Genomic DNA, 62,038 nt, shown 5'->3' with positions numbered 1-62,038 from the left:
CCACTTCTTTTCTCTCTTTAACTTTAAGTCAAAAGTTTCTCATTTCTTTACAAAACGTTGGGACTTATTATTATTGTTTATTTCTTTTTTTCTTTTCTTTTTTGTTTTTTGAGACAGGGTTTCTCTGTGTAGCCCTGGCTGACCTGGACTCACTCTGTAGACCAGGCTGGCCTCAAACTCACAGCAATCCACCTGCCTCTGCCTCCAGAGTGCTGGATTAAAGGCGTGCGCCACCACGCCTGTGATTTTCTTCATCGCTTTGTTTTTGTTTTTCTGTTCTGCCCATTTCATCTAACATTTCTTCCCAGACTGTAACTTTTGGGTTTGAAACTATACAAACACTATACTATTTGCTGTATAGAAGCTTTGTCAGTTTTCTGACAGTGTTGTTCTCTGTTAATTTTAGATACTGACTGGTACAGATCCAGAGGGCAACATACAAGGGCCCAATAAAAAACAAAAGAAAAAACAGAGTCCTACATGGTCTTGGTAAATGAGCTTCTCATCCTAGCACTGGGACTTTCTTGGGCAGATTTCTTACTCTCGTTGGGCTTGGTATTCTGCTATCTAAGAATAACAGAATTTGCTGGGTGTGGTGGTGCACGCTTTTAATCCCAGTACTTGGGAGGCAGAGGCAGGCAGATCACTGTGAGTTCAAGGACAGCCTGGTCTACAGGACAGCCAAGGTTATGGGGGGGGGGAGATTAAAAAAAAAAAAAGAACAACAGAATTTGCCCCATAAGACTTGGAGAGCCAATAGTTGACCTCAGCTGGTATCTGCCTATGATAAATTCATAAAACAAATCAGGGCAGATGATATCTTTCTTTTAAAATTGTAGTGGAGTTTTCTAACTCAAGGTTGACTGAGCAGAGGGTGGGGTACGGCATGGGAGGGGCGGGCAAGGGGGAGGGCGGGCAAGGGGGAGGGCGGTGGCGTGGGGGAGGGGACAATGACAACGACGGGGGGGGGGCGGGGGGGGAAGACTGGAACTGGAGAGATGGAAATTAAGAGCTTTGGATGTTCTTCCAAAGGACCCGGGTTTAATTCCCAGCACCCACATGGCAGGGGATGTGACACCCTCACACAGACATATGTGCCGGCAGAATACCAATTTACACTAAAAAAAAAAAAAAAGATTGAGTGTCGAAAGATTGCGGATTAACACAATCCAGTTTGTCCCGATTGTGTTAATCCTCGCCGTTGCATTATCCCAGTTTCAAGGGGGACATCAGAGGTCAAGAAACCCAGTTTTTATTTTATTTTATTTATTTATTTATTTTTGTTTTTTCGAGACAGGGTTTCTCTGTGTAGCTCTGGCCTTGCACTCACAGAGATCCGCTTGCCTCTGCCTTCCAGAGTGCTGGGGTTAAAGGCGTGCGCCACCACGCCCGGCAAGAAACCCAGTTTTGAGTTCTATAAATCTAAGACACCACGAGGCCGGCTCCACTGGAGCTCCTGCCGACTGGGTGCCTGCCTTCTCCCGTCTAGGCAGAACATACTCGCCTTAGACGCCAAAGAAAGGCGCGGAACTAAATGGTCTGATTTAGGATGTTTCTAGGGACTCCCAATGAAAAGCCGACATCTCTCGGCGGGTGCTCTTGCGGTGCCTTTCGGGAATTGTAGTCAGATCTTCCTCACAGTGCTCCAATGTAAGCAAAAACAGGACTACAATTCCCAACGTGCCACGCGACAGGCGAGTGCATTGCCTATTCTCATCCCCTTTACTCTTCACACTTTCTCTGCGCTCCCTTCTCTCTGGACTGCTCTTTGGTTGTGTCTTGACTCTGAAGTCCTTTGTGGTTCTCCCACCTTTCAGAATTCTCACCCTTTATTTCCAGAAGCCAATGCGAGACACTTGCTCTGACTAAGCGACGGCCGGTGATCCGGGGTGCGTGAGGGGTATCCGAGTGGTGACGGGTAAGGGAAAGAGTTGAGCAAGAGGTGTCGTGAAAGGAAAGCCGGGGAGACGTGTGGAGCTGGGACGGCGTGGGTCTCAGTGAGAGGGTAAGCTGACTTGGGGGGAAAGGGATGGAAAGGCATTTAGGCTGCTAAGCATGGAGGCAGATGGTAGCCGCGTCTCCGGAGGAGAGCTAAGGACTTGACAGATTGGGAGCTGGTGACCCGATCTGACCAGGAGGGTGGAAGAGAGAGGCTGGGCTCAAACAAACATCTTTGTCACTGTTTAGATGAGCTTGAGACGTCGTTGATATGCAAAACAGTGTTGCCTGTATGGAACAATAAGCAGCTCTGTCACTTGTCCCCTGCTGTCGAGGATCTGGATTTGATTCTCAGGACCGTACACAAAAATGAGAAAAATCCTACCACATGGAGGCTGAACTTTAGGGCAGATGTGGGATGTAAAGCCAGGTGTGCCACATTCTTGTAATCGCAGCACTTGGGAGGTGGAGGCAGAAGGGTCAGGAGTTCAAAACCACGCTTGGCTACAGAGCTAGTTGAAGGCCACCCTGGGCTGTGGCGTGATGAAGAAACGGGGACATGAAGGGTTTGGGAGAAATAAGTGGTGAGTGGCACCAGAGAGTAGAGTGCAGAAATGGTGGGCTATAGGGGGCCTGGTAGTTATGGAGTCAGTGTGACACTGGCCTGGATCACGGGGCGGGGGGGGGGGTGAGTACTATTGGCATTTGTCCCTCTCAGGTGATGGAGAGCACCCCTGCGAGGGGTGGACTGAACAGGGTGCACCTGCAATGCAAGAATCTACAGGAGTTCTTAGGGGGCCTGAGCCCTGGGGTGCTGGACCGGTTGTATGGCCACCCTGCCACTTGTCTGGCTGTCTTCAGGTGGGGAACCTTCAAAGCAAGGGGAGTGTTTGGGGGAGGGGCAATGTCTTGGGTCCTGGAGACTGAAACTAGTTACAGTGGGGAGAAGCTTAGCCCGGTGTGAGCACGGGGTGTTTGACATTCCTCCAAGTGGGGCGATCCAAAACAGAAGGAGGTTGTGGGACAGGCGGGACGTTTGCGAGTCAGACGAGAGCAGAGATGCAGGTGTGAGGTAGCTTCGGATAACATCTGGCCTCTGAACCTTACAGGGAGCTCCCTTCTTTGGCTAAGAACTGGGTGATGAGGATGCTCTTCCTGGGACAGCCTCTGCCACAGGCTGCGGTGGCCCTGTGGGTGAAGAAGGAGTTCAGCAAGTGAGTCCCACATGCAGCCCGTGCCAGCTTCCCAACAGCTGCATTTCTCAAGCTGCTGTTGCGTGGGCCACTTCCAGGGCACACACCCCCCAGAAGCTAAGGGGTCAACCTAGGGCCTTTCAACAGGCCCTGCCCTCCAGAATACATTTGCAGTGTTTTCCTTCTTTGTTTTTTCCGAGACAGGGTTTCTCTGCATTGCCTTGGCTGATGCTGGGCTCACTCTGTAGACCAGGCTAGCCTCGAGCTCACAGCGATCCACCTGCCTCTGCCTCCCCGAGTTCTGGGATTACAGGCGTGTACCACCGTGCCTGGCATGTTTTCCATTTTGGAGAGTTGTGTAATTTGTCACTAACTAGCTGTATGTTAATTAAAACAAAACAGAAAAGGAAAGGAAAGGAGAAAGCAATACACCCAGAGTTGGAAGGTGGAGACAGGAAGATCAGACATTCAAAGGCTACGTAGTATGTTTGAGGCTGTTCCAGGCTTCACCGGACCCTTTGTGGAACAAAGGAAATTAAAAACAGAGAAAGAAACAACAGTTAAAAAAAACCAACTAGGAGCCATGCGGTGGTGGTGCACGCCTTTAATCCCAGCCCTTGGGAGTCAGAGGCAGGCGGATCGCTGTGAGTTCGAGGCCAGCCTGGTCTACAAAGTGAGTCCAGGACAGCCAAGGCCACACAGAGAAACCCTGTTTCAAAAAACAAAACAACAACAACAACAAAAACCCAACTAGGTTCTCCTTAGCATCAGTACAGGTATCTGAGGTAAGAAAACACAACTTCACCTGGGACACGCCAGTTTAGAAAAGACAGAAGAGACGGCTCAGAGGTTAAGAGCGCTGCATGCTCTTCCAAAGGTCCTGAGTTCAATTCCTAGCAACCACATGGTGGCTCACAGCCATCTATAATGAGATCTGGTGCCCTCTTCCAGTGTGCAGGTGTACACGCAGGCAGAATATTGTGTACATAATTAAAAGAAAAAAAAGATAGAAATGTCACTCCCTGGAATCTCCTCTCTGCTCGTGACACCCCACTCTGCTCTCCAGGGCCCAGGAGGAAAGCACAGGACTGCTGAGTGGCCTCCGCATTTGGCACACCCAGCTGCTCCCTGGTGGACTCCAGGGCCTCATCCTCAACCCTGTCTTCCGGCAGAACCTGCAGATTGCTCTTCTGGGTGGGTATGTCATCCCCCTCCTGCCCCAAGCTAGGCCATGGGGACTGCTCACTGCGCGGAGGGGGAGAAGCGCCTTAGAGACCTCCAGAACCTGTGCCCCCACCCCAAGCTAGGCCATGGGAACTACTCACTGCATGGAGGGGGAGAAGTGCCTTAGAGACCCCCAGAACCTGTGCCCCCACCCCCAAGCTAGGCCATGGGAACTGCTCACTGCATGGAGGGGGAGAAGCGCCTTAGAGACCCCCAGAACCTGTGCCCCCACCCCAAGCTAGGCCATGGGAACTGCTCACTGCATGGAGGGGGAGAAGCGCCTTAGAGACCCCCAGAACCTGTGCCCTCACCCCCAAGCTCCTCAAGAGTACACTGGACCAGGTGTGGGTGTAGGACGTGTTCCCTTCTCACGGTCCACGGTGTGAGGGTGGGCAAGGCCCAGGGGATCAGGAAGCAGACAGGGCTCCTTACCCCCTCCCATCCTGGCCTTAGGGGCAAGGCCTGGTCTGATGACACAAGCCAGCTGGGACCCGACAAGCACGCCCGGGATGTCCCCTCACTTGACAAGTATGCCGAGGAGCGCTGGGAGGTGAGGATTGGGCCTCTGTGTGCCTCTACTGTGCTCCGGTGCCCCGTAGCCCTCGGGACCCCAGCCTGCTGACTTCTTTCATCCCTAGGTGGTCCTGCACTTCATGGTGGGCTCCCCCAGTGCGGCCGTCAGCCAGGACCTGGCCCAGCTCCTCAGCCAGGCTGGGCTTATGAAAAGGTGAGGAGGGCGGAGCACAGCAGCTCCCTGCTCACTCAAAGTGGGCGTGAGGGCTTAGGAGGATTGAAGAGTTGGCCGAGGAAAGAGGTCTGATAGAGCCTTCTTTGCACGTGGCCCCATCACCCCTCTCCACTTCCAGCACTGAGCCTGGAGAGCCGCCCTGCATCACCTCCGCTGGCTTCCAGTTCCTGCTCCTGGACACGTCCGCCCAGCTCTGGTACTTCATGCTGCAGTATCTGCAGACAGCCCAGGTGAGAGCCAGGGCCTAGGACGGGGTGCTCACGCTGCCCAGGTCCCCACCGACCTGCGGACAGCCACCCCACCTCGCCCCTCAACTCCCTTCCTCCTCAGAGTCGAGGCATGGATCTGGTGGAGATCCTCTCCTTCCTCTTCCAGCTGAGTTTCTCTACTCTTGGCAAGGTAGGTAGGGGCCGAGGAGGGGGTAGGGGCCGAGGAGGGGGTAGGGGCCGAGGAGGGGGGTAGGGGCCGAGGAGGGGGTAGGGGCCGAGGAGGGGGTAGGGGCCGAGGAGGGGGTAGGGGCCGAGGGGGGGGTAGGGGCCGAGGAGGGGGTAGGGGCCGAGGGGGGGGTAGGGGCCGAGGAGGGGGGTAGGGGCCGAGGGGGGGGTAGGGGCCGAGGAGGGGGGTAGGGGCCGAGGGGGGGGGTAGGGGCCGAGGAGGGGGGTAGGGGCCGAGGAGGGGGTAGGGGCCGAGGAGGGGGTAGGGGCCGAGGGGGGGGTAGGGGCCGAGGGGGGGGTAGGGGCCGAGGAGGGGGTAGGGGCCGAGGGGGGGGTAGGGGCCGAGGAGGGGGTAGGGGCCGAGGAGGGGGGTAGGGGCCGAGGGGGGGGTAGGGGCCGAGGAGGGGGTAGGGGCCGAGGGGGGGGTAGGGGCCGAGGAGGGGGTAGGGGCCGAGGAGGGGGTAGGGGCCGAGGGGGGGGTAGGGGCCGAGGAGGGGGTAGGGGCCGAGGAGGGGGGTAGGGGCCGAGGGGGGGGTAGGGGCCGAGGAGGGGGGTAGGGGCCGAGGGGGGGGGTAGGGGCCGAGGAGGGGGGTAGGGGCCGAGGAGGGGGTAGGGGCCGAGGAGGGGGGTAGGGGCTGAGGAGGGGGGTAGGGGCTGAGGAGGGGGTAGGGGCCGAGGAGGGGGGTAGGGGAGGCCGTGGAGAGCTGGGGTGGTAAGAATGGGTGGAGACAGAACCACCTGAGCAGGCACGGGAGGGAGGGAGGACACACAGGGCGGCGGTGACTGGTGGGGCTTGTCGTAGCCCCAGCCGCCCGTCTCTTCACCAGGACTACTCTGTAGAGGGCATGAGTGACTCTTTGTTGAACTTCCTGCAACACCTGCGTGAGTTCGGGCTCGTCTTCCAGAGGAAGGTATGTACACCCAGCAGCCTGGCATCTAGGAGAGCAGGGAGGTGTCGGATGCAGCAGGAAGCCTATGCCAGGACTGCGTGCTTGGGTCGTTTGAAAGAGAAGTTAAAATTCAGCAGTTGGGCTGGAGAGATGGCTTAGTGGTTAAGAGCACTGCCTGCTCTTCCAGAGGTCCTGAGTTCAATTCCCAGCAACCACATGGTGGCTCACAACCATCTGTAATGTGATCTGGTGCCCTCTTCTGACCTGCAGGTGTACATGCAGACAGAGCACTGTATATGTAATAAATAAATAAATCTCTTTACCAAAAAAAAAAAAAAGCCGGGCGTGGTGGCATACACCTTTAATCCCAGCACTCGGGAGGCAGAGACAGGCGTATTGCTGTGAGTTCAAGGACAGCCTGCCCTACAAAGTGAGTCCAGGACAGCCAAGGCTACATAGAGGAAACCCTGTCTTGAAAAACCAATAAATAAATAAATAAAGTTGGACAGTCTCTCTCACACGAGAGGATTTGGTGTTGAGCAGGAGGGTATTAGCGTGGTTACCTGAAAGAGTGCCCCCTCTCTCCCTGTGTCCTTCCAGAGGAAGTCCCGGCGTTACTACCCCACTCGCCTGGCCATCAATCTCTCCTCCGGTGTGTCTGGGGCCGGGGGCACTGTGCACCAGCCAGGCTTCATTGTCGTGGAAACTAATTACCGGCTGTATGCCTACACCGGTGAGGCTGGTTGGGGGTGGACAGGGGATGGACACGGGAGAGAACCCGGTTATGGCCACGTTTACCGGGGGGTCTGTGGAGCGCTGTGGTACTTCTTCCTACACTGGAGGGCAGGGCTAGAGGAAGGCAGGTGTGGGCACCCTCCTCACCCCGCCTCATCTCTGCGCCAGAGTCGGAGCTGCAGATCGCTCTCATCGCCCTTTTCTCTGAGATGCTCTACCGGTTCCCCAACATGGTGGTGGCACAGGTGACCCGGGAGAGTGTGCAGCAGGCCATTGCCAGTGGCATCACAGCGCAACAGGTATCCCTGCTGGGAGTGGGGGTCAGGGATGGGCTGTCACAGGGGTGGCGAATCACTTGAGCCCCAGACACATGGAGAGAGGCTTCGGGCAGAGCCCGCAGGGGCAGACATGAGGGGAGGCGGTCTGCCTCTGAATCTGTGTCTCATTCCACTGTTCACAGCTGCCTTATCTCTGGGTCTCACTGTGCTCCCAGGAGCCCGCTGGGAGCCTGTTGGAAGGCTAGCTGTTCAGTTGTTCAGCTCAAGGCTTGCTGAGCAGTAAGGGCTCAAAGTACAGTAGCTACTGCTCTTAAAGAAAAGCAAGGCAAGACTATGGAAAGAACAGATGCAGCATAGGAGCAGCAGGTGTGACCAGTGGGAGGCACACCTGGAGCAGCAGGTGTGACCAGCGGGAAGCATACCTGGAGCAGCAGGTGTGACCAGCGGGAAGCACACCTGGAGCAGCAGGTGTGACCAGCGGGAGGCACACCTGGAGCAGCAGGTGTGACCAGCGGGAAGCACACCTGGAGTGTTGTCACTGCAGTGTACCTCCCACCTGGAAGTAACTGCTGCAGAGGGAGAACACAGGAGATCGTTGACTTTAGGGACTCAGATGGCTTTCTGCATCTTTGTGTTTTCCTAGATAATCCATTTCCTAAGGACAAGAGCACATCCCGTGATGCTCAAACAGGTATGGGTGGGTACCAAGATGCTGGAGGCTGGCAGCCTGGGCACGGGGCATATGAACCACTGCCACAGCCTCACCCTTGTCCCTGCAGACGCCTGTGCTGCCCCCCACCATAACAGACCAGATCCGACTGTGGGAGCTGGAAAGGGACAGACTCCGTTTCACTGAAGGTGAGTGGCTTCTGTTGACCTGATCTTGGTCATTGGCTGGCAATTCAGCCATGATAAATGAAACTGGTTTTGTGTGTTTCATTTTTGTTTCCCCACAGAGAGGGAAAAGAAAAGCTGATCTTTTTATCTTGCTATATGGGTAGCAGGACATATGTCCCAAATCAGTGCTGTTTGGAGGTTAAGAGACAGGGCAATTCAGTCATCTGGGTGGGTTTGCCTGTTTGTTTGTTTGTTTGTTTGTTTTGTTTTTTCTTTCCTTGTATTCTGTTGTATTTTCGAATGTCTGGATGTCACGGGTGTTAAGGTAGAGATACTTAAAACTGTGGCCTGCAGCCCCTGGGGGTTGCTGCTCGCAGGGGCTGAGAGCACTGCCGGCCCCTCACCGCCTGCCTGTCCCACCCAACCCCAGGCGTCCTGTACAACCAGTTCCTGTCGCAAGTGGACTTTGAACTGCTGCTGGCCCACGCGCGGGAGCTGGGCGTGCTCCTGTTCGAGAACTCGGCCAAGCGGCTGATGGTGGTGACTCCGGCCGGGCACAGCGACGTCAAACGCTTCTGGAAGCGGCAGAAGCACAGCTCCTGAGCCGGGCGGGCGGGCGAGCGGGCAGCTTTCCTACTCAGGTGTACTTTGTTTACACACCAGGACATTTCTTGTTTAATAAAATTATTGTAAAAGCTATGCGGCCCCGGACGCACAAGTGATGGTACCACTTCTGCAAAGAAAGCCCGCCGAAGCCGGGCGGTCGTGGCGCACGCCTTTAATCGCAGCACTCGGGAGGCAGAGGCAGGTGGACGGCTGTGAGTTCGAGGCCAGCCTGATCTACAAAGCGAGTCCAGGACAGCCAAGGCTACACAGAGAGACCCTGTCTCGAAAAAAAAAACCAAAAAGAAAAGAAAGCCCGCCGAGCGGGCGCCTTCTACGCATGCGCCTGCGTGCCCCGCCCCGCCCCCCGCGTGCGCGCGCACCCCGGCGGCGCTCCTCTCCGCCCGCGGTCTGGTACAGCGGCGCAGCGCGGGGTCCTCGGTTTCCCAGCCCCCGGCTTCTCTCCCCTCCGCGCGCCGGCGTCGGCGCAGGGCGGCGGGCAGAGCCGCCTCCCCCGGACGCCCCGGTCCCGGTGGCTCCTGAGTGCCGCGACACCATGCGCTCCGCCCCTAGGCCGAAGGACGCCGCGCGAGGGTCCCGCTGACCTCCGCACCGACGCCCCGATGCCTCGGTTCCCTCCGGCCGCTCTCCGGGGGCTGAGGCCCGCGTGGGGTCTCTCCGGGCCGCAGCCGCTCTGCACACAGCCCGAGCTCCACGGCTCGCCCCTCTCCCGCAGGAACCGCGAAGCCAAACAGAGGCGCCTGCGGGAGAAGCAGGCGGCCCTGGAGGCCGGGCTGGCCGAGGAGAGCAAGGTCGGGACGCAGGGCTCGGGTTAGCTGAAGGGGTCTGGTGCCGGCGTCCACATGGCTGACACACACACCCGCGTTTCCTCCCCGCAGTCACCAGCAGTGCCCGCCAAGGCCTGGAGTCACAAGGAGGTGGTGTTGTATGAAATCCCCACCGAGCCCGGTGAAAAGAAAGGTAAAACTGTGGCGGCGTTTGGGGATGTGTCGTTGCCCCGTCTGCTGCCCCGTCTGCTACAAGGGCAGTTCAGCAGCGGATCTCTCCTCGGCTTCCACAGATGTTTCGGGGCCCCTGCCTCCCGCTTACAGCCCCCGATATGTTGAAGCGGCCTGGTACCAGTGGTGGGTGCGAGAGGGCTTCTTCAAACCAGAGTACCAGGTGAGTGCGTGGCAGAGGCCGTCTGTGAGGTCCCCAGGACAGCGTGAGTGGCCCTTGAACTAGCTTTATTTCTTTTTGGCCCTTGGCTTCTTCAGAAGTTTCTTGTTCCTTTTCCCACTCTGGATATTCCTGGCAAGTCCATTATTGTTATTATTATAAGATTATTATTATTAATTTATTTTGAGGCGGAGTTTCTCAGTTTCGCCCTGGCTGCCCTGGTTGGTACTCACTCTGTAGACCAGGCTGGCTTCAGACTCACAGAGATCCCCCTGCCTCTCCCTCCCAAGTGCTGGAATTATGTGTGTGCCACTACACCTGGCCTCCTTGAAGTTCTTTTTGCCCCCGAGGGCACCAGAGGGTGCTGTTTTCCCAGGCAGCATTTTGTCTTCCCTGGCCTCTGACTTCCCTGTTCCTTCCAGGCGCAGCTGCCCCAAGCCACAGGGGACACCTTTTCTATGTGTATCCCACCTCCCAATGTCACTGGCTCCCTGCACATCGGCCACGCGCTCACAGTGGCGATACAGGATGCACTTGTGCGCTGGTGAGAGGAGACGGGGCCACTGCAGTTCCTAAAGGGAAGGTCGAAAGTGCTGGAATACACGAGGATAAGAGAGCCCAAGGGTCCCTTACGGTGTTTCTGTCGCAGGCATCGGATGCGTGGGGATCGCGTGCTGTGGATCCCTGGCTCAGATCACGCAGGAATTGCTACGCAGGTGGGCCTTTTGCCCCATTTCCGGTTCTTGGTTGAGAGTGCCTTTTTCTGAAGCAGCTTGACTAGCTTTTCATCTGCGCTTGGCCCATGTCAGGCTGTGGTGGAGAAACACCTGTGGAAGGAGCGGAGGGTGAGGAGACACGAGCTGAGCCGGGACGACTTCCTTAGGGCCGTGTGGGAGTGGAAACACGAGTGAGTACGGCGGCAGCAGCCCCGTGGGCAGGCTGGCTGGCTCTGCTTGTCACCGATTCTGACCTGTGGCGTTCGGTTCTTCGTGCCCCGTCCCTAACTGCCTCAGCAGGGGCTCTGGCGGAGGGGGTGTCCGAGCCCTGTGTATGTGTATGTGTGTGTGCTCTTTGTTTATGTTAGGATGTGCACATTTGTGTGTGTGCTCTTTGTTAAGATGTACACATTTCTATGTGTGCGCAATGTTTATGTTAGGATGTGCACATGTGTGTGTGTGCACAATGTTAGGATGTGCACATTTGTGTGTGTGTGCTATGTTTATGTTAGGATGTGCATGTGTGTGTGTACTATGTTAGGATGTATACATTTGTGTGTGTGCACCATGTTTATGTTAGGATATGCACATGTGTGTATGTGTGCTATGTTAGGATGTATACATTTGTGTGTGCTATGTTTATGTTAGGATGTGCACATTTGTGTGTGTTACGTTTATGTTAGGATGTACACATTTGTGTGTGTGCGCACTATGTTTATGTTAGGATGTACACATTTGTGTGTGTGCACTATGTTTATGTTAGGATGTACACATTTATGTGTTTATGGATGTATATATAAATGTGGGGGCTATTTTATTTTTGTTTGTTTGTTTTTGGTTTTTCGAGACAGGTTTCTCTGTGCAGCCCTGGCTGACCTGAACTCACTTTGTAGACCAGGCTGGCCTCAAACTCACAGTGATCTGCCTGCTTCTGCCTCCAGAGTTCTGAGATTACCAGTGTGCACTACCACTGCATGGCTAATGCGCGGGTTTTTGTAAAAGATTTGCTTATTTTATGTATATTAGTGTTCTGTTTCTGTGCACACTAGAAGAGGAATCAGATTCCATTATAGATGGTTGTGAGCTACCATGTGGTTGCTGAGAATTGAACTCAGGACCTCTGGAAGAGCAGACAAGTGTTCTTAACCTCTGAGCCGTCTCTCCAGCCCCCTGTGTGGGTTTTTAAAAATCTACTTGTCAAGCTGGGTGTGGTGGCGCACGCCTGTAATCCCAGCACTCGGGAGGCAGAGGCAGGTGGATGGCTGTGAGTTTGAGGCCAGCCTGGTCTATAAAGCAGGTCCAGGACAGCCAAGGCTACACAGAGAGACCCTGGCTTGGAAAGAAAAAATCTACTTGTCTTGTTTTCCATGCGCCCACCCCTCCTCCTTCCGTGTCTGTTTGTCTTTCTCCCTTACATTTTCACAAAGTGGCTGCTTCCTGCCAGGCATGTGTGTACAACCCATGGCCACGGGCCTTGTGCGTCCTAGCATGGCTCTGAATTGAAAACTTCCTGAAAACATCTTGAGGATTTTTTTTTTGTGAGATGTTTTTTGCTTTATTGCCTAATTCTCAAATGCAAACTTCCTAGTTGACAATGTCATGTTGCAGTGTTATGCAAAATGAATGTGTGTGTGTGTGTGCACAACCCAGTGCATATGTTCTGATAACTTGGGCTGCAGTTTAGACGTGTGTGTGTATGTGTGTGTGTGTGTGTGTGTGTGTGTACAACCCAGTGCGTATGTTCTGATAACTCGGGATGCAGCTTAGCCGTGTGTGTGTGTGTGTGTGTGTGTGTGTGTTCGCACAATCCAGTGCGTATGTTCTGATAACTCGGGATGAAGCTTAGACTTGTGTGTGTGTGTGTGTGTGTTCGTTCACACAACCCAGTATGTATGTTCTGATAACTGCAGCTTAGACACACTGGTTGTAACCCAAGGCAAGTACTCATCCTGTGTGCTGCCCCTGCAGAGACGGTTGGTTTTGTGTCTTTTAAAGTCAGAGAGAGCTGCCCACTCCCTCCCCCCATGCATCTGGTTCTGTCTCCACCGGCTGCTCTAGACTCAGCTGGGTCAGCACCACGTGCGCTTTATTTTCTCTGGTACCTGGCACTGGTGAGCATCCTTGGTTGGTGTCGCGGGGTTCTCCGGTCGTGCTTACTGACAGGACTCTCTGGTGCAGGAAAGGGGGGCAGATCTATGAGCAGCTGTGTGATCTGGGTGCCTCTCTGGACTGGGATCGGGAGTGTTTCACCATGGACCCTGTGAGTTCATGTTGTCATCCCTGTGGGTTTTGGGGGGAGGGTGTTTGGGACCGGCGTGGAGTGTGCTGGGCGAGGGAGGAGGGAGTCCGCGGGTTCAGCTGAGGGAGGGTGCCGGGTGTGGACACTCATGTCATTCTAGGGCTCCTCAGCAGCGGTGACGGAGGCTTTTGTGCGACTCCACAACTCGGGGCTGTTGTACCGGAGCCATCAGATCGTCAACTGGTCGTGTACGTTGAAGTCGGCCATCTCGGACATTGAGGTGAGGAGGAAGACCGGCAAGCTGACTGAGTCAACGGAGTTGGGTCCTTGCCACTGGCAGCTCTGATCGTCTCCAGCTCTAGCCACTGTGCCGCCTCACCTGTCAATCAAGGATGGCGGCCTGTGCTGACGTGTAGAATGTTGTAAAGAGTCAGTTTGTGCAGTGCTCAGCACAGCGGCTGCCGTGGCTTCTGTGTGGACGGTGGCTCCCCAGTCCTCTGGGTGGCGGGGGTCAGGGTGGAGAGTGGGGGGGTGGCAGGGAGCAGGGTGTGGAGCTGTAGGGATCCTGCGTGTGAGCACCACAAAGAGACTGCTCTCTCCCTGCCTCCTCAACCTTCCAGGTGGAGAACCGGCCCCTGCCTGGCCGCACGGTGCTCCAGCCGCCCGGCTGCCCAACCCCTGTGTCCTTTGGGCTCCTTGTCTCTGTCGCTTTCCCTGTGGATGGAGAGCCTGGTGAGTATGTTCCTGCCTCGCTTTTCTTGAGCATGTGGTGGGTTTCTGGGACCCCTGGGTTGGTTCACACCATTGTGGGCACTTACTCTGGGAGTGCTGGGGGAAAAAAGCACACGTGGCCGTCTTCTTAGAACTCAGTGTGATTCTAAGAGTCTTTCACTAAGGAAAGAGGTGAAAGATGAGTTCTAAGCTGATTATGGTGCGCCTGTGATCACATCATTTTGGGGGATGGAGGTGGAGGATTCCAAGTTCAAGGCTCGCCTGGTCCACATAGCAAGTTCCAACCCAGCCAGGGCCACATGAGGCCCTGTCTCAGTAAAACAATGCAAAAGATTAGTTCTAAAGTGTAGTAGTGTGTAAGTGTCGCCCAGCGCGGGCAAGAGGCAGGGTGGGGCTAGCTGGACTGCATCTGCTCGAGGCTCTGCCTGCTTCACCTGTGTGGGCTGGGGGGCTGGGGTGACCTCAGTGCTGGAATGCTTGTCTCCAGGCACAGAGGTTGTGGTGGGAACCACCAGGCCAGAGACACTGCCCGGAGATATGGCCGTAGCCGTTCACCCGGACGACCCTAGGTACACGGTGAGTGGAGTGCGCTGCCCCAGGCCCTCGCACCCCTACCTGCACCCGGTCTCCACTGCTAGCCCCTCCTTCTGAGACCCCGCCTCTCAGCTCTGCAGTGGCTCTAATTTGCTCCCTTGTATTTTTTGCTATCTTGCTTTTCTGGTGATGGGGGTTAACTAACCATGGCCTCCAGATCAAACGCAGCTGCTGCCTGCCTGTGTCAGCTGCGCTCATTGGCGGCCTTCACAGCAGCAGAGGAGGAATTGTTCAGACTGCTTCTTGCCTCACTTGGAAGCCTGGCCCTTGAAGGAGTGTGCTGGGCGGTGGGCGGTGCTCTAACCCCTGACCTCCTGCTTTCTACCCTCTCACTCTGGGTTGTCTTGCACTTGGGCTATTCCTAACAGATCACCTTCGTCTTTAGCACTTACACGGGCGACAGCTTCGTCACCCTCTGACAGGACAGCTTCTCCCCATCATCACAGACACTTCTGTTCAGCCACATGTGGCCACAGGTGTGTGGAAGTCGGGCCTTCGAGGAGGGAGAGCCGTGAGAGCTGGAGGCAGGAGGGGCCCCAGGACCGAGATCCGGCCACTCTAACAGCAACTGTTTCCCCAGGGGCAGTGAAGGTGACTCCTGCTCACAGTCCAGCAGATGCCGAGATGGGGGCCCGGCATGGCTTGACGCCCCTGAGTGTCATTGCAGAGGATGGGACCATGACATCCCTCTGTGGAGACTGGCTGCAGGTGGGGCCAGCCTTGGTTACCCTGTCTTTTTTTGTTTTTTGTTTTTCGAGATAGGATTTCTCTGTGTAGCCTTGGCTGTCCTGGACTCACTATGTAGACCAGGCTGGCCTCGAACTCACAGCAATCCACCTGCCTCTGCCTCCTAAGCACTGGGATTAAAGGCGTGCGCCACCACTGCCCAGCGGTTACCCTGTCTTTTATAGGCACCCTGTGCCCTGCCTCCCCAACTTGTCTGAGGTCTCTAATCTTGTCACTTTTCCACAGGGTCTTCACCGATTTGCGGCCCGGGAAAAGATCATATGCGCCCTGAGGGAGCGGGGCCTGTTCCGGGGCCTGCAGGAGCACCCCATGGTTCTGCCCATCTGCAGGTAGCCCCGCCTCCGTCCTTCACGAGGGGCGGTGTGTGGGCTGTGCGCCGGGTGATGTGTTTGAGCTGGGATTATAATGGGGTGCCCCACGCTGGGCTTCTGGGGGGCCTAGAAGGTGGCCAGGGGCCTCACCCTGCTGCCTTTGCAGCCGTTCCGGGGACGTGGTGGAGTACCTGCTGAAGAGCCAGTGGTTTGTCCGCTGTCAGGAAATGGGGGCCCGAGCTGCCAAGGTAAGGCCCCCAGGGGGCTGGGAGGAGGGGAGCTTCTGGGGGAAGGGGGGGCCTCTAGTCATAAAGATTCGGGTGGTGACGGGAGGATGGCCTGCAAGGGTGGGCTTCTGCCCTTGTTCGAGCCAGAATCTTCCTGGACAACACGCGGTCCTTTTTTTTTTTTTAATGTTTTGGGGGGGAGTTTGTGGTCTCGGTTCGATCCCCCGAACCCACTGGAGGAGGAGAGAACAGGTTCCTAGTAGTTGTCCTATGACCTCCATACGTGTGTGCATGTACATCATACATGCACACAAGTAATATACGCACGAGTCTTAAGACTTTAACGTTATTTCCATGTGTGTGTGCTGTGGTGCCCATGTGGAGATGAGCATGTAAACCATAGAGTCAATTCTTTCCTTCTGTGTGGGGGATAGAACTCCGGTCCTCATGGTACATGCCAGGCCCTTTGCTTGCTAAGCCTTCTCACTGGCCACCTTTGAGGGTTTTTTTTTTAAAGATTTATATATATATATATATATATATATATATATATATATATATATATATATAGTAGTATATATATATATAGTAGTTTTGCCTGCATGTACACCTGCAGGCCAGAAGAGGGCACCAGATCTCATTACAGATGGCTGTGAGCCACCATGTCGTTGCTGGGAATTGAAATTAGTAACTTTGGAAGAGCATGCAGTGCTCTTAACCTCTGAGCCATCTCTCCAGCCAGGTTTTTATTTTTCAAGTCAGAGTCTCACTGTGCAGCCTTGGCTGGCCTGGAACTTAGAGATCCACCTGCCTCTGTCTGGGATTACAGGCATGCGCCACCATGCTTGACCACCTTTTTTTTTTTTTTAACAGGCAGTGGAGTCAGGGGCTCTGGAGCTCTGGCCCTCCTCCCACCAGAAGAGCTGGCAGCACTGGTTTGCCCACATTGGGTAAGTGGGGGGCTCTCGTGAAGGTGGGGAGGGGGACCCGCTGGCCACACGGAGGCATCACTGGCACCCTCTCTGACAGGGACTGGTGTGTGTCCCGGCAGCTCTGGTGGGGCCATCAGATTCCAGCCTACCGGGTCATCGGAGAGAGTGCAGAGGTTGGTGAGGAGCAGCTGGGTGTGGCGGGGAGCACCTCAGGAGGCAGGGTCCGGCTCCTGTGTGGCCACCTCCTCGAGTGCCTTCGTCATCGCTCTGGAGGAGCCGCTCAGTGCTCGGGGTGTGAGAAGGGCGTCTCGCTCACCCTCGCTTCTCTCCTCTCAATTGTTTCAGGATGACAGTAAGGAATGTTGGGTGGTCGGGCGGTCAGAGGCTGAGGCCAGGGTGCTGGCTGCAAAACAGACCGGGAGGGCAGGTGCAGAGCTGACCCTGGAGAGGGGTGAGTCCTGCTGGGACTGGGGCAGATGCTGAGCCCCCGTGGGTGGGGTGGGCTTCAGGGCCAGAGGCCCCAGGGACCGAGGCTCCAGCTGCTGTCTTGTCTCCCAGACCCTGACGTCCTGGACACTTGGTTCTCTTCAGCTCTTTTCCCCTTTTCCGCCCTGGGTTGGCCCCAAGAGGTGAGCGAGGTTGGAAGGAGAGCATGTGGACCCAGGCGGACGGGGAAGGCTGAGGCAGGCTTGGACCTCACTACTCGCTTTGTTCTCCTAGACACCAGACCTTGCCCGTTTCTACCCCCTCTCGCTCTTGGAGACGGGTAATGACCTGCTGCTGTTCTGGGTGGGCCGCATGGTCATGCTGGGGTCGCAGCTCACCGGGCAGCTTCCCTTCAGCAAGGTAAGGTGCGCTAGGGCCCCACCCCCACCCAGAAGCCACGGCCTGAGCCCCCTGCTGACCCTGTGCGTTTCCAGGTACTTCTTCATTCCATGGTCCGGGACAGGCAGGGCCGGAAGATGAGCAAGTCCCTGGGGAACGTGCTGGACCCTCGGGATATCATCAGTGGACAGGAGCTGCAGGTAAAACAGAGCAGGCGGCCCAAGAGATGCAGCGGTCTGAGGGCACAGGGAGTCTGACCCTGACCTCGGCCCGTGAATACCTCGCTCATCTCCAGGTGCTACAGGCCAAGCTGCAAGACGGCAACTTGGACAAGGGAGAGCTAGCCATTGCAGCCGCAGCACAGGTGAGACCCACAGCCCTTGTCCAGGCCTCTTTACTTGGGCAGCCTGGAAGGCACTGGCCACACCTTCCCTCCTCCTGTTGCAGAAAAAGGACTTTCCTTACGGGATCCCTGAGTGTGGGGCAGATGCCCTCAGATTTGCACTGTGCTCCCATGGAATCCTGGGTGAGCACGGAGGGTGGTTGGGCAGAGGGCATCTGTGTGCACGGCCGGCCGGCCGAGGGCGAGCAGACCAATTGTTCTTTCCCCTCAGGGGGCGACCTGCACCTGTCCGTCTCTGAGGTCCTGAACTACCGCCATTTCTGCAACAAGCTCTGGAACGCCCTGCGCTTCATCCTCCATGCCCTGGGGGAGAACTTCGTGCCCCAGCCAGCAGAGACGGTGAGAGGAGATGGGGTGGCCTGGAGAGGTGGCCAGCCAGGTCCTCATGCCCGCCTGCTTGCAGGTGTCTCCCTCCGCCATGGATGCCTGGATTCTGAGCCGCTTGGCCTTTGCAGCCCAGGAATGTGAGCGAGGTTTCCTCACCCAGGAGCTTTCTCTCGTCACCCACACCCTGTATCATTTCTGGCTCCACAGTCTTTGCGACGTCTACCTGGTGAGTGGTGGGGCGCAGCATGGCGGCCTCTCCTGGAAGTGGGTGGTAGTGGCCCAGAGCTCTGTGGGTGCGGCCAGCAGTCCCTGCATCAGGGAAAAGCATGCTGCTCCTTCACGGGCCTGGGCTCTGGTGGAGCCCAGAGTTGTCTCCGGAAGAGAGCAGTGGGGATGTCCTCAGCCCCTGTGGCTGCTACATGCTAGGAGGACACCATGGTGGCTTCAGACCAGGGTCTTTAGTGCCCCACGACGTCACCCAGATGCAGAGCCACACAGGGTCGTTCAGGACGGGTGGAGGGGGCTGTGGTGCTGACATCTCTGCTTCTCAGCCCTGTCCCAGGGCAAGGACACGGCTCATAGGTACACTTGCCTGGGCTGTGCTCAAGGCTCTGGGCTTTGTCCTCAGCACTGTAGGGGGAAAAATGTCCTCTGTCCCCTTCTAACATGAAAAAAACCCTCAACTTTCCTAAACTGAACCTTCCTCCCCCGTCTCTGAGAATTGTCCAGGGACAACATGGTGTCGGTGACGTTCAGTTCCTTGGCATGCACCTGAACCAGGACCTGGTCCCACCAGTGACCGTAGAGGCGGGGTGTGCTGTGGCTGTCCTAACCTGTCAGCTCCCTCCTTAGGAAGCGGTGAAGCCAGTGTTGTCGAATGTACCGTGTCCCCCAGGGCCCCGTCAGGTGCTGTTCTCCTGCGCAGATGTCGGTCTGCGCCTCCTCGCCCCACTGATGCCCTTCTTGGCAGAAGAGCTTTGGCAAAGGCTGCCCCCAAGGCAAGGTGGCCCCCTCGCCCCCAGCATCTGTGTGGCCCCCTACCCCAGTGCCCACAGCCTGGTGAGTCGTGGGCAAGGATCCGGGAAGCAGGGGCAGCCTTCTGATGCTTGCGGGTTGTAGGGTCACTGTTCGTCACGAGGCTTCTGACTCAGGTTACCATGCCTGCCTGGCAAGCATGTACCTGCCGATCCATTCCCAGCCCCGTTTTGTTTTGTTTTGTTTTGAGACAGGGTCTTTATAGCCTTGGCTGTTCTGGACTCATTATGTAGCCCCACCTACCTCGGCCTCCCAAGTGCTGGTATTAAGGGCATATGTCACCATGCCCAGACCCACTATTTTCTGATTCTGTGTCACTAAATTGCTATTTTCAGCCTCAAGAATTAAAAGTTTGAGTTGGGCATGGCGGCACACACCTCTGATCCCAGCTCGGGAGGACAGAGGCAGAGGATCTTTGTGAGTTTGAGACCTGCTTGGTCACTAAATTCCAGGACAGCTCAGGACTACAGAGACCCTGTCGCAAAAGCACGGGGTGTTGGGAAGAAGAATGAAAAGTCTGGGGCTGGAGAGGCGGCTCAGTGGTTAGGAGGGTTTGTTCTTGCAGAGAACCTGAGTTCAGTCCCCGTCACCCACATTGGTGGCTCACAACTGTCCATAACCCTGACCCCAGGGCATCCCGCAGCTACACAGGTTACATAGAAATGTGTGCTTGCAAAATATTCACACAAAGTAAAGCTGTTCTAGAGTTGACACTCAGGGGGCTTTGTGTTTTGATAGTGTTTAGATTGAGCTGTTGGGATTGGCTGGTATCTTGAGAGTGAGTAAGAGTACCGGCCACTGGTTCTGTAACCCCAGGTGACACCTCACCTGTCACCCTGCTCCTGGAGGTGGGGCATCCTGCATGCTGTTGAGGGTAGGTCTGTTGCCTGGAGACGAGGCAGGTTGATACAGGGTACAGCCAGGAGTTTCCCTTCTGACTCTGGGATTCTTCACCAGGAGTCCTGGCGCCAGCCTGAACTGGAACGCTGCTTCTCCAGAGTCCAAGAGGTCGTACAGGCCCTGCGGGCCCTGCGCGCCACCTACCAGCTCACAAAAGCCCGCCCCAAAGGTGAGGCTGTCAGCAAAGGGCCTGGGGGCGATGGGAAGCAACAGCAGGAGCTGGTGCTCCCTCGCCCTGACCCTGTTTCACTGCCCTCGCCTCCACTAGTGCTGCTGCAGAGCTCCGACCCAGGAGAGCAGGCCCTATTCCAGCCCTTCCTGGAGCCCCTGGGCACCCTGAGCCACTGCGGGGCTGTAGCCTTCCTGCCCCCAGGGGCAGCAGCCCCCGCAGGCTGGGCCCTGGCCTCACTGGGCGACACCATTAAGATCTACATGGAGCTGCAGGTGAGGAGAGAGGGTTGGAGGGAATCTGAGGAGGATGGAAGGGAGGGGCCTTCAGGTGGGGGCTGGACAGGATGCAGGTGTCTGAGCCTTCGCTCCTGCCCTGCAGGGGCTGGTGGACCCCCAGAGCCAGCTACCGCGGCTCGCTGCCCGAAGGCAGAAGCTACAGAAGCAGCTTGATGACCTGTTGATCCGCGCCACGTCCGAGGGGGCTGCAGAGAGGCAGCAGAGGGTAAGGCCGTGAGGGAGCCTGAGTCCTGGCGGTGCAGGGGCGGGAGGCCGGTGCCCCCTTTCTCATCTTTTCTCCCGGGCCAGGTTTCCTCCCTCCACCTGGAACTGTCAAGGCTGGACCAGGCAGCCGTCCACCTCCAGCAGCTGATTGATAAGGCTCCCCGTGCCGGGGAACCCTGAGCTCCACCACTCCCTGCCAGCGTTCCTTCTCAGACCTGCCTGCTGTTGGTACCGTGGGACTTCACAGTGACACAGTCCACCTTCCTCGTTCTGTAAAAGGAAGTAGACTGGAAAGTTCCTGTGATGCAGGAATGAGGAGGGGACGGAGATAAAAACGATAAAACCCACACACGCCTTCCCGAGATTCTGTCACCCTGGGCCTTGCCCGACTGCCCCGCCTCCCCATTGCGCTCGGAGGCGGAGGCTGCCCCAGAGCCGAGCCCGTGGGGTTTGCCTCATTTTGGTCACAAAGATGCCAGAGAATGGAAGTAACTGCCCAGCTGATCAGCGTAGCTCAGGCGCAGCAGCAACATTTCAAATGTGGTGGTGGCTTTGACTCGTGCTGCTGCTGCTGCTGCTGGCAGAGGCGCAGGGTTTGGCCACCGCGTGTGTCTCTGCCCCTTCCAGTCTCACTTTTCTGCCATCCTGACCCACTAACTGCATTCATGGTGTACCTCAGGTGCTGCCGTGTGTCTGCACTCTGACCAAAGGGAAGGAAGCGGGGGGGAGGTGTTCACTGGGTGAGACAGTGAGTTTAAAAGCCATCAGATTCAAGGGGAAAAGGACAGACCAGAACTGAAGTGTGTGGGATATTATTAAATAGGCCAAGGTAAATCTTAGAAAAACACAGTTAAGCAAAGACGCGGGGTGGGGGTAAGAATTAGCCAGGTGGGCGCCTAGGAAAGTGTCCCCCACAGAAGGACCAGAGGAGAGCTGAGACGGGGCAGTCTTCAAGGAGGCCCGTATGTAGGGTGGAGCATGCAAAGGGAAGTCCGAGGGTGTGGTGGGGAGCTGTGCCTGAACCAGTGACTCAACTGAAACAGTTCCTCTCAAACCACGGCTAGCACCTGCTGCACAGATCCACAGTTAACAACATTGTTGTTACCACAGAGGTTAACACTGGAAAAAACCATGGGGGCTTTTTGAAGGGCTAGACTTCCCTCTGAAGTGGAAGCTCCTTCCTCAAATCGAGTGTCATCACGTGGCCTCGCTGCTGGGGGAGGCGGACAGGTGTTCATCAGAAGCCAGGTTTCCAGCTAAAGTCTACATGGCTCCTGAGAAGACTGCCCATAGGGTCTTTGCCAGGCTGCCTGTCCCATTACCAGCCGGAGGGAGCAGGCATTCTTGGTCTTCCAGGGTTACCTGTGTGTGGTCCCCAGACGAACAGGCTGGAGACCTTTTGGGGAGACAACTTCCAGCTATTCAAGCTCGCACATGAGACTGGTGTCACTGAAACAGGCTGCACACAGATCCCGAGTCATCTTAGATTGTGCTGAGAGGTTTCAGGCACGTGCATCCTGTGCGGTGCATGTACCAGCCGCTCTGCCCAGTACATGGCTGTTGCCATGAGACCACAGGCTTAAGGCGGAATGCAGTCACAAGGGCAGGTCCTTAAGGGCTACGGCTGGTGGGGCAAGGAGGGAAAGGTGCTCAAAGTGCCTAGCACAGAAGGGCCCATTGGCACAAGCAGGGATACCATAAAGACATTCCTGGCCACCAGGATAGCAACATCCGCCAGGGCCTCTCTGACCACAGTGACCAGGCCGGAGCAGGTGGAAAGGCAGTGTTGAACAGGAAGGCAATGGCTGCACACGCTCAGAACTAGCAGTCTGGTTTCAGAGCCCCAGCACTAACCCCTTGTATTCCACACCCGGAAGGAGCCAGCGGTCTCTGCTATACAGAATGTGCCCCTGTGGCTTCTGGGAGCTTCCCTGAAAGTGTCTCCTTTCTTGGCAACACCTAGCAGAAACAAGTGTGTAGCAAGCCTGCAACAGCTTAATTAAACTTCACCAGCAAAGAACCCGCCCTCCAAGCTATCAACCCTCAACCCATGCCAGGATCATAGACTTTCTTTTTTCTTTCTTTCTTTCTTTCTTTTTGTCCCCTTTGAGACAAGGGGTCTCTCTGTGTAGCCTTGGCTGTCCTGGACTAACTTTGTAAACCGGGCTGGCCTCGAACTCACAGCGATTCGCCCGCCTCTGCCTCCCGAGTGCTGGGATTAAAGGCGTGCGCCACCACACCTGGCTCCCGAAAGCAGCTTTTCTGGATTAATGAATTGCTTTGCCTATATGAAACTCACCACTCACAACCGACCTGGAGCAGACGTTCCCCCTCACATTTATTAGCTATAAGCAAGCTAAGCAGGGGTTTAGAGCCACACGCGCCTGGGATCTAGAGAATATGGAATGTGCTCCTCCCCTCCTGCAGTTTATGCCACGGCAACTGGAAAGTTTTAAAAAGTAGTAGACGCCCAGGGTGCTATAGGGCAGAAATTAAGGCAAATATTAGAGGAAAATAAGCCCGGGGACGCTGAGCAGAAAGACTCAGCGGAACCCTCAACTCCAGCCCTCTTCCTCCCCTAGCGGGTTAAGCCTTGCAGTCACTGGCACCTGACCCTGGGCTGCTGCAGACTCACTGCTGGGGATGGAACCCAGGGCCTGGCGCAGGTCTAGGCAAGCCTTCCATTCCCCCCCCCCCCCCACACACACACCCGTCCCACAGCTGCCCTTCCTCTATTTTCCCCCTGACTCCTGTTTTCTTCCTCACACTGCCATAGGCCCTCAGAGCCCGGAAACTCGGTGTCTCAGCAAGGCCAGGAGAGAGCTCCAGACATACAAAAGGGTTGGGGTGTCCGGAGAGGGCATTTGCCCTGTTACCTCAGCAGTAGCCATGCGTACTGTGAACAAACAGCAAACGCCTGTTGAATGTTGAGGCGCCAGCATTCAACAGCCTTCCTACCCCTAGACAGAACCCCTGGTCCCCGCTCACCTGTAGCTGCCTGCACCTGACTTCCAGGCACTTACAACCTCCAACTCACAGCAAGACTACTTTGGGATTTTCCTAAGCTTCAACAGGCTAGGAACCAGTAAAGAGGGGCTGAAGAGATGGCTCAGCTCTTCAGAGAATCCAAGTGCCAGGTCAGATGGCTCGCGGTTGCCTGGAACTCCCGCTGATGCCTCTGCGGTGCGGAATGCAGGCACGCATGCGCAGATGCCATGCAGCCCACCTCCAGCTGCCGACACTTAGAGCTATTCACAGCTGACGAAGCTGAGGCCTTGCCTCCTGGCCCTTTCTCGGGTGTACTCAGTGGGGAGTCTGCCCCCGCCAACCTTTACTCCTCGGGACCTTGGCGTTTGTTCTGTCTCTTTACTTAGGAGTGGTAGCTTAATTCACCGTGGGTCTCAAGAGAGAAATCTCAGTAGAGCCACAAGAGCGCAAAGCAGCAGCTGTAACACACACACGCGCGCGCACACACACGCACGCGCGCACGCCTGCACGTGAGGGTCTATTCTCCTTGTTCCTGCTGGAGGTGGAATTGACTGGCGTTCCCATCACCTAGTCTTGGTCAGGGTGTCCCCCCCTTGCTCGGAAGTGGCCCTTGGAGTGCTAAGTTCATGCTACTTCTGAGTCCTTTTGGTGCTTTTCAGTCAAGTATACTACCCTGGATAGAAGCCTTCTCCAATCCTGGACGTGTTACCCCATACAATATAACGGGGTGCTGCTGCTGGTCACGTAGGGGCTGCTGAGCCTGCCCTCTGCAGGACTGAACCTCTGGGAAAGACAGAAGACCAGAGTCAGGAAAGTAGCAGCCCAGGGAGGACGTCTGCTGACAGGAAGCTGGCTTGGGTATTATATCACATAGGGTCCCTTTTCACCTCCTGGCCCTATTTAGAGACCCCACCCTGACGCCTTCCTGCCATGTCTCCTTGAAATGTCTTCTGGGAACAAGAAGCCCCTCTCTCAGGGAGCCTGCTTTCCCTTTCCTTCTACTTATGCCCCTCTAACTCTCCCTCACAGCTATGGGGAACCCCAAGACATTGCTCTAGGAAAATGATCTGGAAGCTGCACCCCAATGGCCCCTTGAAGCTGGGCTGGAGAACAGCCCTCCTCCCCCTGCACCTGACCCATGGGGGCCACCTCCCAGCTGGTGCAGGCCAGAGGACATAGAGCACAGTCTCCATACCTCTCCCTGATGCCACATGGTCCGGGACAGTTAAAAAGAAGGAAAGAGGCAAGGCAAACTCTCTGCTTCCGCTCCCTTCTCTTCTGGGCTTCCCAGCTTCAGAGACGTAGCTAGCATCTTGCACTGCCGCAGGAGTCAGCTCTCGGTTGGGGGTGATGGTGGCTGGGTTGGGGAGCAATGGATGATGGAGGACGGGGTGAGTGGGGGAACACATCTCAACACCCTCAAGGGCTCAGTCAGGACTGGGCGACAAGATGTGGTTAGTGAGAAGTCAAGATAATTTGTTCTGTTTGTTTTGCACACAGGGTCTCACTATGTAACCCTGGCTGTCCTGGAACTCACTGCGTAGAGCAGGCTGGACTCAAACTCAGATATCCTCCTGCCTCTCCGCCTCCCTAGCGCAAGAATTAACAGTATGTGCCACTCCGCCTGGCTCCAGGTGATCTTGAGGAAGAGGACCCAGAATCCCCAACAGGATGTGAACTGTTAAGCTTCCTTCTTTGGCATCAGTCTGTCCCAACAGTGCCCATCTACTTATGACAGGCCCTGTGGTGCATCCTTCCAGAATTAACCCACGTTGTTCTCAGAAAAGTCCTAGGATGCAGGCATGGCCACCCACCTGTGGGTGACTAGAAGTGTGGAGCAGATCCATCCGTCACAGAGGACACCTGTGACCACAGGTCCACAGGGACAGGTGCCACACAGCTGCCTCCTACAGCACTGGGACTTTTTGGCCACTTCTCAGCTGAGCCCCCTCACTTCCCTCTGAGCTCCCTCTGTCCAGCTGCCCACCCTGACCTGCCATTCAGGCCACATAGGTCCTTGCGGCTGCAGTTAAAATCCTGCTTAGACTAGGACATCTGTATGGTGCCTGGCTTCTGGGCTGCTGTTGAGCCTCAGGAGAACACCCCTCCCCAAGCCTTGGATTTTTCTCTTCTAGCATTCAGGACCACCACAGGCATCATGTGGAAAAAGCCAGGGCTAGAGCAGATGTGTTCAGAAGGGCTCAGCTGTACAGGCATACACAGACACGTGGGGGGAGGAGGGCACGCGTCTGTCCAGGCCTCTGTGGTGTAGAGGGGGAGTCAGCTGACACCCCTGGTCAGCAAACAGGACAACCAGCCAGAGATCCTGGCACGCAGCTCGCTTTCCCTGTCTGCCCTGTGCTCACAGACCCACTGGACACGCCAAACCCATCATGGGATTCCACGTGTTTATTAACATGCAGCAGGGCCAGAGGCTGCCAGGTCAAGGCACGCTCACTCCCAATGCCCACTCCCCAAAAGCCGAGTGCCCCAGGCCCTCCCAGCCTCAGACTCTGCAGGTAAGGTGGTATGGTGGGCCGGTGTGACGGAGGGTGACGTTGCTCCCTGGAGGGAGGTGGAGGACAAGGCAGATCTGGGGAACAAAAATGAGGAGAGGATGAGGTCTAAGATGGTGCCCGACTCCCTGCTTGACTCAGCCAGGCCCCGGCAGGCACTCGGAGAAGCACACAGCACCGCTCTCCCCTTCCTAAGGGCTACCTTTTCCAGCATGTTCATCTTGAACACAGAGTCCTGGGAGCCCTGGGCCTGAAAAGCCTCAGTCAGCTTTACTTGCAAAGTCACCTTTGGTCCTGGGAGGAAAAAAAAAATGTGGCTCAGGACCCTGCACTTTTCGGGGTTGGGGTGGGGGGTGGGGCACATGTCCCATAGTCTCTCCCGTGCCACCCCATCAACTCTCAGAACGGGGACACAGTATCAAGCGCCTCTCACCTGTCCATGTCAAGGCCACGTGTCCACCCTCCATGCCTCACCTGTTGCACGCGAGCTGCTGAGGAGGGCCAGGAGGAGGCAGAGATGCATCGAAGACTCCATAGTGGCCACCTCACTTCTCCGAAGGCAGGAGAGATGATGCGGCTTCCCTTTGCCCCGGGACCTGAGCACCAGTGTTGGGGGCACCGAGAGAACACGGCGACTGGACTTTCCAGTCCTCCCAGAGTGAGAGAGGGCCTCTCGCCGACTGACTCCTAGGTGGTTTGGAGGAGGGCACCCCGCCGCCCCCCACACTGTTTGCTTCGGATCTCCAGGATAAGATGCTTGAGAGAGAAGTGGGAACACGGGGGGGGGGGGAGGGGGGAGGGGGAGGGGGGTGGGGGGGAGGGGGGGGCTCCTGCAGGTGTCTGAGCCCCACCTAAGTCCCGGTCCTTCAGTGGCTCTTGAACGATTAATGATTAACTGTCCTTAGCTGTCACCGCTGTTGCCAGGGAAGGGCTGGAATGTGGGTCCCCAGGGAGGGGTGGATCCCCAGGGAGGGGTGGATCCCCAGGGAGGGGTGGACGGGGCCTCACTCCTCCCCTAGCCAAGCAGTGTCCTGACGCCCCAGCCTCGGTGGCTTTCCAGGCAGTGAGGACCTTCCATTTTTCTTCCATCTTTGAAGTTTTGTTTCTATCTTAGGTGGGCGAGTGCTGTGCTTGCGTGTGTGTGTGTGTGTGTGTGTGTGTGTGTGTGTGTGTGTGTGTGTACACTACGTGTGTGCGACCCTCACAGAGGTCATCATCAGATCCCCTGAACCTGAGTTACAGATGGTTGTAAGCTACTGTGTGGGTGCTGGGAATCGAACTCATGTCCTTTGGAAGAGCTACAAGAGCTCTTAGGCCCTAGGCAATCTCTCTAGCCACTATGCCAGACCGTTTACGTGGGTGTTGGAGATAGAACTCAGGTCCTTGTGCTGTACAGCAAACACTTTACCAATAAGCTCAACCATAATAATCCTTTTTTTTTTTTTTGTTCAAGACATGGTTTCTCTGCATAGCCTTGGCTGTCCTGGAACCTGCTCTGTAGATCAGGCTAGCCCCAAACTTAGAGAAATCCTCTTGCCTCTGCATCTGGAGTGCTGGGATTAAAGGTGTGCACCACCACCACCACCCGGCTTCAATAATATTCCTTAACATTTATTATTTTTTTTAATGCGCACTGGTGTTTTGCTTTCACATGCGCCTGTGTGAGGGCATCAGATCTCCCGGAAGAGGAGTCACAGACAGCTGTGAGATGCCATGTGGGTGCTGGGAATCGAACCTGGGTCCTCTGGAAGAACAGCCAGTGCAGCCAGTGCTCTTGACCGCTGAGCCGTCTTTCCAGCCCCTCAATAATATTCTTTAACGGTACCTGTGTGTGGTAGGTGCTGACCACACTGCCCCCCCGCCCCCCCCCCCCCCCCCGGATATAGGAACACCCTTCACAGAGGTAGCTGAGCCATGGGTGGAATGGGAGTGATGGACAGCCTCCACCTTGGAGAGGTTCTGTGCGTCACTCGAGCGCATACATGTGAAACACTGATAGTGCCGAAGGAGCCGAGCCGTTGGACTGTGAATCAGCGCCAACCCTGCTTAGCAGAGAAAACTGAGGATCTCAGAAAAACAGGCTGTGTACTTAGCTCAGCAGTCGAGGGCTTTGCCTTTGGGCTCGGTTCCCAACAAGAGGCAGTGGGACGGAGGGACAGAGGGATGATCACACAGGGCCAGGTGCTCTGCTCCTTGGGGATGGCGGGACCATTTCTATCCTGCCATAGGGGGTGTCCTCTAGAACCTTCACCCCTTCCTCCCCACTCAAATCCCTCCTTCCACAAACATCAAGCTCTTTGGGCCCCGACTCTTCCCCGCTGAGGGAGCCCTTTGCTTTGCTGGATGCTGACCACCAGAGTCCTCGCCCCCCCCCCTTTCTCCCTTCAAGGCTGGTGGTGATGTCATTCCTTGGTCCACTCGGGAAGGGTGAAGGCCACAGTCTCCCTCCACTTGTCTCTGCGGTACTGTGGGCCTCATAGCTAAGCAGACACTGACCAAAGTCCGGTCTCTGAAACTCACCAGGTGCATCTTGGGCAGGGCAGGCCCCGGTGCCAGGCTCTTTTGCTCTCATCTGGAAAACAAAACAAACAAACAAACAAACAAACAAAAAACAAGATGGCGTTGCTGACCTCATCATTTCTCGCAGGTGAGACACTGATAAACACAGAGGTGCTTGGCCAGCAGAAGTCCTGAGGATCCTGTGGCTGGTCCTTCTGCCACCGGCTCAGACAAAATCACCTCTTGTGGCTGTAAGAAGTCATCTCCGGCCAGGCGTGGTGGTTTCTGCCTGTAACCTCGGCAGTCAAGCAGCAGAGGCAGAAAGATGGTCACCAACTGGGGCCAGGCTGGAATTCATGATGAGCTCTAGGTCAGCCAAGACAAGACACCAAGACCATGTCTCAAAAAGCAAAACAACTTAATAGCCGTGCATGGTAGCACATGCCCGTTTTCCCAGCATGCGGGAGGTGCGGGAGGGAAGATCACAGGTTCAAGGTCACCCTCAGCTACATAGCAAAACCAAGGTTGATTTGGAGCATAGGACATCTTGTCTCAAAACAACAGAAAGGGGGAGGGAGAGGGAAAGGGAGAGGGAGAGGGAGAGGGAGAGGGAGAGGGAGAGGGAGAGGGAGAGGGAGAGGGAGAGAGAGAGAGAGAGAGAGAGAGAGAGAGAGAGAGAGAGAGAGAGAGAGAATATTATTAAGCCAAGTAAGGCAAAACAAAAACATTTTTAAAAATAAATTAGTGATACGGCTGGAGAGGTTGAGGACACTGGAAGCTCTCCCAGAGGACTAGGGTTTAATTCCCAGCACCCACAAGATGGCTCACAGCAGCCTGTGACTCCAGTTCCAGGCCCTCCGTGGGAACTGCCTAAAGGTGCTGCACACACTCGTGCAAGCAAAACAGCCACGCACGTTAAAAGAAACTGAGAGGCTGTCAGCCTCTAGCTATCTCTGGTTCCTCCCCTCCAGATGCCTGGGTCTTCTGTGAGTTGTGACCAAAGCGGTGTGTGTGCACAAGCACTGGCTGAAGTTTGTTCTAAGAAAGTGTTGCCCTTGGCACTACTGGCACATCAGCCTGGACGATTCTTCGACTTGGAAGTTGTTCTAAGCCACACAGACAGCCTGCAGCGTCACCAGCCTCCTACTGTCACCACTCTGGGGGATGAATAGCTCCCGGAGGAGGCACAGGGAAAGGCTGTCTGTCTTGGTTCCCTCATCCTGCAGGCCACACTGTCTATGTCACAGGCTGCTCAGTTCTGAGCCATCAGTCTTTGGCCCAACTACGTGAACTCATTAATCTCCCATTAATTGATCTAATGGGCAATTGGCCTCTTCTCCCTTTCTTTCCTGATCCAGCCCTGCCTAAGGGTGTAGGCACCAGTCACGTCAGACCAAGAATCATCTGTGTGAGTCTCAGTGGCCACAGCTCCTGGCCGCCTACCCTGAAGAGCTCAGGGCTCTCCCTACCCCGAAGAGCTCAGGGCTCTCCCTACCCCGAAGAGCTCAGGGCTCTCCCTACCCCGAAGAGCTCAGGGCTCTCTCTACCCACTTCCCTCAGGGAGCGACAGTCCTGCTTCCAATGGAGCCTGGAGACTCATGTTTCCTAGGCTGCTGGGGGTGTGAGCCCACTGCAAGTTCTCTCCACTGAGCCACACCCCGGATACTGGCAAAGTAGCACCGCCACTGACTGACTGTCTCCTGTGTGATGGGGAGTTCACGGTATAGGAGGCCTTCAAATAAACCAGCTTGTGGGGGGAGCTCTCTCTTCAGGAGCCCCTGTGGAGCTGATGTTCAAGCTAAGGCTTGCTTTAGGCAGGGAACAGGTGAAATCTCAGATGAGGGGCTCGACTTTGAGCCCCACAACTGAGACCTTCAACAAGAATGGGAGGCAGAGCTTCTAGAAGGAGGTCCACATTCTATAGGGGATCCACATTCTATATAAAGTCTATAGGAGCCCACAATCTATGGGGAATCCACGATCTATAGGGGATCCACGTTTTATAGGGGATCCATGCTCTATAGGGGATCCACACTCTATAGGTATCTACACTCTATAGGTGATCCATACTCTATAGGGGTAGATGCAGCTTTGAAGCCGAGGCAGCTGCTGGGCTGGGATGATAGGGAGGCATAGGGAGGACAGAAGTCCCCATAGACTGGACATGTGATCCAGTCCCAGGCTTCCCTCCTGTCTCTTCCCTGTATTTGCCTCGGCTGTCCCCACAGCCCGTCCTATCATCTCCTACATCTGAAAGCAGCTGTCCGTGTGCCATGGGCCACATGCGGGCTGCCCACTTCGCTGCTCTTTCACCTGGTCTTGGGACAGCTCCACCCAGGGTAGAAAGTGTGACCATGTGTGAGTAAGGGGTGTGGAGCTGGCTGACGCCAGAGACACAGGAATGTGAGTGTGCCTCCTCCCAGCGCCCAGGCCCGTCCAGCACTCTGTCCAGTCCCTCTAGAACATGGACATTGGCTCAGAGCCTGCAGGCTACTCCGTACAAGCCCTTCCTTCTGCAGGGGCTGGGTCAGGAGGCTGGCTGGGTACTCCACCCAGACCCTTCCCACGTCCCCAGATCCCACCCCTTTGGTGGAACCCAGGTACCTAGCTCCATGACACAGCTGCGGTCTCCCATTATCAGGGCACCCCTGCGGGGTGGGGCAGCTCCATTTGCTTAAGGCTTAGTTCAGAGTAGCCTCGGCCCCCATGACGTCAAACCTGACCCCTTATAAGATGAAGGGTCCCCAGCCTACGGTCCCTGAGCAACCTCCTAGCTGTGACATGGCTCAGCTGACCAGTGGCCTCTGCTCCACTTTCGGCTTCCTCTGCTGCCTCCTCTTCCTTCCAGCTTCTTGGGAGGCAGGTAAGATGCCCAGAGAGGTAAAGGGGTCACTGCTTTGTGGGGGTTGTAGAAACCATGAAGAGCTTGTTTCTGGGACTGGGCTACCAGTCACAGAAATGAAGGCAAGTGACTCAGATGGCCATGAAGGGCTGCCTAGTGTGTTCACGACATACTGGAGGGACTCTTGGTTCATGCTGTTTCTTTTAAGGCACAGTCTGAGGGGCTACACCTGCCCAGAGCCTCAAGCTTGCATAAAGACACTATGTGGGCTGCTAGCTCTAAGGGACCAGGGGAGGGAGCTGGCATACACTGGGCACTTGTGTAAGGAGCTCACTGATGCTCAGGGTACTTCGTTATCTCCTTAACATCCCTCAGAGGGTCAACGGTATCCCTCTTCCAGGTGAGGAATGACACTTGGGGGGCTAAGGGACCCTGCTCAAAGTCACACAGCTGGGTGGAGGGTGGAGGGCAGCAAGTTCTGTGAGCCGAGAGCATGGAGTAGGCTTCAGAGGACTCCATGCAGACCAGACCTGGCTCCTCCACTTGACTCAGCCATTTGGCTCGCTTGCCGACGGTAAAGCCGGAAGGATGCTGCCAGCCAGTGCCAGTGGCTGGGGTACTACCCGCTCTGCACCAGGCATAGTTCCGGGGACTTTATCCATGTTAATACATTAAACCCTCATGGCAGCTCAGTGAGGCTCTGTCCCCATCTGATAGTGGGAAACATCCCAAAGCCTGGATACCACAGATGCTAGGGGCGGAGGTGGCTCAGCTAAGTTCACTTAGTTAACAGACGCTGCTGAGACAGCACGAGGGAGCAGAGATGCCAAACCCAGGGGGCACTGTGGGGGGGGGGACCTAGGCGTCTACAGGAGGGTCTTCATCACGTAGACAAAAAGGCAGAACTCCCACATCTCTAACGGATGTGAGACTCCAAACTCTGTTTCCTCAGGTATAAAACTGGGAGGAGAGAGGACAGTTCTTGGGGAAAATAAAGGAGGAGTGTAGGAAACCCCCAACAAATGTTACCGCCGCTTTGCCAAAGGGTGGCCACTTCCTCTGCAAGATTCCAGTTTCATATTTGGAAAAATAAGGGAGACCGGCAGCTTCTAAGAGCCTGGTGAGGCCTGAAAGCACAATCAGGAAAGAATATCTTTGTGAAGAAATCAAGGGCCTGGCCTACAGTGTTACCTTCCTTCCTTCCTTCCTTTCTTCCTTTCTCTTTTCTTTTCTTTCTTTCATTCTTTTTCTGTTTTTGTTTGTTTGGGTTTGCTGTTTTGTTGTTGTTGTTTTTGAGACAGGGTTTCTCTGTGTAGCCCTGGCTGTCCTAGACTTACTCTGTAGACCAGGCTGGCCTCGAACTCACAGCGACCCACCTGCCTCTGCCTCCCGAGTGCTGGGATTACAGGCGTGCGCCACCACGCCAGTGTTAGCGCTCTGTAACTATAATAAAATACCTGAGATTATTGACCTATGCAGACAAGCTGTGTCCTGGGGTGTAGTTTTCGACGATGGCGTCCATGGCATTTGGCCCTGGTGCCGCCCACCTAGATGGGAGTGTGTGACAGGGTGAGGCGCTTCACTGATCAGTCAAGAACAGAGAAAGGAGCTGGCATCCTAACGGTCTCTTCAAGTGCATGCTCCACCCGCTAAAGGTCCCATTCCCCGCCCCAGTCGTGCCAAACTGGGACTAAGCATTTAACTCCGTTGGGAGCCGGTCTGGATCTACACTCCGGCTCCTGGAAAATGGAGCTCCTAATAAGTGAGAGGAAAATGCTGTTAAGGAAAGCAGAGAGTAGAGCAACAGTGAGGCCGCCTCCTGGTACCTGGAAACAGCTTTCCCACGGGATGTGGGCTTCTCTAGTCTCCTCACTCCTTGTTGTCCGCTCTTCCACGGGTTTCTCTCTGGGACTGAATTCCTGCTCATCAGAGGAAAGGGTGGAGGTGGGGGGAGCGGATCTCAGTTTCCCGGGATGGGGATTGGGTCACAGGTCCTGGGTGCCACCTTGAGCCAGCAGTGCGGACAATCTCAGTATGTCGCTCTACTCCTGGCAGTCTCCTGGCTCTCAGTATTCTGGTCAGAACTGGAGATACATCCTCTGTCCCTATCTAGTTTTTTTTGGTTTATTTGTTTGGTTGGGTTTTTTTTTTTTTTTTCATTGACTTGAGGCCCATATCTGTCCACCGATAGGGCTGTTTTCCTTCATTTTCCTTCACACCCTGTCCCTAAACAGAACTCCTCCCAGAATCCAGCTGCCTCGCTTACCACTGTCAGGACCCACAGGGAGAGATCCTTTCCTGTCAAGAGAGTCACCCTCTTCTACTCCCCGACATGTGTACAAAGAAGGGGACCCAGTCAGGGTAGACTGCACAGACTGAGCTGCTGTCTCGACCTCCCCCCACTCAGACTGACTTTCCTCACCAGGATGAAAGTTTCCCATCTTTCTGGGCCCTCTTCCTTCCTCCTCTCAGAACCTCTCTCACTGGGAAGTTCTGCCCGGAGCCTGCCTCAGTTTCTCACTGTCACATTGTGGACAGAACTGGGATGTTTACAGAAAGACGAAGATCCTGACATGGGTCCCTTTTCCTCTCAGCTCTTTTAAGCAAAGGGGGTTCTAGTCCACGAGTTTATTACCCCTAAAGGAATACCCGACGGCAAAGTGCCAGCCAGCCCTGCTCTCGGAACCTTAAGATTGGATAGGTGTGGTGGGAAGCAGGTGTTGACAGGCACACAAGCAAGGGGAAGGCAAAAAAAAGGTATAAATAAAGATGTTTTTGATTGGCAGTGTGTCAGGCAACGAGAGGGCCACAAGAGTCCAAGCAATGCCCACAGGGTACGTGGGAGAGACCCCATCAACCAATGAGAGATGGCTCTAGATCTTATCTGCTTAGAGGAATGGGGGAAGAGGCCAGAAGGAAAGTTGAGGAATGGATGTGGGAACAGGGAGAGGCCCCTTCTTGCTGAAGCCCCACAGTTTAAGCAAAAGTTCAGGGGTGAGAAGTGAGAGGTGAGAACGGGGCTTGAGCAGTGTGGTATTCTAATGAGCGGCCCTGAGGAGACAGCCATGCCCCAGGATGGCCACTGCAGAGGCCGGCAAGACGTCAGGGAAGTTTCTCATCTCCTCTCTCTGTCTCTCTCCCCGACAGGTGCTAATACATTTCAGGAACTTCAGAAGACTGGCGAGACTTCAATATTTGATCATTTACTCCCCCTTACTCCCGGCTTCACTCACAGAGCTCCCTCTGACCACGCAGATCCGAACTCAGGACAGCGGCCTCCAGCCGCCCCCAACTCTACGGCAACCCAGGAGCCCAAGAAACGGTGCAACACCGTACGTCTTGCCAAAACAACCCACAAACCTATAGACAACTCCAAAGCCACAGACTCCCAAAACACCACTGTTCGTCGTGAAATGCCTCCTACTGTGGAAAAGAGCACCAGCCGCCAAAGACAAGACCCGATGATCCGCAACGGACGCTCAGCGGGTGACCCCAAGTCCACTAACACAGAGAAAGGATCTGAGAGAAAACATTCAACCTCAGCACCAAGGAGAACTTGTCAGTCCACAACAAGCAAAACCAGATCGACGAGGAATTCGGGTACCCCAGCGAGTCCTGTGGAGACCAGCAGCAAGGTAAGGACCACCTCACAGAAGGCCACCACTACCCCCCATGACTCGGAACTCAGTAAGAGAAGCACTTCTTCCTCAGTAAAACCCACAGAAGCCCCAAGGACCTCGTACAGGACTCCAAGCACCCCAGGAAAAGCAGGAGCTGAAGACCACAGGACTCTGTCCCCAGACAATGCTGTACAAATGACTACGGAGCACAATGAGAGAGAGAGTCTACCAACCAGTGGGAAAACCACAGCAGCCCAAGCAACGCCCACAGAGCACAGTGGAGAAACCACATCAGCTAACAAGAGTACCACGGGAGCCACAGTGATGCCCATAGAACACCACACAGTGGCCAATGAAAACACAACCCACGTCTCAGCAAAGTCTACAGACAACTCAGAAGAGGCCGCATCAACCACCAGGAAACCCACGGAAGTCCCCACATCAGCCACCAGGAGACCCACGGAAGTACCCACATCAGCCACTAGGAGACCCACAGAAGTCCCCGCATCAACCACCAGGAAATCCACGGAAGTCTCTGAAAGCTCCACAGTATTCTGGATGAAAACCACACCAGCCACAAAGACCATAAAGGCCACAGGAAACCCAGAGAAAACAGCAACAGTCTCAGTGACCCCACCACCTCTGGTCAAGTCCACGGAGCACAAGGCTACGACTCCTTCCCTTCATTTCCCCAAAACCGAGACCACGCGCCAGGGACTCGTCGGCTCTTCGACATCTGGAATGGTCCTGAGACCCAGCACTTCAGAGGCTCATTACCCCCAGGAGAACACGCACAGCTCACCCGGAGGCCTCCTGGATGCTGGGGCGAGGGGGGAGAGCAATCCGTTCCCTGCGTGGGCCATCGTTGTCGTGGTCCTCATGGCTGTCATCCTCCTCCTGATTTTACTTGGCCTGATCCTTTTGGTAAGGGCCGCGGGGCAGGGGGGTGGGGGGGGAGAGAAGGAGAACAGAGGGAGTAATGAGCTGCAGGTGGGGGGTGAAAGCAAGGGGAGAGTGACTAATCCGTAATACGTGAACGAGATAGAAGGCTGGGGATGAGAGGGAAGAGGTGAAGAGATAAATTAGAAGTTGGTCACAGTCTTGGGTGTGAAGGTGGGGATATGAGGCAAGGTGGACCGGGCAGAAGCGGGTTGTAGATGGGATTGTTTGTTTGTTTGTTTTGTTTTGACACAGGGTTTCTCTGTGTAGCCTTGGCTGTCCTGGACTCACTTTGTAGACCAGGCTGGCCTCGAACGCAGAGCGATCTGCCTGCCTCTGCCTCCCGAGTGCTGGGGTTAAAGGCGTGCGCCACCACCGCCCCGGCATAGATGGGATCTTGGACTGTGATTTGGACCCAGGTCTGGAATACGGACCCAAGCTTACACAGAGTCTTGGACAAGGAGAAGGGCCAAGGCACAGGATCAGAGAGAAAAGGCCCCCTACCCCCAGGGGTGGCTGAGGAACTCAAACAAACAGGTGGCCATGTTCTTACTCCTTCCTCTGTTGTCTCAGGTCTCCTGTGCATCACGTGGCCGCCACGTTCTGACCGAGGACGCAGAGGACACGGACCCCGAGGACAAAGTGGGCCGCAATTCCTACCCAGTCTACCTGATGGAGCAGCAGAATTTGAAACCAAACCAGATCCCCTCCCCTCCGTGATCCTGAGACCTGCACCCCCAGCTCTCCCATGCCTCCAGCTGTAGCAAGGGGAGCAAAACGGACGGATAAGAGCTGTGGTCCCCGTCGGCCATGTTCTTAACGGACAAGTTGAGGAGTGAGGAGGCGGTAAGGGTGACAGATGTACAGTTGGAGGAATGAGAAGAATGAATGAACAATGCCAGCGCTCTCCATAGAAAGTGGTGGTGTGAGAATAAGGCATTTAAATAGGCTGCCGGGGCGGGGCCAGTGCCGGCCCCGCCCCCCAAGTTCTGAGTGGGCGTGTCTAAGCGAGGCACAGGCAGCCCAGAAGGCAACACGCCAACGGTGAGGTAGTACCCTGGGAGGCAGGAGGAGCGAAGACAGATGCCCAGGTTTAAAAACTGATTTATAGTAATTCTCTCCACCCCCACTTTAAAATGCACACACTTCTGAATTTCCAAGACACTAGATCTTATTTTTTATTAATTTTTAAAAAAGGGCCCAAGAATAAAGGAAGATTGAAGTTTTTTCTTTTTTTCATTCTTTCATTGCCTGAGGAAAGAGACCCCACTCTACAAAACATCACAAAATTCCTCCACTGCATGGCTTTTCCCTCTTCCTCGTGAGTTCCTTGGCTTTTCTGGATGTCTGTGGTGGGTTTTCCGTTTGTGGGTGGGTACACACAGAGGGGCCTGTGCTTGCCTGTGGTCTCACACACACAGCCTCCTCTCCAGCCTTCCCTTGTGTGCCCACTGCAGCTGTGTTCCTGCATCTTTTGGCAATTTATCCCACTCCTTTTACCTGGGACTGATCCGGTGTGGGATGGAGAACAGGCGCCCTCTGCTGGATTTCTGTAATAATAAAGCATTTGTAAAGTGTGGACTCTGAATATTCAGGTGGAAGAAACTGACTCGTATCCCCTGGCTCTGTGCCCTTACGGGGTGACCTGGACAGGAGAGGCTGGAGTTCTTTGAAAGGACCAGAGAGAGGAGACAAAAATTCTATTGTTCCTAAAATTTCCATTTCTGGGTTTAGGCAAAAGCTCATTTCAGTTCATTACGGGTTTATTTGCAAGGTGACAAAATGAGGGAGGCGAGGAATTCAGGATTGATAAAGGTTTTGTTTCCTTTTTTTTTTCCCCAAGACTCTGTGTGTGTGTGTGTGTGTGTGTGTGTGTGTCTGTGTGTGTGTGTGTGTACACGACGCAGTTGCTCACAGAGGCCAGAAGAGGGCACTAGATTCTCCTGGTGCTGGAGTTAACAGTTGCTTGTGAACTGCCCAGTATGGGTGTTGCGACCCAAACTCTGGTCTCTGCAAGAACAGTGCATGCTCTTAATGTCAAGCCATCTCTCCAGCACATAAGCTGCATTTTTAAACATTTATTATATGTCCGCAGTCTCCTGATACAAAGACATGTAGGATAAGGTTCCCGCCTGAGACACAAATGCAGGAACACAAAAAGACTTTCACAAAAGTCATCAGAGGAAGTACTACTCAGACAGGAAGTGCTGTGCATTCAGGAAGTGTGGTGCAGATTAAATAACCCGCACAATTAAACCAGTATTTATAAGCAGCCATGTCTCTCTGTTAAGATGCCAAAACTATGAGTCCCACAGAACCTTGCCCATCACCCACAGAGCCTTGATGTCCACTGACCCTGAAGAAAGGCGGCTGACAAGGCATCCCGCTGTGCCAACTCTAACCTTAACCAGGCCAGCAGGGTCAGCGGTCACTGTTTGCCACTTTTCGTCTCTCTGTCTCTGCATGTTAGCAAGTCCCTCAAGGTCAGTAATCCCCAGCCCTGAAATGGCTGGTCCTGAACTATCTGGGTTGCTTTGGCCCGCGTTCTCTCTGCATGTCCCACAGGCAACAGGATCTGCTGGGGACAGGAAGCTGGGTGTCAGAAAATAGGTATTGCTGGGCGAGGTGGCGCACGCCTTTAATCCCAGCACTCGGGAGGCAGAGGCAGGTGGGTGGCTGTGAGTTCCAGGCCAGCCTGGTCTACAAAGTGAGTCCAGGACAGCCAGGGCTACACAGAGAAACCCTGTCTCGAAAATAAAAGAGAGAAAGAAAAAGGAAAATAGGTATCTCAGGGGCCAGAGGGACCCTAGACTTAGGTCCCTGGTGAAGGGGACTCGAGTGACCCTGGGAGAGGTGCTAAACCCCTTAGCCCCAGCCCCTGTCCTTGAATTCCTCCAACACAGACAGGACAACAACAAGAGCAGCCTTCCCTTAGGGTCCAACCAAGCGAGGACTGGTCCCCTGGGGGCCATGACTCTCTTCACTAATTACCACCTGGAAGCCACCGGGAAGTCCTTTAATGAGCTCAGGGCTGGGCCCACAGGACAAGCAGCTCGGGAGGCTTTCTGCAGGCCTATATCCTTGTGCTTCCTGGAGGTCACTGCCGGGAGCTTGGAGTGCCCATGACCCAGAGGGCAGCGGCTGGGACCTAGGCTCTGGTTATCAGCGGCTGGGACCTAGGCTCTGGTTATCAGCGTGCCGGCTCTCCCTCCTCCACCTGGTGGGTGGATCTTGTTCCTTTTCAGAACAGAGACACCTCCTGGTTCTATGGTCCCTCCTCCCAGCATGAGATCTACTAGGTCAGTTTCTGCCCTGCTCACAGATGGGGCAGCCGAGGAGGTTTCTCTCCCACACACAGCCAAGCCAAAGTACACAAAACTACCCATTGTCGGGCCTCTGCTTCCACAAATACTGCTCGACCCTCCCATCACACTAGGGACCCTCCTTTCCCTCCGCTTCTGAAACTGCACAGGCCTCTGTATCTATAGGGTCTTCGCAAAAATCACCTTGCTTACTGTTATGGTGTCCTCCCACAGGCTCCATGGTAACATGTGTCTGCCACACCCTGTGAGGCCACACGGCTTCCTTTTTAACCACACCCACCACCACCACCACCACACCTTCTGTGGGAACTAGGGTCTGTCTTCAGCCGAGACCACCCAGAGGCCGCAAGTGTCTCTGGGAGAATCATGGAGCCCCCCCCCCACCACCACTTCTGAGACTGTCACTTCCTCTTCTGCAGGATCTGTGTCCACCCCTGGCTCCCAGCTCAAGCTGTGAGACCATGGCAGCTTCCATGAGAGACCCTGGGTAACGGCAGCGTCCTCCACAGAAACCAGAGCCACCTGATGTGGCCACCGCCGCTCCTGTCCCCATGTGATGCAATCCCACGGCTCCTGGGATGGACTCTAGCACAATCTCAGCAGTTCCTGGTGATACCTACAGCCTGGGTGTACAGCCTGGGTATTTTCATCAGCACCACCACCACCCGCCTCCCCACTCATTTCTCTGGTTTTAGTTGCTAAGCGTGTTGTAGGGCTGAGCTCCTGCGTGGTAAAGTGGACATGCGTGGTACAGGGAACACTCCTAGCCCTGCCAGACCACCGAGAGCATGCCAGAGGGTTGAGTGGAGAACGGCTTTGGTCCTAGCCCAGGTCACCCAAGAACTGAGGGACAAAGCTGTGGCCCCCCCAAGGTCAGGTCCTGTATCGATAGACACCATGGCCGAGACTCTAAGGAGCTTCTCACTGGAAAGGGGAGAGATCTACATCCAAACTGTAGATTTTGGGTGACACTTAGATAAAATTTTTGTTGTTTTGTTTTGTTTTTTTGGTTTTTGGTTTTTGGAGACACAGTGTCTCTATGATAGCCCTGGCTGTCCTGGACTTGCTTTGTAGGCCAGGCTGGCCTCAAACTCACAGAGATCCGTCTGCCTCTGCCTCCCGAGTGCTGGGATTAAAGGTATGCATCACCACTGCACAGCTTAAATAAAATTTTTAAAAAAGTTTTTATTACATATGTTTACTGATGGCAGAAGGCAGGATGCAAGCACACATGGCTCTCACATGGAGGTCAGATGAAAACCTGGAGAAGCAAATTCTCTCCTACCACACGAGTCCTGGGGATTAAACCCAGGTCCTCGCAGCAACAGAATGAAACCACAACACTACCTAACAGGCCAGGGGTCCTCTCTGAAAACACCCTGAAGGAAGAGAGATGGGCTGGTGAATCTTCTCACGGGAGGGATTTGTGGAGTTGCCGGGAAAGTGAGCGGTGCTGAGATGCGAAAGCGAGCAGGTCAGGCATCGTGACGCGGCCTCGCAGAGCTGGCACGCAGAGGGCTGAAGTTAGAGGAGAGGGGCAAGAGCTTGAGGGCGGCCTGGGCTACGTGGGCAGCCTGGGCTACGAGGGCGGCCTGGGCTACGTGGGCGGCCTGGGCTACGAGGGCGGCCTGGGCTACGTGGGCGGCCTGGGCTACGAGGGCGGCCTGGGCTACGTGGGCGGCCTGGGCTACGTGGGCGGCCTGGGCTACGTGGGCGGCGTGACCCTAAGTAAGCAAACAAACCTGGCCTGATATAGAAGAACAGGGAAGTAAGAAGCCTGTGAAATTTGAGCTCAAGTTATTTCAACCTTCCTGGGGCCAGCCCAGGCGGCCCATGCCGCAGCAGACCCTCGCTTAAGCCTAGACCCCTGAGAGTACAGACTAAAACGAAATTCATCCTTCATAGAAGGAAATCCAAGTAAAATTGCCTGTCTGTGGGCACAGTACAGGGAAGGATAAGACGTGTACACCTTGAGAAATAAATAGTAAATACAACAGGATTTGACAGGAGTTCCAGCCAGAGCCACACAGTGGACGTCCCTTGAATGACCACAGTCCTGGGGCACTGAAGGCTGAGCCTGGTAGTGTTGAGAGGTCTTGTTTTGTTTTGTTTTTGTTTTTTGTTGTTTTTTGTTTTTTGAGACAAGGTTTCTCTGTGTAGCTTTGGCTCTCCTGGACTCACTTTGTAGACCAAGCTGGCCTGGAACTCAGAGCGATCCATCTGCTTCTGCCTCCCCAGTGCCCAGCCAAAGTTGAGAGTCCTTATTTAAAAGACTTGAATTTAGAAACCTACAAGAAGAACATTATGATGGCTAGATCTGAGCCCAGGGATTCTGCTTGATCTAAGGCACCAACCATGGACAAAATGGGCAGTCATCATCAAACCCCTACCCAGATCTAGCCAAGGGACAGAACATTCTCCTCAGCTAAGTGGAGACTGGGGACTGACTTTCACAGGATCTCTGGTGCCCCATATTTGGCCATGTCCCTTTGTGGGGGAGGCCCAATGGCACTCGGAAGAAGGATAGAGGACTACCAAGAAAAGACTTGATACCCTAGCACCATATTCAGGGGGAGGAGGTCCCCCACAGCCACAGTCATAGGGAAGGGGGATTGGGGTGAAAGTGGGAGGGAGGGAGGAATGGGAGGATGCATGAGATGGGATAGAAAATGAGATGTAATAGGAATTATTTTTAATTTTCAATAAAAATGTGTTAAAAAAAAAAAAGACTTGAATTTGGGCTGAGGAGTTGGCTCAGTGGTTAAGAGCACCGTCTGCTCTTCCAAAGGTCCCGGGTTTAATTCCTAGCACCCACATGGCAGCTCATAACTGTCTGTAACTCCAAGATCTGACACCTTCACACCAATGCACATAAATTAAAATTAAATAAAATTATTTTTTAAAAAAAGACTTGAATTTATTATTTATTTATTAAAAATAGAGTCTCACTATGTTGCCTGGCTGGCCTAGAACTCACTATATAGACCAGGCTAGCCTGAGACTCATAAAGATCTGCCTGTTTCTGTATGTAAGTACGCCACGTGCCCCAGGATCCAGGTGAGGACATTGGACCCCTGGAAATGTGGTTTTAATTGTCTGTGAGTCATCATTTCGGTGTTAGGATCCTAACCCGGGTCCTTTGGGGGAACAGACAATGCTCTCATTTGCTGAGTCATCCCTCCAGCCCCAACGAAAGCTTTTTAAAAATAAAAATTGAGACAACAAACTGGGCTTGGTTAAAGACATTTGCTGTTCTTCCAGAGAAACAAACTCAGTACTCAGTACCAGCATACGAGACTCAGCTCCAGGGATCCAGTACCCTGTGTGCTTCACACACACACCCCCCTCCCCAACAAACACATTCGCTCATTTAGAAGGGGTCTCTCTTCATAGTCCTGGCAGTCCTAGAGCTTGGTTTGTAGACTAGGTTGGGTTTGAACTCACAGAGACCCTCAAGCCTCTGCTTCCTGAATGCTAGCATAAAAGAGGTATGCCACCGTGCCTGACATAAAATTGCTATTTTATTTTTGTTTTTTAAATAGGACCAAATGTGGCACTACATGCCTTACTTCTAACTCGGAAGGCAGAGTCAAGGGATCTCTGTAAATCAAGACCACCACGGTCTACGTGGTCTACATGGTCTAGAGTTTCAGGACAGCTAGGGCTACATACTTAGCGAGGTCCTCCTGTCTCAGAACAAAAACCGTCAATCTTGTAACCCAATTTAAGGAATCCTCAAGTGGTCACGCCTGTGTGTGCTTGGAAAAAAGTATCCATGCTCTCTGAGGAAGGTCACGCCTTCAGCTCAGCCTTCTGATGACGTCTACAGGTGACACTCTAGGAGAACGCCACACAGCATCAGAAATCTTAAATGTAAAAGGACACCATGGGTCAAAGCCAACAAGGAAACAAACACACACAAAACAGAAGAGGTTCGTTAAATGTAGAAGACAAAGCAAACGGGCCTTTCATGTGTGTCATAGCGTCCACAAACTTCCACCATCATCTTTAGTTTGGGGATTTGTTTTTTGGGGGGGCAGGTGTCCTAGATGTATTTATTAACGCAGGTTCCCACGTAGCCTAGGTTGGCTTAGAACTTACTGCATAGCCCAGGCTGGTTTTGAACCCTTTATGCTTCTATTTCTCCTGCCCAAGTCCTGGCATTCCAAGCTTGTGCCATCACACCCACTCAGGTTGCTCAAGTTGTTTTCCTCAGTTTCCCTCAGCGGAGAAAAAGGAATCAGGTGGAATCAAAGCCTGGGGCTGTAGCTCTGCGGTGGTAGTCAGAGCTGCCTTGCATGCAGACATGGTTCTGTCCCAAGCATCACACAGACACAAAAAGGGGAAAAAGCCGCTGGGTGTGATGGCATAAACCTGGCACCGAGGAGGGTAAGGGGGGGGGTAGTGGTGTCTGTAGCCCAGGTGAGGCTGTGGCATTAGGGCGTGACCTCAGAGACGAGTCATGAGAATTGTTAAAGTGTTCCAGGCTTCCTGTTCTGAGGACGAGTAAAGAGATTAGTTTCACTTGGGCTCCGATCAGCACCCAAGGGCACAGCTGTTGGAAAGCGGCGAAATCACGGGCTCTGAATTTGCTTCCAAGACCCTTCCCTCCGGCTAAGTCTGGGCTGGGCTGGCAGGGTCTCTTTCTCACACAGCCACCGGCTTCTCTGCGTAGAATACAGGCTTCAGGAAGCCCAGAACCTCACCTGACACTGCAGCCGCTTGCCTTGGTCTCAGGGGCGACCCCGCCCCCCCCTTCCCGAGCCTTTCTCACACCTTCCTGACTCACCCATGCATTCCAAGCTGCTTCACATCTCCAGCTTCCTCACAGCAGGTCTCACTCATGAAGAATGCGCACTTGCCCGCTCACAGGCTGTCAGAAGTGTTTCCTCTTGTCTGACACTTCTCCTCTCCCACTGGAGGATGAGGGGGCAGGTCAGGTTGACGGACCAGGTGTATGCCATCATCCTGGCCATATGGTGCCCCTTCCCCCGTATCCCCCAAACCTTCTGCTCATTTGGATCTGTTTGGCCGCACTGATTTATCCGACCACATGTACTCTCTGCTGGCAACACCCAAGTGTCCAGACCAAACTCATCACTCGCAGGGGACTCAGACTGCCTTAAGCCTCCTTCCACTAGACTCAGCCTCCCAAGGCAGAGCCTGTGTCTCACTGTGGCGTACACTACCGAGAGACGCCTTGTTTAGAAAAAGGAGGAGGTGTGTTGGTTGGAAGGATCCTAGGTGGGAAAGCACCAATGGAGGGGCGCTCAGGTGGTTGAAAGTCAAGAACTGAAGCCTAGGGGAAGTGGATGGCATTTTGAGAGGGGTCAGTGCTCTGCTCATGGGGCGGAGAGGGGAGGGGGAAGAGAGCAGGATGTTATCAGAGGACCTAGTATATTCCTAAGAACGCTTTCCTCATATCTCACCATGTGACCTATTCCACACACGTGTGCTTCTGCCATGACGTCATCCACCGCGTCATAAAGCATTGCGTTGCAGTGAAGAGCCTCCTCCAGGGCCAAGCGTGTGAGCTGCCCGGCCTTGGGCTTTGAGCCTCCCAAGCTATGAGCTAAAGCAACCTCTTTTTTCTTCTTCTTCTTCTTTTTTCTTTTTTTAATAAAGTCTATGCAGCTTCAGGCATTGCCGTGATTAACTGTAATTGTCAGCCTGGCACAGCTGAGCATCATCTGAGTGGGCGAGTCTGGATGGAGGAGCTACCTAGAGTATTTTGGCCTGTAGGCATGTCTGTAGGAGGCTGTCTTCTTGACTATTAGTTGGTACAGGACGGCCCAGCCCACTGTGGGCAGCGCCATCCCTAGGCAGGTGGTCTTCCCCTGTGTAAGCAAGCTAGCTGAGCATGAGCTGGCAAGGGAGGCAGAGAGCGAGGCAGAGAAACGAAACTGCCTTCCTCCATGGATTCTGCCTCAAACTCATTCTTGAGTTCCTATCCTGACCTTCCTCAGCAGTGGACTGTGGCCTTGAAGTGAGGACAAAAAACCAGATAACTCTTTTCCTCCCCAAGTTGCTTTTGGTCGGAGTGTTTTGTCACAGCAACCCGCCCCCCCCCCAAAAAAAAAAGAAAAGAAAAGAAAAAAAATTCAAACTAGGACAGGAACTGTGTTATAGCGGCAGAAAATGGACAAAGACAGACCCGCCAAGATGGCTCTGCTCAACCTGGGTCTCTCTTCCTTTATTGATTCAACGCAAGTGTGTGTGAGAGAGTCTAGCGCACACCTACGCCCCAGAAGTCCGGACTTCCTACCGCTCCCTTTTGAGTCTCACATTTTCATTTGCTTCAGTGACTTAAGGCCCTGCCCTTCAGCTGGGATCCTGGAGGTTTCTTCTCCTGCTAAAGTCAAACCACAGAGTTTCTTGACCAGGAAACAAATGAGCTAAAACAGGTTTCTGGCCCCATCCCTGCCTCAGGGGTGAGTCCCTTCTCTGTGACAGTCTTGATCTCCTTTCCTTTTTCTCTTCCTGTTTCAACCCAGCACAGTGTGATCATGGCACTCTTTTTTTTTTTTTTTTTTTTTTTTAACCATCCCCTTGACCCCTTGACTGTTGCCTTCCCAGGCTCAGTACTATTTATTTCCTTACATGCTCACAGTTGGCACTCTGTCAGGGTAAGTACCCAACCTCTCCCTGGCCCACAGGAATCTATAAAGGTCTCAGCAGCTGTTCAATGATGAGAGAGAGAGAGAGGTGACAACTAGTGCTCAGGACACTTAACAGCTTAGGCATCCAACCACCTCTTCCCTGGGCACAAAGCCCGCAGAAAAACGGGACACCTGGGGGGGCTTTATCTCTTTTTTTTTTCCCTCAAGAACTCTCTAGAACTTGGCCACATTTGAGATCCAGGTATCGTTGCCCACCAGCTACAGGGAGGAGGATGAAGACGCAGAGGGGAAGCAATCTCTGGTGGTGGCTGCTTCTGCAGCTCCTGCTTTCAGAAAGTGGTGAGTGATTTTTACCTAGGTGTGCGAGGTCTGGGGGCTTCTGAGGAGGTGGGAGGGGTGAAAGGCTCCGGTTTTCCCCAGAGACGAGACCCATCACTCCACCTCTCCAGGGGAATAATAGTGCGGCATTGCCCAGGAGCCAGCAGCTGACACTGCGGGCTCTGGTCTCACATTGCCTACAACCTGAGTCATAGCGCCACTTTTTGTTTTTGTTGTTGTTGTTGTTTTGTTTTTTTGTTTTTCGAGACAGGGTTTCTCTATGCTATCTTGGCTGTCCTGGTCTCACTTTGTAGACCAGGCTGGCCTCGAACTCACAGCGATCCACCTGCCTCTGCCTCCCGAGTGCTGGGATTAAAGGTGTGCGCCACCATCACCCGGCTCATATCAAACACAGTGGAAGACCTGCTTCCCTGTGCCTCAGCGAGAGGTAATAACCTGTGTGGTGTGGGCCAGGTGTTTAAATAGTAAAAAGAGTCGACTGGTTTGTTTGTTTTTTAAGATGTCACTCTTTCATATTCTAGAAATTGATTTTCTCTCCTGTCTGTAACTCTGATCCCACATAAGCCTAAGTCCTCCAAGCAAGGAGAGTAGGATCTAAAAGTGAGGCTGGGGCTGGTGGCAGGGCCCTGTGATTCCAGCTGAGGCAGAAAAATGGCAAGGCTGGTCTGAGCTGTCCAGCAGGCTCAACAGTAGCCTGGCCAATACGGGGAGACCCTGTCTTGAAATAACGCAGCATAGAATAAAATAAATACGGGCTAGAGTGTAGTAGTTCATGGGCAGTGTGACTGCCTAAGGTATGGGGGAGGCCCTGGGTTTGGAAGTCAGAAAAAAATTTAAAAAACAAAACAAAACACAAATCAAACAAGTAGAGCTGGGTGTGGTCCCTCATGCCTGAGGTCTCAGCAGCCAGCCGGGGCTACATAGCAAAACCTGGCCTGAAAATGAAAAGGATGAGTGATTTATCGGCAAGTTGATTGAAAAGACAACAGTGATCGTAAGATTAGAGGAAGGCCCGCCTGTGAGGTGGCAGTGAAGGAAGCACTGTCTCAAGCGGATGGGAAGAACCTTCTAGATTCTACAAAAGAGCAGAAGGCGGGAGACCCCACTGGCCTTTGGTCTTGTCTTCCCTGCACATCCTCCATGAAACTTCAGGCACGGTGAAGGCCAGGCTCCTGCAGAGGGTAAGGAGCCCCTCAGTGAAAATATGGAATAAGTTTATTACCCGACAAACGTAAGCTTGCTTTCCTGGTGTTATTATTGGTTTTATTTTGTTTAGTTTCTTGTGCATTTTTTGTTTGCTTGTTTGTTTGTTTAGACAGGATCTGATATAGCCTCGGTTAGTCTAAAGTTCACTATGGGGCTGGAGTGATGGTTCGATAGTTTGGAGCTCTGGTTGTTCTTCCACAAAACTGGGGCTCCATTCCCAGAATGCACATGGTGGCCCATGTAACCCATAAATCCTTCTGACCTCCATGGATACAAGGAAGCCATCAATATTTCTTTTTTGAGACAGGGTTTCTCTGTGTTTCCCTAGCTGTCCTGGACTCCCTTTGTAGATCAGGATGGCCTCGAACTCACATCGATTCTCCTGCCTCTGCCTCCTGAGTACTGGGATTAAAGGTGTGTGTCACCACACCTGGCTTATATTTCTAACTCTTGAAGAGATAATTTATAATAATGGTGTCCATGGAACACTCAGTAAGCACAGAATAAAATCACCAATGATATGAACTTTATAAAGGAGAAACAGAAAGCAAAAATGCTTAGTCTAAACCTATTTTGGTTCACAATTTTATTCATGAAAAATCTGTTCTACCACAGTTTCTGCCCAACAGCCTGTGTCAGCAATGACTCCTACTATGACTGCGACCAGCACAGCCCCCACCTCTGCTTCCTCCTCGACCCCCACTGGGACCGGCACAGCCCCCACCTCTGCTTCCACCTCGACCCCCACTGGGACCGGCACAGCCCCCACCTCTCCATCCTCCTCCACCCCCACTGGGACCGGCACAGCCCCCACCTCTCCATCCACCTCGACCCCCACTGGGACCGGCACAGCCCCCACCTCTGCTTCCACCTCGACCCCCACTGGGACCGGCACAGCCCCCACCTCTGCTTCCACCTCGACCCCCACTGGGACCGGCACAGCCCCCACCTCTCCATCCTCCTCCACCCCCACTGGGACCGGCACAGCCCCCACCTCTCCATCCACCTCGACCCCCACTGGGACCGGCACAGCCCCCACCTCTGCTTCCACCTCGACCCCCACTGGGACCGGCACAGCCCCCACCTCTGCTTCCACCTCGACCCCCACTGGGACCGGCACAGCCCCCACCTCTGCTTCCACCTCGACCCCCACTGGGACCGGCACAGCCCCCACCTCTCCATCCTCCTCGACCCCCACTGGGACCGGCACAGCCCCCACCTCTCCATCCTCCTCCACCCCCACTGGGACCGGCACAGCCCCCACCTCTGCTTCCACCTCGACCCCCACTGGGACCGGCACAGCCCCCACCTCTGCTTCCACCTCGACCCCCACTGGGACCGGCACAGCCCCCACCTCTGCTTCCACCTCGACCCCCACTGGGACCGGCACAGCCCCCACCTCTCCATCCTCCTCGACCCCCACTGGGACCGGCACAGCCCCCACCTCTCCATCCTCCTCCACCCCCACTGGGACCGGCACAGCCCCCACCTCTTCATCCTCCTCGACCCCCACTGGGACCGGCACAGCCCCCACCTCTCCATCCTCCTCCACCCCCACTGGGACCGGCACAGCCCGCACCTCTCCATCCACCTCGACCCCCACTGGGACCGGCACAGCCCCCACCTCTCCATCCTCCTCGACCCCCACTGGGACCGGCACAGCCCCCACCTCTCCATCCTCCTCGACCCCCACTGGGACCGGCACAGCCCCCACCTCTCCATCCTCCTCGACCCCCACTGGGACCGGCACAGGCCCCACCTCTCCATCCTCCTCGACCCCCACTGGGATCGGCACAGGCCCCACCTCTGCTTCCACCTCGACCCCCACTGGGACCGGCACAGCCCCCACCTCTCCATCCTCCTCCACCCCCACTGGGACCGGCACAGCCCCCACCTCTCCATCCTCCTCGACCCCCACTGGGACCGGCACAGCCCCCACCTCTCCATCCTCCTCGACCCCCACTGGGACCGGCACAGCCCCCACCTCTGCTTCCACCTCGACCCCCACTGGGACCGGCACAGCCCCCACCTCTCCATCCTCCTCGACCCCCACTGGGACCGGCACAGCCCCCACCTCTCCATCCTCCTCGACCCCCACTGGGACCGGCACAGCCCCCACCTCTCCATCCTCCTCGACCCCCACTGGGACCGGCACAGCCCCCACCTCTGCTTCCACCTCGACCCCCACTGGGACCGGCACAGCCCCCACCTCTGCTTCCACCTCGACCCCCACTGGGACCGGCACAGCCCCCACCTCTGCTTCCACCTCCACCCCCACTGGGACCGGCACAGCCCCCACCTCTTCATCCTCCTCGACCCCCACTGGGACCGGCACAGCCCCCACCTCTCCATCCTCCTCGACCCCCACTGGGACCGGCACAGCCCCCACCTCTCCATCCTCCTCGACCCCCACTGGGACCGGCACAGCCCCCACCTCTGCTTCCACCTCGACCCCCACTGGGACCGGCACAGCCCCCACCTCTGCTTCCACCTCCACCCCCACTGGGACCGGCACAGCCCCCACCTCTGCTTCCACCTCCACCCCCACTGGGACCGGCACAGCCCCCACCTCTCCATCCTCCTCGACCCCCACTGGGACCGGCACAGCCCCCACCTCTTCATCCACCTCGACCCCCACTGGGACCGGCACAGCCCCCACCTCTCCATCCTCCTCCACCCCCACTGGGACCGGCACAGCCCCCACCTCTCCATCCACCTCGACCCCCACTGGGACCGGCACAGCCCCCACCTCTCCATCCTCCTCGACCCCCACTGGGACCGGCACAGCCCCCACCTCTCCATCCTCCTCGACCCCCACTGGGACCGGCACAGCCCCCACCTCTCCATCCTCCTCGACCCCCACTGGGACCGGCACAGCCCCCACCTCTCCATCCTCCTCGACCCCCACTGGGACCGGCACAGCCCCCACCTCTCCATCCTCCTCGACCCCCACTGGGACCGGCACAGCCCCCACCTCTCCATCCTCCTCGACCCCCACTGGGACCGGCACAGCCCCCACCTCTCCATCCTCCTCCACCCCCACTGGGATCGGCACAGCCCCCACCTCTCCATCCTCCTCGACCCCCACTGGGACCGGCACAGCCCCCACCTCTCCATCCTCCTCGACCCCCACTGGGACCGGCACAGCCCCCACCTCTCCATCCTCCTCGACCCCCACTGGGACCAGCACAGCCCCCACCTCTGCTTCCTCCTCGACCCCCACTGGGATCAGCACAGGCCCCACCTCTCCATCCTCCTCGACCCCCACTGGGATCAGCACAGCCCCCACCCCTTCATCCACACCAACCCCCACTGGGACCCACACAGCCCCCAGCTCTGGTTTGAGTCCCAGCAGCAGCAGCACTAGCCTGACAGTTTCAGGCAGCACACAAACCACCTCCAACTATACTGGCACCACCAATGCTGGGACTCCCAATGGGTCTCTGCGGCCGTGGGAAATCTTCCTCATCACCCTGGCATCTCTTGTCATGGTCACGGGACTGTGTGCTGCGGTCTTCTTTTGTGTGGTGCGTGCCTTGGATGGGATGCAAGATGCTTAAGGAAAGGAGGGACAGGGTGGTGAGTCAGAGAGGCCCCCACCAGACGGACATAGGAGAAAGTAGAGATCAGGAATGTTAGAAGCAGAGACAGCAAGTTGTATTCAGAAGGGTGTGTCCACATCCCAAGGAAAGCACAGCGTCTGAGCAAAGGATGCTGGGAGGAATGGGGCCTGAGGGAGGAGTTTTAGGGAGGATGGTTGGGACATGAAGGAAGGTCTGTAGGGGGAAGGAAGGGAGAGTCGCAGAGTTGCCCACCATAAGTGCCTGGGAGAGAGACACACGATTCTTAAACTATGGGTTCTTCTTCTAGAGGAGATACCTGTCTCTGAGAAATGGCATTGACATAACACTGTACGACTGCCACCCTCGTCCTGAAGAACCCCACACGCCTCCGGGGAGCCCTATCCTGTCTTGGAGGAGACCAGTGATTTCTGAGGTCATGGAGATGAACATGAGATGACCAGTACCGCCCATGAGACCAGGGCTGCACCCTTCAGGAGAGACCTGAGCCGCTGCAACCGTATTCCCCTTAAGGAGTCCCTTCCGAACTCCGTTTGGGTCCCTGACATCCTTGTCCCTTCTTTTGTCTTTACTAGACACATGAAGGAAAATAATGTGTTGGTCCTTTGACAAAGAAATAAAAACATCCGCTTGTCTGAAGAGAGAATCTATGTACGTGGGTGGGTGTCTAGAGCTCCGAAGGGAACTGCCCAGTTATTTAAGAGATCTTTCTTTTCTTTTCTTTCTTTCTTTCTTTTTTTTTGTTTTTGTTTTGTTTTTTTTTGTTTTGTTTTTTGAGACTGGGTTTCTCTGTGTAGCCTTGGCTGTCCTGGACTCACTTTGTAGTCCAGGCTGGCCTCGAACTCATGGAGATCCACCTGCTTCTGCCTCCCAAGTGCTAGGATTAAAGGCGTGCGTCACCACTGCCTGGCTTGAGAGAGCTTTCATACTAGAATCCGTGTAGACCTCCCAATCTCTACAAGAAAATCCAGAGTCCTTGTTCAAGATCCATGTATTCCCATTTTCTTAGTCTTCCTGCCCCAAGCCGGATCTACCATTCTGGAGTCTTAGTTGTTTTTCTATTGCTGTGGTAAGACACCGTGACCAGCCGGGCGTGGTGGCGCACACCTTTAATCCCAGCACTCGGGAGGCAGAGGCAGGTGGATCGCTGTGAGTTCAAGGCCAGCCTGGTCTTCAAAGCGAGTCCAGGACAGCCAAGGCTACACAGAGAAACCCTGTCTCGAAAGAAAAAAAAAAAGATTCCATGACCAAGGCAGCATGTAGAAGACAGAGGTTATCGGGGGCTTATAGTCTAAGAGGGTTAGAGTCAGAAAACAGCTTGGTGGAGAACATGGCAGCCTCCTAATCCTTCCCAAACAGTTTCACCTATGGGGACCAAGTATTCAATGTAGGAGCCCATGGGAACCGTTCTCATGCAAACCAACAGAGCTGGAGATTCAGGAAGATGGAGTTGGCAAAAGTGACAGGGGAAGGACTCAGGGGAAGGGTCTGTGGCAGCACTGGTCTAGGATCAGGTTGTTGGACGCAGAAACCGGAGCGTGAAAGTGTCAAGGAGGCCTGGGTCTCCTTTCCTGCATTACATTGGTGGTCCGGGGTAGAAGGCTGCTTCTTGTCCTTCTAGGTTTGGAGGGTGGGGCTGCTGTTTGCACAAAGCCGCTCTGAGTCCTCAGAGTGACAAGAGGTTCTCACCTGGGGCAGACCCTTCAGGAAAGACCCCGATTCACTCCCCACTCCCACCACTCACTGGGTATCAGAAAGGGCAACAAAATCACTAGTTAAGTCTTACCAGGGAGGCTGTGATGAGCCAAATACAGGTGCTGTGATTGTCACTGTCCTCATCTTACTTTTAAGGATCCATCAGCCAGAAATGGGAGCCATGTTGACCATCCTGCACAGGTGCCTCCTGCTGATGGGAACCTGAAAAGGATAATATGAAAAAATATGAAGGGACCAGGTGTGGTGACCACTCCTTTAATTCCAGCACTTGGGATGCAGAGGCAGGTAGATCTCTGGGAGTTGAAGCCCTGGCAGGTCTGCATAGTGAGTCCCAGGATAGTCAGGGCTATAGAGTAAAACCCTGTCTGAAAATTAACAACAAACCAAAGCTGCCTCCCCAACACACACACACACACACACACACACACACACACACACACACACACACACACACGCCACTTGGGGAGGAAATGGTTTATTTCATCTTAGTGTTACAATACATAGATGGCACCCAAGGCAGGGATTCAAGGCAGGGACTCAAGGCAGGGACTCAAGGCAGGGACCCAAGGCAGGAACTCAAGGCAGGGACTCAAGGCAGGAACTCAAGGCAGGGACTCAAGGCAGGGACCCAAGGCAGGGACCCAAGGCAGGGACTCAAGGCAGGAACTCAAGGCAGGGACTCAAGGCAGGAACTCAAGGCAGGGACCCAAGGCAAGGACTCAAGGCAGGGACTCAAGGCAGGGACTCAAGGCAGGAACTCAAGGCAGGGACTCAAGGCAGGAACTCAAGGCAGGGACCCAAGGCAGGAACTCAAGGCAGGGACCCAAGGCAGGGACTCAAGGCAGGGACTCAAGGCAGGGACTCAAGGCAGGGACCCAAGGCAGGGACTCAGGCAGGGACTCAAGGCAGGAACTCAAGGCAGGGACCCAAGGCAGGGAGGGACTTAAGGCAGGGACTCAAGGCAGGAACTCAAGTCAGGGACCCAAGGCAGGAACTCAAGGCAGGAACTCAAGGCAGGGACTCAAGGCAGGGACTGAAGCAGAGGTATTGGAGGGGTGCTGCTTGCTGGCTGGCTTCTCTGGCTTGATCAGTGTCCCTGCATATAGAGCTCAGATCCACCTGCCCAGGGATGACAAGACCCACGGTGTACTGGGCCCTCCCACATCAATTAGCAATCACGAGAATGCCCTACAGATTTGCCTCCAGGCAGGCCTGATAGAGACAGACCCTAAACTGAGGTTCCCTTCTCCTGAGCACATCAAATTGACAACTGAGATGACCCATCTCACCAATTACAATGAGAGATATGCCAAATCACACTGTAAAGTGGCAAGCTAGAGGCGGGGCCATGGTGGCGTATGCACCTTTAATCCCAGCACTTGGGAGGCAGAGGCAGGTGGATTGCTGTGAGTTTGAGGCCAGCCTGGTCTACAAAGCGAGTCCAGAACAGCCAAGGCTACACAGAGAAACCCTGTCTCGAGAAAAAAAAAAGTGGCGAGGTAGATAGCGTGTAATTTGTACCTCAGTGAAACTATCAAAGTATTACAAGGCACGTCATGCAAATACACATTTTCATACACGAAGCTAAGTAAGTCGCTGGAAGAAGAAAAGGGCGAGAAGGAGGAATCCACAGTGACTTGTTCCCATGACTGTGTGGTGAAGCTCTCATTTCCACTCAGTGATTAGAACGTGTATTACAGGGCCTGCTCACGTGCATGTATGTGTGATGTATGTAGGGAATTACATGTGTGGCTCTCAGTGGACACTGTGGGTCTCTCCTTTTACCATGTGGGGTAGGCTTAGCAACAGGTGCCTTTACCTGCTGAGCCACCTCAGGATTCCATAAACCACTTTTTTACCCTGACAATATCCTAGCCCGCCAATACCACGTGACCTAAGCAAAACACTTTAAAGAGTAATAAAGATCTTTATTTTTTGTTTATTTAAATAATTTATTCAGATTACATCTCAATTGCTATCCCCTCACTTCCCGTTCCCCCTCCCTCCCTCTTTCACCCTATTCCCCTCCCCTAGACCTGTGACAGAAGAGGACCTCCTCCCCCACCATATGATCACAGCCTATCAGGTCTCGTCCTAGCAGCCTGCTTACCCTTCCTCTGAGTGTCACCAGGCCTCCCCACCAAGGGGAGGTGGTCAAATAGGGGACACTAAAGTTCAAGTCAGAGTCAGTCCCGGCTCTCACCGCAACTGTGGAGAATGTGCTGTCCATTGGCTAGATCTGGATAGGGGTTCTAGGTTTACTGCATGCATTGTCCTTGGTTGGTACAGTAGTTTGAGCTGACCCGCCTGGGTCCAGATCCACCTTGATGGTCTTCTTGTAGGGTTCCAGTACCCTCTGGGTCCTTCTATTTCCCCATCCTTCCTCACCTATCTCACCTGGAGTCACAATAGGAAGTCCCAGCATCTATTCCAATCCCCTGCTGAATGAAGACTTTTGTGGGCTATCCCTGTTGGGCTAGTATATAATTATAAGTGAGTATATACCATGTGTATCTTTCTGGGTCTGGGTTAACTCACTCAGGATGATCATTTCCAGTTCCATCCATTTGCCTGCAAATTTCAAATTTTCCTTGTTTTTAATAGCTGAGTAGTATTCCATGATGTAAATGCACCACCGTTTCTTTATCCATTCTTCAACTGAGGGACATCTAGGTTGTTTCCAGATTCTGGCTATTACAAATAAGGCTGCTATGAATGGTTGAGCAAATGTCCTTGTTGTGTGGTGGAGCATCTTTTGGGTATATTCCACGGAGTGGAATAGCTGAGTCTTGAGGTAGCCATATTCCCAGTCTTCTGAGAAAATGCCAGATTGATTTTCAAAGTGGTTGTACAAGTCTGCACTCCCACTAGCAATGGAGTGTCCCCTTTCTCCACATCCTCTCCAGCATGTGCTGTCACTTGAGTTTTTAAATTTTATTTATTTATTTTTGTTCTTCAAGACAGGGCTTCTCTGTGTAATAGGCCTAGATGTCCTGGACTCACTTTGTAGACCAGGCTGGCCTCGAACTCACATCGATCCACCTGCCTCTGCTTCCCAAGTGCTGGGATTAAAGGCATCTGCCACCACACCTGCCTGTCACTTGAGTTTTTGATCTTAACCATTCTGATGGTGTAAAATGAAATCTCAGAGTCATTTTGATTTGCATTTCTCTGATGACTAAGGATGCTGAACATTTCTTTAAGTGTTTCTCAGCCATTTGATATTCCTCTGTTGAGAATTCTCTCTTTAGTTCTGAGCCCCATTTGTTCCATGTGGGGGTGGGGATAGATGGGTGTGATCAGTAACCCTGTGCTGGGAGTAAAATTTCGCACATGTCCCCCACCCTGCCCGGCGACAGCCTACAGACTGGAAAAAGATCTTCATCTACCTTACATCTGACAAAGGGCTGTCCTGTAACCTCCACGTGCACGACCACACAGGTTCATATGTGTGCACACACACACATCACATACATCACATATACCACACACACACACACATACACACTATATATATATATATAAACACACATGCACCATACTTCACATGTGCACATACACCACACATTATACATACACACATATGCACCATACAAGTTCACATGTGCGCACACACATCACACAGTGTACACACACACACACACACAGAGGAACAACAGTTCTCAAATAACCTAATGGCTTTTTTCTTAAAACTAAGTTGGAGACCATCCTTAACATTTCTCTTGATTTACGACTAGGCTTGTGTGTGACTCCATGTGTGACTCCATGTGTACACACGAGCCCTTGGACGTCAGAAGGCAGTGTCAGGTCCCCTGGGTCTGGAGTTAAAGTGAGCTGCCTGATGCAGATGCTGGGGACAGAACTCAGGTCCTCTGAAAGAGCAGCCAGTGTGTTCACCGTTGAGCCATCTCTCCAGCCTCCAAAGTTGGAGGGTTTTAAGTAGTTTTAATACGTACTTGAGCTTGGGCACTAAGAACGCGATGCTCAGGGAAGGAACGCTGCACACCCAAGATCTGCTGTGGCTTCTTCAGACAGTCTCGGTTTCTTCTTCCCCGGTGCTGTGGCTGTGATAAGTGGCCGGGGTGGCCTTTGCATGACAGGATGAACACACACACACACACACACACACACACCCCAACCACACACCTCCACACTATACACACAAACCACATACACCTCAACCACACACACACACACACCTCAACCACACACCTCCACACTATACACATAAACCACATACACCCCAACCACATACACCCCAACTACACACACATACACACACACCCCAACCACACACATACACACACACCCCAACCACATACACCCCAACCACACACACACACACACACACCCCAACCACATACACCCCAACCACACACACACACACACACACCAACCACATACACCCCAACCACACACACATACACACACACACCCCAACCACATACACCCCAACCACACACACATACACACACACCCCAACCACATACACCCCAACCACACACACATACACACACCTCAACCACACACCTCCACACTATACACACAAATCACATACACCCCAACCACACACACATACACACACACCCCAACCACATACACCCCAACCACACACATACACACACACCCCAACCACACACACACAAACACATACGCACACAATCATACACACCAACCAACCACATCCCCACACACCCCTTAGGGATCCTTGGCCACAGAGAATTAATCAGCTACTAAAATTTCTCCCTGGGGACTCGGAGGGGTTAAGAGGCTGTGCCCTGCTGACAGAGGACCCACGTTCAGTTCCCAGCACCCACATAGCAGCTCACAACTGTCTGTAACTCCAGTTTCCGGGGATCCCACGCCCTTTTTTTGGCCTCTTCAGTCACCACATACATACAGAGATGGTTCAGTAGTTAAAAGTGTGTACTGTTCATACAGAGCACCCGTGTTCAGTTCCCAGCAGCCACATGGTGGCTTACAACCATCTGTACACATGCATGATGCACATACACACATACACATAGGTAAAACACTCATATACATAAAAAATAATTTTTTAAAGAAATAGGGTCTTAGTGGACAAAAGAACGGTCCTTAAAAAGCTCATATGCCAATTCCTATGACCCTAAAGATTGATCTTGTTTGGTAAAATTCACCTTGCTAGCATGATTTCCTTGTGGTTCCTGCAATGGGGAAAGTATCTGAATTATCTGGGTGTTGCTACAGTTTATTTTTTGTTTTGTTTTGTTTTTCTTTTTTGTTGTTTTTTGGGGGGGGGTGTTTTGAGACAGAGTTTCTCTGTGTAGCCTTGGCTGTCCTGGACTCACTTTGTAGACCAGGCTGGCCTCGAACTCACAGAGATCCACCTGCCTCTGCTTCCCCGAGTGCTGGGATTAAAGGCGTGCGCCATCACTGCCTGGCTGTCACATTTTTAACGTGTGTAAAACAGGATGGCCAACATCAGAACGAGGTTTGAAGAAGTTACAATCCTGGCACCGACCTTCAAATTCAGGGGGACACGCTCAGATACCCCCAGATAATGCTAGTGACCAAGGAGAAATGCTCCAGAAATTAATGTTCATGGGGCATGTGCAGACTCCTGATGATGCAGTTTTTTAAAAAGCACCTTGTTATGTCTTCATTCTGAAAGACTTCTGTGTGCCAAGCTCTGAGCTGGGAACATTCGGACCCACTGTCACTCCGTCATCATAACAAGCCCATGACGTGCAGACTAGGACAGCCACAGAACAGCGGGAAACTTGCCACTGAGAAAAGCAGTTGACACATGAGCAAGCTGAACAGGTTTGTTGAGTCTGGCTGTTTTACAAGATGTATTTATTTTATGTGCGTGAGTGGTTTGCCTGCATGTATGTACGTTTGCATGCATGCATATTTGTGCGTTTGCATATATGCACCTATGCATACCACATGCATGCCTGGTGCTCGGATTCCCCTGGAACCGGAGTCACAGACAGTTGTGGTCTGCCATGTGAGTGCTCTCCAAGAACAAATTCTCTTAACTGCTGAGCCGGCCGGGCGGGACAGGGGACATGTGCGAAATTTTACTCCCAGCACAGGGTTACTGACCACACCCATCTATCCCCACCCCCACATGGAACATTCTGTTCCAAATCAACTTACAACTGTCCCCCACTTTCTTTTTTTTTCAGTGCAGGGTCTCACGCAGCCCAGGCTGGCCTCAAACTCAGTATGTAGCTGAGGGTGGCCGTGAACTTCTGATCTTCCTGCATTGGCTTCTGGAGTGCTGGGATTACAGGTGTGCGCAGTGCCGGGGATCAAGCCTGGGCTATGGTGGGCAGGAGCCAACGGGGCCACAGACCCAGCTCAGCTTCCAAGCCCTTTCCCAGGCCCTTCTGGAATCTTCTTCCTGCCCCATCTCCACTGGACGCCCCATTTCCTACCAGGATCCCTTCTCTTCCTACTTCTAGAACTTGCTCCCTCACGCTTTTTTATAGCTATGAACGTCACCTCCCGATGAACTCACATTTCCCTGTCTTGCTCACTAACAGCTAACGGCGGCACATGGTAGGTACTTGTGAAATACCAGGTGTCCGGCTGCCGGCATCCTCCCGCCACGGCCTGTGCACACACGCCGCCTCATGCGTTCACCTAAATGCTCTGTGGCCCCTCCCTCTGCCAAGAAGCCAGGTTCCTGGAGGACACGGCAACAGGTTACTGGGTCACACTTGATATGAGGTTAAAGCTCCCCCAGAACAGCCCTAGGCGTGCGAGGTGACGTGTGGTTACAGGACCCTCGTTCTTCCCTGAGAGCTCAGCTGACTTTGCACCCCGTCTCTGGGCCTTAATCAAGCGTCAAGTGAGATGGTTGGCGAGCCCTGTGTGATGGTGCACGCTTGTAGTGACCGAGCTCAGGATGTTGAGGCAGGAGGAGTTCAAGGCCAACTAAGGATACGTAGCCATGGAAGGCTTCCCACTCTTCAAAACTCTGCAAAAATGGGAAGGAGAATCCAGGTGGTGGCGCACATTTTCATTTTTTTGGATTTTTCGAGACAGGGTCTCTCTGTGTAGCCCTGTCTGTCCTGGACTCGCTTTGTAGACCAGGCTGGCCTCGAACTCACAGCGATCCACCTGCCTCTGCCTCCTGAGTGCTGGGATTAAAGACGTGTGCCACTACCGCCCGGCGGCACACATTTTTAATCCTAGCATTTGAGAAGCAGAGGCAGGAGGATCTCTGTGAGTTCAAGGCCAGCCTGGTCTACAGAGTAAGTTCCTGGACAGCCAAGGCTACACAGAGAGACCCTGTCTCAAAAACAGAGAGATGGGGAGGGGAAGGAGAGAGGCAGGGAAGGGGAGAGAGAGAGACGCCTGCAAGGAAGGCTGGCAGCCAGGGGATCCTGTGCAGCTGCCACAGTTGCCACAGATCCTTCTGAGCAGAACTCTGCAGGTGGGAGATCTAAAACGCTGTCTGTGGCTATGTTCTGGCTGCCAGTGTGAGTCACAGCATTCAGGGATGAGTAGCCCGGCTTTGCACGCTGTGCCCGCCACACCTGAGGTGAGCACCTTCACAAGAACAAATCAGCCAAGTGTCCTGTTCAGAAGCGATGACTTGAGGCGTCTTTACCTTATTTCTAAGTCATTTAATTCACTCTAAGTGAATACCGTTTAATTTTATTGATGGCAGCATCATAAGAAAAAAATCCTACAAATTTTAACAATGGGCTCTTGCAAGCAGGCATGTACTGACACGAGTCCATCGCCACAACCACACCCCAGCTTCCACACCCCAGCGATGCTGCACTCGCACTGTGGTTCCCCCCCCCCCCCCCCGCTTGTACAAACTGACCTTTGCATGCCACCCCACACTTAGCAACTCCCACGGGCCCTGTGTCCAGGTCTCGGTTCACTGGAAACCTCCCCTCTTAAGGGTCTGTGGGGGATCTTCCCCTCACGTCCTGCTTCCCAGGTCTTCAGGAGAGGGTGCATTCAGCTAGAACAAGTGGCCAGGCCTGTCTCTGTCTCAAGGGGTGGGTCCCCCCACTGCTGACAACCTTGATCCCCGCAAGCTGCCTCACTTCCTCCACCTCCCCAGGACCTGCCTACCCGGACCAAGCCACCTTCCACCTTCCATCCTTCCTCTCAGATGTTTTGTCCCTCCCCACGCGGTGTATAAAAGCCTTCCTTGACAGACACGGAGGGCAGCAGCATTCTGCAGAGGAAGCCGAGTGAGCCTCCGCTTTACCTTCCTCCACTGCGGCCAGGGGAGCCATTCCCAGCACTCCTGAGGCAGCCAGGACTCCAGCCCCAAACCTCCACCACCTCAAAGCTTTGCTCAGTGACGCTGCCCCCCTCCCCCATCTTATTTTCCTTCCAGGCCGTTGTCTCCTCTGAGAGTCAGGGCCCTTCCTTCCCACCCCACACACGCAGACAAGATGAAGAGGAAAGCTTTTGCTTCGACATTTTGGCTGGCCCATCTCCTCCTCCTTCTGGGAAGTGGTAAGTGAATTTACTAACAAAAAGGTAACCTTGGGGGTTGAGCAGAGTTTTGGGGACGTGTAGCTAGGCTGCACCTGTCTCCTGCCCACCTCTCATGGGGCAAAAGGACAATTCTTCCCTGTTCTCTGCAACCCAATCCACCATCTGCCTCCCATTCTGCTTCTAGGCCCAAGTTCCTCTGCCTGGGAATCTGACTGGTTCCCTTTGTAATAAATCATGCTGGGTACAGATGCATTCCCGTTGGGAGAGAGTGTAGGGTTGGCCTCCGGGCACAGGCAGGGTCCCCTCCTGCCTCCTCTGACACCAGTCATGTGAGAGATAGTCACACACTTCCTCCTACCCCGGTTTTGACGCATTCTCTCTCTCTCTTTTTTTTTTATAACTTTTTAAAAGGTTTTTTATTTATTATTATGCATACAATGCTCTGCCTGCACATACACCTGAAGGCCAGAAGAGGGCGTTAGATCACATTGTAGATGGTTGTGAGCCATCATGTGGTTGCTGGGAATTGAACTCAGGACCTCCGGAAGAGCAGGCGGTGCTCTTAACCACTGAGCCATCTCTCCAGCCCGACGCATTCTCTTTGTACTTGTGAGTGAACAAAAAGAGAGACTGCCTCCTCCCCTCCCTTCCGTCAGCCTTTCCTCTCAGG

At 54.3% G+C, this 62,038-nt stretch overlaps 4 protein-coding genes and 1 long non-coding RNA gene across 9 annotated transcripts in view; 4 read left to right on the top strand and 1 right to left on the bottom strand.

The window, feature by feature from the left end:
• The first annotated feature begins 1,711 nt into the window (after nucleotides 1-1,711).
• Nucleotides 1,712-8,972, top strand: GTF2H4 (general transcription factor IIH subunit 4). Of its 4 annotated transcripts, none has more exons than XM_084753861.1 (15): nucleotides 1,712-1,889; nucleotides 2,188-2,368; nucleotides 2,657-2,799; nucleotides 3,048-3,152; nucleotides 4,198-4,329; nucleotides 4,809-4,905; nucleotides 4,994-5,082; nucleotides 5,222-5,333; nucleotides 5,434-5,502; nucleotides 6,365-6,448; nucleotides 7,028-7,160; nucleotides 7,331-7,461; nucleotides 8,084-8,131; nucleotides 8,220-8,298; nucleotides 8,708-8,972. In XM_084753861.1, exons 3-15 carry the CDS (start codon nucleotides 2,660-2,662, stop codon nucleotides 8,878-8,880), a joined length of 1,392 nt encoding a protein of 463 aa, XP_084609987.1. In that variant the 5' UTR covers nucleotides 1,712-1,889; nucleotides 2,188-2,368; nucleotides 2,657-2,659; the 3' UTR covers nucleotides 8,881-8,972. The 4 variants fall into 4 exon arrangements, with proteins under 4 accessions (XP_084609987.1, XP_084609986.1, XP_084609984.1 ...); XM_084753860.1 differs by having other exon boundaries at nucleotides 1,712-1,918; XM_084753858.1 differs by lacking the exon at nucleotides 2,188-2,368.
• Nucleotides 8,973-9,238: 266 nt separating this feature from the next.
• On the top strand, nucleotides 9,239-21,066 carry VARS2 (valyl-tRNA synthetase 2, mitochondrial). Its single transcript, XM_084753808.1, has 29 exons — nucleotides 9,239-9,692; nucleotides 9,780-9,861; nucleotides 9,962-10,062; nucleotides 10,482-10,603; nucleotides 10,709-10,775; nucleotides 10,869-10,966; nucleotides 12,954-13,035; nucleotides 13,175-13,294; nucleotides 13,635-13,746; nucleotides 14,234-14,322; nucleotides 14,726-14,816; nucleotides 14,921-15,048; nucleotides 15,313-15,416; nucleotides 15,565-15,646; nucleotides 16,499-16,575; nucleotides 16,655-16,730; nucleotides 16,903-17,008; nucleotides 17,116-17,186; nucleotides 17,278-17,403; nucleotides 17,478-17,582; nucleotides 17,678-17,746; nucleotides 17,830-17,908; nucleotides 17,997-18,124; nucleotides 18,189-18,338; nucleotides 18,965-19,171; nucleotides 20,105-20,216; nucleotides 20,316-20,491; nucleotides 20,598-20,720; nucleotides 20,804-21,066. The coding sequence occupies exons 1-29, from the start codon at nucleotides 9,504-9,506 to the stop codon at nucleotides 20,897-20,899; spliced, it is 3,168 nt and encodes a 1,055-aa protein (XP_084609934.1). The 5' UTR covers nucleotides 9,239-9,503; the 3' UTR covers nucleotides 20,900-21,066.
• Nucleotides 21,067-26,101: 5,035 nt separating this feature from the next.
• Nucleotides 26,102-26,971, bottom strand: SFTA2 (surfactant associated 2). The gene is made up of 3 exons (XM_084753953.1): nucleotides 26,698-26,971; nucleotides 26,426-26,517; nucleotides 26,102-26,300 (listed from the first exon to the last, which is right to left on the bottom strand). Exons 1-3 carry the CDS (start codon nucleotides 26,756-26,758, stop codon nucleotides 26,214-26,216), a joined length of 240 nt encoding a protein of 79 aa, XP_084610079.1. The 5' UTR covers nucleotides 26,759-26,971; the 3' UTR covers nucleotides 26,102-26,213.
• Nucleotides 26,972-31,161: 4,190 nt separating this feature from the next.
• MUCL3 (mucin like 3) lies at nucleotides 31,162-36,869 on the top strand. 2 transcript variants are annotated; one of them, XM_084753844.1, is made up of 3 exons: nucleotides 31,162-31,322; nucleotides 34,712-36,108; nucleotides 36,697-36,869. In XM_084753844.1, the coding sequence occupies exons 1-3, from the start codon at nucleotides 31,187-31,189 to the stop codon at nucleotides 36,841-36,843; spliced, it is 1,680 nt and encodes a 559-aa protein (XP_084609970.1). In that variant the 5' UTR covers nucleotides 31,162-31,186; the 3' UTR covers nucleotides 36,844-36,869. The 2 variants fall into 2 exon arrangements, with proteins under 2 accessions (XP_084609970.1, XP_084609969.1); XM_084753843.1 differs by having other exon boundaries at nucleotides 31,194-31,585.
• Nucleotides 36,870-60,851: 23,982 nt separating this feature from the next.
• The window catches only part of LOC311581559, a 3,061-nt gene continuing 1,874 nt past the window's right edge, over nucleotides 60,852-62,038 (top strand). The window contains exon 1 of the long non-coding RNA XR_014773798.1: nucleotides 60,852-61,386. This is a non-coding gene — a long non-coding RNA (uncharacterized lncRNA). The remainder of the gene's footprint in view (nucleotides 61,387-62,038) is intronic.

The sequence above is a fragment of the Acomys minous genome (genome assembly GCF_964271855.1).
Source record: "Acomys minous genome assembly, chromosome: 13".
NCBI lineage: Eukaryota > Metazoa > Chordata > Mammalia > Rodentia > Muridae > Acomys > Acomys minous.
Note: the sequence above shows the minus strand (reverse complement) of the source record. Positions and strands in the feature narration are given on the sequence as shown.

Excerpts from the sequence above, each read along its gene's own strand:
- MUCL3 (XM_084753843.1), top strand. The coding sequence starts at position 31,429 with ATGACGTCAAACCTGACCCCTTATAAGATGAAGGGTCCCCAGCCTACG. Across the intron at positions 31,586-34,711 it reads TCCAGCTTCTTGGGAGGCAG|GTGCTAATACATTTCAGGAA; the intron begins GTAAGATGCCCA and ends TCTCCCCGACAG. Across the intron at positions 36,109-36,696 it reads TACTTGGCCTGATCCTTTTG|GTCTCCTGTGCATCACGTGG; the intron begins GTAAGGGCCGCG and ends CTGTTGTCTCAG.
- VARS2 (XM_084753808.1), top strand. The coding sequence starts at position 9,504 with ATGCCTCGGTTCCCTCCGGCCGCTCTCCGGGGGCTGAGGCCCGCGTGG. Across the intron at positions 10,604-10,708 it reads CAGGATGCACTTGTGCGCTG|GCATCGGATGCGTGGGGATC; the intron begins GTGAGAGGAGAC and ends TTTCTGTCGCAG. Across the intron at positions 17,583-17,677 it reads TCAGTGGACAGGAGCTGCAG|GTGCTACAGGCCAAGCTGCA; the intron begins GTAAAACAGAGC and ends GCTCATCTCCAG.
- GTF2H4 (XM_084753858.1), top strand. The coding sequence starts at position 2,660 with ATGGAGAGCACCCCTGCGAGGGGTGGACTGAACAGGGTGCACCTGCAA. Across the intron at positions 6,449-7,027 it reads GGCTCGTCTTCCAGAGGAAG|AGGAAGTCCCGGCGTTACTA; the intron begins GTATGTACACCC and ends GTGTCCTTCCAG. Across the intron at positions 7,462-8,083 it reads GTGGCATCACAGCGCAACAG|ATAATCCATTTCCTAAGGAC; the intron begins GTATCCCTGCTG and ends GTGTTTTCCTAG.
- SFTA2 (XM_084753953.1), bottom strand. The coding sequence starts at position 26,758 with ATGGAGTCTTCGATGCATCTCTGCCTCCTCCTGGCCCTCCTCAGCAGC. Across the intron at positions 26,518-26,697 it reads CAGCAGCTCGCGTGCAACAG|GACCAAAGGTGACTTTGCAA; the intron begins GTGAGGCATGGA and ends TTTTCCTCCCAG. Across the intron at positions 26,301-26,425 it reads AGATGAACATGCTGGAAAAG|ATCTGCCTTGTCCTCCACCT; the intron begins GTAGCCCTTAGG and ends TTTGTTCCCCAG.